Consider the following 69,775-nt stretch of genomic DNA (forward strand, 5'->3'; position numbering starts at 1 on the left):
CTGGAGCCTTGAGCCTGGAGCTTGGAGCCTGGAGCCATGAGCCTAGAAGAAGACCCCAACCCCAAAGCCAGGAGCCCGGAGCCAGGAAAAGACCTAGTGCCAGGAGCCTTGAGTCTTGAGCCTGGAGCCTGGAACGTGTAGGAACGAATTTGGAAAATGGAGCCATTAGCCTGGAATAAACCCCGAGCCTTAAATGTGGAGCCTAAAACCTTGAGACTGGAACGTCGAACTGATCTATGCCCAGAGCCTGGAGCCCGGAACCTGGATCCTTGAGTGGGGAACCCGGAGCCTGGAACTGACACTTTTCCTGGCGCCTGAAGCAGGGAGCCTGGAACTGACCCCGAGCATGGAACCTTTTGCCTGGATCCTAGAGCTTGAAGCATGGAGCCTGGCGAGCGGAGCCTGGGGCATGGATACTGGAGTCTTCAGCCCTTACCTCGGAGCATGGAGCCTGGAGCTAGGAACTGATCCCGAGCCTGGAGCCAAGAGCTTGAAGAATGGTGCATTGAGCCTGGAGCCCAAAGCCATGAGCCCAATTACTTGAGCCTGGAATTGACCTCGAACCTTGAGCTTGGAGCCTTTACCCTGGAACATGGAACTTACCCTGAGCCTGCAGCCTTGAGCTTGGAGCCTTTAGCCTGCAGCCTTGTGCTTGGAGCCTTGAGCCTGGAAAACATAGCAACGAACCTGGACTGTGGAGCCTATAGCCTTGAACTGAACTCGAGCCTAAAAAAGTGGAGCCTAAAACCTGGAGACCAGATCTTGGAACTGACCCCATGTAAAGACCCTGGAGCCTTGAGGGGGTAGCACGGAGCCTGGAACTGACACTGAGCCCGGAGCCTTTAGCCAAGAGCCAAGAGAATGAAGCACTGAGCCTTGAGTCAAGAGCCTGGTGACTGGAGCCATGAACTTACACTGAGCCTTGAGCCTGAAGTCTTGAGCCCGGAGCATTGAACTGACCCCGAGGCCGGAGCCTGGAGACCAGAGCCTTGAGCCTGGAGCCAGGTGCCTTTAGCCTGGAACGCGTAGTCACGAACTTGGAGCATAGAACCTGTAGCATGGAACAGTGCCAAAAATATGGAGCCAAAAACCTGGAGCCCAGAGCAACAAAAAACTCGGAGCCCACAGCCTGGATCCCGGAGGAAAGAATGCGGAGACTGGAGACTGCAGCCTGGAGCCTGGAGCCTGGAGCCTGGACCCTGGACCCAGGAGCATGGAACCTGGAGCCTGCAAACTGGAGCCGAGAGCCAATAACTGACCCCGAAAAACTCAGCCCTTTACTGACCCCAGGCCCGGAGCATGGATCCTGGAGCCTGGAGCCTGAAGCCCTTAACTGACACCAAGCCTGGAGAATCGAGCATGGAGCCTGTAGGTTTGAACCTGGAGCCCGGAACCTCGAACCTAAAAGCCTGGAACTGACAGTGAGCCTGGAGCCTGGAGCCTGGAGCCCAGAGCCCAGAACCCTGAAATTACCCTGAGCAAGGAACCTGGAGTCTTGACCTGGTGTTAGGGGAAAGGAACCTGGAGCTAGGAGCCCAATGTGCAGTACCTGAAACTGACCCTGAACCTAGAGGCTTAAGCCTGGAGCCTTGATCATGGAACTGACCCAAAGCCCGGAGCCCTGTACCTGGAACAAGGAGCCTGGAGTGCGGAGCCTGGATTCTTTAGCCCGGAGCCTGAAACTTAATCTGAGACTGGAGTCTGGAGCCAGTAGCCTGGAGCACGGAGCCTTCAACTGACAAGACCCTGGAGCCTAGCGCCTTGAGCCTGGAGCCCGTAGAGCGAAGCCTGGAAAGAAGAGCCTGGAGCCTGGAGCATGGAACTGACCCCGAGCCTGGAACCTGGACTCTGGAGCCTGGATCCTTTAGCCTGGAGCCTTGAGCCTGGAGCCAAGAGCCTGAACCATTCAGTCTTGAGCCTGGAACTCACCCCATGCCAAGAGCCTGGAGCTCAGAGCCTGTAGCCCTGAGGGGGAGCACGGAGCCTGGAACTGACACTTAGCCCAGAGCCTAAAGCATCGAGCCAGGAGCCTGGAACTGACCCCTTACCCTAGAGCCTATAGCCTGGAGCCCACAGCATGAAGCATGGAGCCTTAAGCATGGAGTCTAGAGCCTTGTGACTGGAGCCATGAACTGACCCTGAGACTTTACCCTGGAGTCTTGAGCCTGGAGCATGGAACTGACCCCGAGGCTGGAGCCTTGAGACCAGAGCCTTGAGCCTGGAGCCAGGTCCCATTACCCTGGAACGTGTAGTCACGAACCTGGAGCATAGAACCTGTAGCTTGGAACTTGGCCCAAAATATGGAACCTTGAACCAGTAGCCTGGAGCCACGAACATACTCTGAGCCCAAAGCCTGGATCCTGGAGGAAAGAACGCGGAACCTGGAGCCTGGAGCCCTGAGCATGGAACCTGGAGCCTGCAAACTGGAGCCCTGAGCATGGAACCTGGAGCCTGCAAACTGGAGCCCTGAGCATGGAACCTGATGTCTGCAAACTGGAGCCCGGAGAAAAAACTGACTTTTATCCCAGAGCCTTGAGCCCAAAGCCTCTAACTGATTCCGATCCCGGATCCTGGAGCGCGGTGTCTGGAACCTGGAGCCCGGAGCCAGGAGCCAGGAGCCTGGAGCCTGGAGCCTGAACCTGGAGCCTAGAGCCAAGAGCCTTGAGCCTGGAGCCTAGGAACTTACCCAGAGCCTTAAGCCTGGAGCATTAAGCCTTGTACCCGGAGAATGGAACTGCCCAAAAGCCCTAAGCCTTTAACCCGGAGCATTGAGCGCAGAGCAATGAGACTTTAGCAGGGAGCCCGGAATCTGAAGCCTGGAGACTTGAGGCTTGAGCCCTGAGCCAGAAGCCGGGAACTTAACCCTAGCTCGGATTCTTGAAATCGGAGAATGGAGCGTGGAGCATGGAGCCTGGAGCCTGGTGTCTGGAGCCTGGAGCCTGGAGCCTGGAGCCTGGAGCCTGGAGCCTGGAGCCTGGAGCCTTTAGCCTTGAGCCTGGAGCCTGGAGCCCTTAACTGACCCAAGGCCCAGAGCATGGACCATGGAACCTTGAGCTTGGAGCCTGGAGCCCTTAGCTGACCCCAACCACAGAGCATGGAGCATGGAGCCTGGAGCCCGGAATCTGGAGCCCAAAGCCTGGAACTGAAACTGAGCCAAAAGCCTGGAGCCTGAAGCCAAGAGCCCAGAGCCCACAGCCTGGAAATTACCCTGAGCAAGGATCCCTGAGGCTTGACCTGGTATTAGGGGCACGGAGCCTGGAGCCTTGAGCCTGGAGCCCAATGTGGGGTGCCTGAAAACTGACCCCGAGCCTAGAGGCTTTTCCTGTAGCCCGGAACATGGAACTGACCCCAAGCGCAGAGCCCTGTGCCTGGAACAAGGAGCCTGGAGCATGGAGCCGGGATCCTTTAGCCCGGAGCCTGAAACTGATTCCGAGCCTGGAGTCTGGAGCCAGTAGCCTTGAGCATGGAGCCATCAACTGACCAAGACCCTGGAGCCTGTTGCCTTGAGCCTGGAGCCTTTAGTCGTGAGCCTGGAGCGCAAAGCCCGTAGCCTGGAGAGTGAAGCCTTGAGAGAAGAGCCTGGAGCCTTGAGACTGGAACTGACCCTGAACCTGGAGCCTGGAGCCTGGAGCCTGGAGCCTGAAGCCACAAGCCTTATCCATGCAGTCTTGAGCATGGAGTCTGGAGCCTAGAGCGTGGAACTGAAACAAAGCCTTGAGCTTGGAGAGTGGAACTGACCCCGAGCATGGAACCTTGAGCCAGGAACCTGCAGCCCCGAGAATGGAACTGACCTCGAGCTTGAGCTCGAGCTGAAGCTTGGGGCCTTGAGCCTGGAGCCTGGAGCCATGAGCTTGGAGCCTGGAGCCTGCAGCCTGGAGCCTGGATTCTGGAGCCTGGAGTCTGGAGCCTGGAGCCTGGAGCCTGGAGCCTGGAGCCTGGAGCCTGGAGCCTGGAGCCTGGAGTCTTGAGCTTGAAGCCCGAAGCCTGGAACTGAGTCCGTGTCCGGATCCTGGATTCTTGAGCCCGGAGCGTGGAAATGACCCTGTTCCCAGATCCTGGAGCCCAGGGCATGGAACTCCGAGCATTGAAAAAAGGCCGAGCCCAAACCCTGGAGCCTAAAGCCTTGAGACCAGAACTTGGACCTGACCCAATGCCCGGAGCCTGGAGTCTGGAGCTCACAGGCCAGAACATGGGAAAAACCCTGAACCCGAAACCTGGGTCCTGGTGCCCGGAGCCCTGAGCTGATCCAGAGCCAAGACCTTGGAGCTTTGAGCCCTGAGCCTTGAGCCTGGAGCTTGGAGCCTGGAGCCATGAGCATGGAGCATAGAGCCTAGAAGAAGACCCCAAGCCCAAAGCCAGGAGCCCGGAGCCTGGAAAAGACCTCGTGCCAGGAGCCTTGAGTCTAGAGCCTGGAGCCTGGAATGTGTAGCAACGACTTTGGAAAATGGAGCCATTAGCCTGGAATAAACCCCGAGCCCGAAATGTGGAGCCTAAAACCTTGAGACCGGAACGTCGAACTGACCCTATGCCCAGAGCCTGGAGCCCGGAACATGGATCTTTGTGCGTGGAACCCGGAGCCTGGAACTGACCCCGAGCATGGAACCTTTTGCCTTCATCCCAGAGCTTTAACCATGGAGCCTGGAGAGCGGAGCCTGGGGCATGGATACTGGAGTCTTGAGCCCTTACCCCGGAGCATGGAGCCTGGAGCCAGGAACTTACCCTGAGTCTGTAGCCTTGAGCTTGGAGCCTTTAGCCTGGAGCCTTGTGCTTGGAGCCTTGAGCCTGGAAAACATAGCAACGAACCTGGACTGTGGAGCCTATAGCCTTGAACTGAACTCGAGCCTAAATAAAAGTAGAGCCTAAAACCTTGAGACCAGATCTTGGAACTGACTCCGACCCCGGAGACCCCGGAGCCTTGAGGGGGTAGCACGGAGCCTGGAACTGACACTGAGCCCGGAGCCTTTAGCCAAGAGCCTGAAGTATGGAGCCCAGAGCCTTGAACTTACCCCGACCCTGGAACCTATAGCCTGGAGCCCAGAGAATGATGCACTGAGCCTTGAGCCTTGAGTCAAGAGCCTGGTGACTGGAGCCATGAACTTACACTGAGCCTTGAGCCTGAAGTCTTGAGCCCGGAGCATTGAACTGACACCACGGCCAGAGCCTGGAGACCAGAGCCTTGAGCCTGGAGCCAGGTGCCATTAGCCTGGAATGCGTAGTCACGAACTTGGAGCATAGAACCTGTAGCATGGAACTGTGCCAAAAATATGGAGCCTAAAACCTGGAGCCAAGAGCCACAAAAAAACTCCGAGCCCAAAGCCTGGATCCCGGAGGAAAGAACGCGGAGCCTGGAGCCTGGAGACTGCAGCCTGGAGCCTGGAGCCTGGAGCCTGGACCCTGGAGCCTGGAGCATGGAACCTGGAGCCTGCAAACTGGGGCCGAGAGCCAGTAAATTGACCATGATCCCAGAGCCTTGAGCCCAGAGCCTAAAACTGACCCCGGAAAACTGAGCCCTTTACTGACCCCAGGCCCGGAGCATGGATCCTGGAGCCTGGACCCTGAAGCCCTTAACTGACCCCAAGCCTGGAGCATGGAGCATGGAGCCTGGAGGTTGGAGCCTGGAGCCCGTAACCTCGAACCTAAAAGCCTGGAACTGACAGTGAGCCTGGAGCCTGAATCCTGGAGCCTGGAGCCCAGAGCCCAGAGCCAAGAACCTGGAAATTACCCTGAGCAAGGAACCTGGAGTCTTGACCTGGTGTTAGGGGAACGGAACCTGGAGCATGGAGCCCAATGTGCAGTACTTGAAACTGACCCCGAACCAAGAGTATTTAGCCTGGAGCCTGGAGCCTGGAGCCTGGAGCATGGAAATGACCAAAAGCCCGGAACCCTGTGCCTGGAACAAGGAGCCTGGAGCGCGGAGCCTGGATTCTTTAGCCCAGAGCCTGAAACTGAATCCGAGCCTGGAGTCTGGAGACAGTAGCCTGGAGCACGGAGCCTTCAACTGACCAAGACCCTGGAGCCTAGCGCCTTGAGCCTGGAGCCCGTAGAGCGAAGCCTGGAAAGAAGAGCCTGGAGCCTTGAGCATGGACCTGACCCCGAGCCTGGAACCTGGACTCTGGAGCCTGGATCCTTGAGCCTGGAGCCAAGAGCCTGAACCATTCAGTCTTGAGCCTGGAACTCACCCCATGCCAAGAGCCTGGAGCTCAGAGCCTGTAGCCTTGAGGGGGGAGCACGGAGCCTGGAACTGACACTTATCCCGGAACCTTGAGCCCAGAGCCTGAAGCATGGAGCCAGGAGCCTGGAACTGACCCATACCCTAGAGCCTATAGCCTGGAGCCCACAGCATGAAGCATGGAGCCTTAAGCATGGAGTCTAGAGCCTTGTGACTGGAGCCATGAACTGACCGTGAGACTTTACCCTGGAGTCTTGAGCCTGGAGCATGGAACTGACCCCGAGATTGGAGCCTTGAGATTATAGCCTTGAGCCCGGAGCCAGGTCCCATTACCCTGGAAAGCGTAGTCACGAACCTGGAGCATAGAACCTGTAGCCTGGAACTTGGCCCAAAATATGGAACCTTAAACCAGTAGCCTGGAGCCACGAAAATACTCTGAGCCAAAAGCCTGGATCCGGGAGGAAGGAACGCGGAACCTGGAGCCTGGAGCCTGGAGCTTGGAGCCTGGAGCCCTGAGCATGGAACCTGGAGCCTTCAAACTGGAGCCCTGAGCATGGAACCTGATGTCTGCAACTGGAGCCCGGAGAAAAAAACTGACTTTTATCCAAGAGCCTTGAGCCCAAAGCCTCGAACTGACCCCGATCCCGGATCCTGGAGCGCGGTGTCTGGAACCTGGAGCCCGAAGCCTGGAGCCTGAACCTGGAGCCTAGAGCCAAGAACCTTGAGCCTGGAGCCTGGAACTTACCAAGAGCCTTAAGCCTGGAGCATTAAGCCTTGTACCCGGAGAATGGAACTGCCCCAAAGCCCTAAGCCTAGAGCCCGGAGCCTTGAGTGCAGAGCAATGAGACTTCAGCAGGGAGCCCGGAATCTGAAGCCTGGAGACTTTAGGATTGAGCCCTGAGCCAGAAGCAGGGAACTTAACCCGAGCTCGGATTCTTGAAATCGGAGAATGGAGCGTTTAGCGTGGAGCCTGGAGCCTGGAGTCTGGAGCCTTGAGCCTTTAGCCTTGGGCCTGGAGCCCTTAACTGACCCAAGGCCCGGAGCATGGAGCATGGAGCCTTGAGCTTGGAGCCTGGAGCCCTTAACTGACCCCAACAACGGAGCATGGAGCATGGAGCATGGAGCCTGGAGCCGGGAATCTGGAGCCCAAAGCCTGGAACTGAAACGGAGCCAAAAGCCTAGAGCCTGGAGCCAAGAGCCCAGAGCCCACAGCCTGGAAATTACCCTGAACAAGGAACCCTGACCCTTGACCTGGTTTAGGGGCACGGAGCCTGGAGCCTGGAGCCCAATGTGAGGTGCCTGAAAGTGACCCCGAGCCTAGAGGCTTTAGCCTGTAGCCCGGAACATGGAACTGACCCCAAGCCCAGAGCCCTGTGCCTGGAACAAGGAGCCTGGAGCACGGAGCCGGGATCCTTTAGCCCGGAGCCTGAAACTGATTCCGAGCCTGGAGTCGGGAGCCAGTAGCCTTGAGCATGGAGCATTCAACTGACCAAGACCCTGGAGCTTGGCGCCTTGAGCCTTGAGCCTGGAGCCTGGAGCCTTTAGTCGTGAGCCTGGAGCCCAAAGCCCGTAGCCTGGAGAGTGAAGCCTTGAGAGAAGAGCCTGGGGCCTTGAGCCTGGAACTGACCCTGAACCTGGAGCCTGGAGCTTGAGCCTGGAGCCTTGAGCCTGGAGCCTGAAGCCAAGAGCCTTAACCATGCAGCCTTTAGCATTTACCCTGGAGCCAAGAGCATGGAACTGACCCAAAGCCTTGAGCTTGTAGGCTTGTGCCCGGAGCAAGGAACTTACCCCGAGCCTGGAGCCTTGAGCTTTGAGCCTTCAGCCTCGAGCCCGGGTGCCGGGAGCCTGGAGCCTTCAATGCGTAGCAACAAGCCTGGAAAATGGAGCCATTAGCCTTGAACTGACCCCGAGCTTTAAATGTGGAGCCTCAAACCCGGAGACCGGAAATTGGAACTGACCCCATGCCCAGAGCCTTGAGCCAGTAGCCTTGAGCCTTGAGTGGGGAGCTCGGAGCTTGGAACTGACACTGAGCCCTGAGCCTTTAGCCCGGAGCCTGAAGAATGGAGCCTCGAGCCTGGAACTGACCCCGAGCATGGAGTCTTTAGCCAGGATCCCAAAGCTTGAAGCATGGAGCCTGGAGTCTGGAGCCTGGAGCATGGAGCATGGAGCTTGGAGCCTGGAGCCCTTTACAGACCCCAAGCCTGGAGCATGGAGCCTGGAGCTTCTAGCCTGGAGCCTGGAGCCCTTAACTGACCCCAAGCCCAGAGCATGGAGCCTGCAGCTTGGAGCATGGTGCCTTGGAGCCCGGAACCTGGAGCCCAAAGCCTGGAACTGACACTGAGCCTTTAGCCTAGAGCTTTGAGCCTTGGGCCCAGAACCCACAGCCAGGAAATTACTCTTTGCAAGGAACCTGGAGCCTTGACCTGGTTTTTGGGGCATGGAGCCTGGAGCCTGGAGCCCGATATGCGTTCCTGAAACAGACCCCGAGCCTAGAGTCTTGAGCCTTGATCCTGGAGCACGGAACTGACCCCATGCCCGGAGCCCTGTGCCTTGAACCAGGAGCCTGTAGCGCGGAGCCTGGATCCCAAAGCCCGGAGCCTGAAACTGATCCCGAGCCTGTAATCGTGAGTCGGTTGCCTGGAGAAAGGAGTCTGCAACTGACCAAGACCCTGGAGCCTTACGCCTTGAGCTTGGAGCATGTAGCCGTGAGCCTGGAGCCTTTAGCCTAGTGTGTAGAATCTAGAGCCCAGTCCTTAAAGACTTGAGCCCGGAACCCACATACTCGAAGTTACCCCGAGCCCGGAGAAAAGAACCCGGAGCCTTGAACTGACCATGAAGATTGAGCCTTGATCCCTGAGCCTTGAACCCGAACACTGGAACTTACCCCAAGCCTGGATCCAGTAGCATGGAGCCGTGAGCTTGGAGCCTGGAGCATAGAGCCTGGAACTGACCTTTAGTCTGGACCTTGGAGCCTGGAGCATAAAAATGACCCCAAGCCCAGAGCCCTGAACATGAAGCGTTGAGCGCCGGAGCCTGGAATTGACCCCGAGCACAGAACCTTGAGCTCTGAACCTGGGGCCCGGAGCATGTAGCCGTGAGCATTGAGCCGTGAGCCAGGAGCCGGGAGCCCAAAGCCTTGTACAGACCGCAAGTCAAGAACCTGGATCCTGGAGTCTTGAGCCCGGAGCCTGGAAATGACCCTGTGCCTGGAGCCTTGAGCCCAGAGCCTAGAACTGACCCCGAGGTAAAAACCTTGAGCCAGGACCCTGTAGCCCGGAGACTGGAACTGACCTCGAACCTGGAGCCTGGAGCCTGGAGCCTTGAGCTCTGAGCATTGAGCTGTGAGCATGGAGCCATGAGCCTGGATCCTGCAAACTGGAGCCCGGAGCAAAAAACTGACCCTGATCCCAGAGCCTTGAGCCCAGAGCCCTGGAACCCTGGAACTTTCCCCAAGCCTGGAGCCTGGAGCTCGGAGCATTGAGCCGTGAGCATGGAGCCGTGAGCCTGGAGCCTGGAGTCCGGAGCCTAGAATTGACCCAGAGTGCGGAGCTTTAAACCTGGATTCTGGAGCCCGGAGTGTGGAAATCACCCCGTTCTCAGAGCCTGGAGCCAGGGGCGTGGATCCCCGAGCATGGAACTTACCCCGAGCCCGAAGCCTGGATCCTGGAGCCCGAAGACCAGAGCATGGAATACACACCGATCCCGAAACCTGGGTCCTGGAGACCAGAGACTGGAACTGATCTTTAGCCTGGAGCTTTGAGCCTGGAGCCAGGAGCCTTGAACTTGGAGCCTTGAGCCTAGAGCCTGGAAGAAGACCCCGAGCCCAAAGCCTGGAGCTCGGAGCCTGGAAAAAACCCCGTGCCATGAGCCTGGAGCCCTGGGTGTGCAACCCCAAGCATGCAATTTACCCCGATCAAGAAGCCTGGTGCCTGATAGCCGGGAGACCGGAACTTGGAACCGACTCCATGCCCGAGCCTGGAGCCTTGAGCTTGGAGACTTGAGCCTGGAGTCTGGAACTTGGAGCCTTGAGCCTGGAGCTTTGAACTGAACCGGAGACTGGAGCCTGGAGACTGGAGCATGGAACTGACCCCGAATCCGGAGCCCGGATACTGGATCGATGAGCCTGGAGGCTGGAACCTGGAACCTGGAACCTGTAGCCCGGAGCCTTGAACTGACGCCGGACCCTAGAGCCCGAGAGCCTGGAGCCTCGAACTGATCATGAGCCTGGAGCCTGGAGTGAAGAGCCTGGAGGAAGACAACAAGCCCAAAGCTTGGATCACGGAGACTGGAGCCAGGAGACTGGAACTGACCCCGAACCCAAATCCTGGAGCCTGGAGGCCAGAGACTGGAACTGATCACAAGCCCATAGCCTGGAACGCGGAGCCTGGAAAAAACCCGTGCCATGAGCCTGGAGCCCTGGGTTGGCAACCCCAAGCATGCAACTTACCCCGAGCAAGAAGCCTGGTGCCTGAAAGCCGGGAGACCGGAACTTAGAACCAACTCCATACCCGGAGCCTGGAGCCTTGAGCTTGGAGACTTGAACCTGGAGTCTGGAACTTGGAGCCTGGAGCCTGGAGCTTTGAACTGAACTGGAGACTGGAGCCTGGAGCCTGGAGACTGGAGCATGGCACTGACCCTGAATTCGGAGCCCGGATACTGGATTGATGAGCCTGGAGCCTGGAACCTGGAACCTGGAACCTGGAACCTGGAACCTGGAGCGCGGAGCCTGGAACTGACGCCGGACCCTAGAGCCCGGGAGCCTGGAGCCTCGAACTGATCACGAGCCTGGAGCCTGGAGTGAAGAGCCTGGAAGAAAACAATAAGCCCAAAGCCTGGATCACGGAGACTGGAGCCAGGAGACTGGAACTGACCCCGAACCCAAATCCTGGAGCCTGGAGGCCAGAGACTGGAACTGATCACGAGCCCATAGCCTGGAACGCGGAGCCTGGAGCTTTGAGCCTGGAACCTGGAGCCTGGAGTCTGGATCCTGGAAGATGACTCTGAGCCCAAAGACTGGAACCCGGAGCCCGGAGCCCGGAGCCTTGAGCAAGGAACCTTGAGACTGGAACTGAACCCGTGAATGGAGCCTGGAGCCCAGAGCCTGGATCTTTGATTGAAGAGCCTTGAGCCAGGAGTTTCATGCTTGGAAATGACCCCGACCCCAGAACCTGGGGCCTGGAACCCGGAGCCTGGAACTGATCCCGAACCCGGAGCCATGAGCTTTGAGTCGGGAGCATGGAGCCTGGAAGAAGACCCAAAGCCCAAAGTCTGGAGCCCGGAGACTGGAAAAAACCCTGTGCCCAGAGTCTTGAGCCCAGGGTGTGGAACCCGAAGCCTGGAGCCTGGAGCCTGAAGCCTGGATCCCAGAACTTTGAACTTACCCAATGCCTCGGAGCCTTGAGTGCGGAGCCTGGAGCCAAGAGCCTTGAGCCTGGAGCCTGAAGCCTTGAGCCTGGAACCTGCAGCCTGGAGCTTTGAGCCGGGAGAATGGAGCCTGGAAGAAGACCCAAAGCCCAAAGTCTGGAGCCCGGAGACTGGAAAAAACCCTGTGCCCAGAGTCTTGAGCCCAGGGTGTGGAACCCGAAGCCTGGAGCCTGGAGCCTGAAGCCTGGATCCCAGAACTTTGAACTTACCCAATGCCTCGGAGCCTTGAGTGCGGAGCCTGGAGCCAAGAGCCTTGAGCCTTGAGTCTGGAGCCTGAAGCCTTGAGCCTGGAACCTGCAGCCTGGAGCATGTAGCCTTGCGCCTGTAACTTGAAGCTTGGAGCCTGGAGCGCTGAGCCTGGAGCCCAGAGCCTATAACTTACATTGAGCCCGGAGACTGGAAAAAAACCCCGTGCCCACAGTCTTGAGCCCAGGGTGTGGGAACCCGAAGCCTGGAGCCTGGAGCCTGAAGCCTGGATCCCAGAACTTTGAACTTACCCAATGCCTCGGAGCCCTGAGTGCGGAGCCTGGAGCAAAGAGCCTTGAGCCTGGAGCCTGAAGCCTGAAGCCTTGAGCCTGGAACCTGCAGCCTGGAGCATGTAGCCTTGCGCCTGTAACTTGAAGCTTGGAGCCTGGAGCACTGAGCCTGGAGCCCAGAGCCTATAACTTACATTGAGCCCGGAGCCCTGAACCATAAGCCTGGAGCCTGGTGCATGTAGCCTTGAGCCTGGAACTTGAACCTTGGAGCCTGGAGCCCTGAGCCTGGAGCCCGACGCCTGGAACTGACACTGAGCCCGGAACCCTGAGCCCTGAGCCCTAAGCCCGGAACCAGGAGCCTGGAGCCCGGAGCCTAGAACTCACCACACGTCAGGACCTAAGAGACCTGAGCCTAGAAATGACCCTGTACCTTGAGCCTGGAGCCCGGAGCTTTGAGTGCGGAGCCAAGACGTAGGACGCTGGAACCCAGAGCCTGGAACTGACCCTGAGACTGAAACCTGGAACCCGGAGCCTGGAACAAACCCTGAACCTGGAGCCTGAAGCCTTGAGCCCGGAGCTAGGAACCCGGAGCTTGGAGCTTGGAGCATGGAGCCAGGAGCCTGGAGCTTTGTGCATGGAGCCTGGAGCCCGGCGCCCTGAGCGTGGAGCATGGTGTCTTGAATCTGGAGCCTGAAGCCCGGTGCCCAGAGCTTGGAACTGACCCCGAACCCAGAGCTTTGAGCCTGGAGCCTTGAGCCCGGAGCCTTGAACTGACCCCAATCCTTGAGTCTGGAGCCTTTTGCCTGGAGATTGTAGCCTGGAAAAGACCAAAAGCTAGGAGCCCGGAGCCCGGAGACCGGAGCCTTGAGCCCGAAGCTTGGAACTGACCTCGAGCCTGGAGCAAGGAACGCAGAGCCTGGACCATGGAGCCTGGAGCCCGGAACTCGGAGCCCAGACCTCAGAGCCTAGAGCCAGGAGCCTAGAGCCTTTAGTCTGGAGCCTGTAACTGAGCCCGAGCTTGGAGCCCAAACCCTGACACTGGCCTGAACCCTGGAACTTTAGCCCGAGCCCGGAGCCCCAACCCTGTCCCTGGCCTCAGCCCTAACCCTAAACCCTGGAACTAAGCCCGAGCCTTGTGCCCTAACCTGGCCTCAGCCCTAACCCTAACCAGGAATGAGGATGTGATTTTCAGTCCCAGGGTGAAGCTTTAAGGTGGCTGAATAAGAAAGGGGAGGGGGGAGGGAGAGAGAGTCAGACAGTAAGTAGGCAAAATAGTCAATACATTTTATTGATAGAGCACTTTTCAAGACACAGTCAAAGACACAGCAAGTGCAATCAGTTTGTAGAAGCCCGAGTCACACCGAAGAAAGGCAAGGAGGGCCAGGGTTCAGCCCCAACTGTGTGGCTGCAATGTGGGGTGGAATTCCGTCTCCACGGGAGGGTTTTAAAAAATGCCAGAACTCACTGTGCAGCTTTAAGGTGGCTGGACGAAAGAGTGGTTGAGAGACAGAATAAAAAAGAGTAAGACCAGGACAGGGAGGAGCAGAGTTCTGAAAAATGGCATCAGACGTTTGAGTTTTACCGTTATCAAGCTCCACCTGAGAAAAGCACCAGAGGTCAAAAAGGGGTTAGGCTTACAGGGGTTCTGTCTGGGACAAAAAAAAAAAAAAAACCAAAGTCCCACAATACGGTTCGAGTTTTACCGTTATCAGGTTCCAGATGAGAAAAACTCCGGAGGTTAAAATGGGGATCAGCTATCCGGCGTTCTGTCTTTTAAAGAACATAACAGATTCCCACACAGGCCTGTAAAAAAAAGAAAAGTCCCACACAGGCCTGGAAAAAGACAGAGTCCACACGGTCCACCGGCCGTCCCGACCAAATCCTGACACGGGTAAGCGCGACATTTCCCGGCGTTCCTCCTCCTCAGCGCATGCCAATGTGCAGCTTCAAGGTGGATGGAAGAAAAAGAGGGAGGGAAGGGGAAATGAAGAACCAGGACCCGGGCGAGAGTTCTTCCGCGAGTGTGAAACTCTGATGTTGGGAAGCATTCCGTTCCCACTGGGGGGGGTTTAAAAAAGTTCCAAAACTCAGTGAGAAGCTTTAAGGGGGCTGGAGAGAAAAGAGGGGGCGAGAGGGGAAAAGATTCAGACCTGGAAAAAGGTTCGGTTTCGGGCTGAAGTTGAGGAGAAGCCCTGGAGGTTAAAAAAAAAAAAAAGGTTTAAGGCTTATAGTGGTTGTCTCTGGAAAAGAAATAACAAAGTTCAACATACGGTTCATGTTTTATCGTTATCCAGCTCCAGATGAGAAAAGAACCGGAGCTCAAAAAAGGGGTTAGGCTAACCGGTGTTCTGTCTCTGGAAAAATAACAATGTACAACACGGGCTGGAAAACAGACAGAGTCCACACCGTCCACCAGCCGTCCCTGTCTAACCCTGACAAGGGTCAGTGAGAAATTTCCCAGTGCTCTTCCTCGTTCATGCACGCAAGTGTGCAGCTTTAAGGGGTTGGAGGAAAGAGGGAGAGAGAGAGCAAGAGAGAAAAAAAGACAAAGAATCAGGACCATGGACAGAGTTCTTCCTCTAGAGTGAGGTTGCAATGTAAGGCAGCATTCCATCTCCACGGGCGGTTTGAGAAATGCCAGAACTAAGTGTGAAGCTTTTACGTTCTACTCGACACAAAACATCCTTGTCTTAAAAGTGACCAAATCAGCTGCTCCTTGCGTGACACGCTTTAAAATGACATTTTTAACAATATAGTCAGAAAAGCATGAAAACACTAAAAAACAAGTCAAAAATAAATGTTTGATGGCTATTTTGTCATAGTCTCTCAGGTCCTGATGTTCTGCTTGTGATAAAACATCCTTGTCTCAAAGTGACAAAAAGTGATTCTTATCGGGTGAAACGCTAAAAAATGACATTTTTTCCTCTTCTACTGAGAAAAGCATGAAAACACTAAAAACAAGTCAGAAAAAAGTGTTTTATGGCTGTTTCTTAAAAGTCTTCTACAATCATGAAGTTCTGCTTGAAAAACAACATCGTTGTCTTAAAGTGACCAAAACAGCTTCTTATCGTCTGAAACGCTCAGATGAAAATTTTGAATCTTCTACTCAGAAATACATGAAAACACTAAAAACAAGTCAGAAATAAGTGTTTTATAACTGTTTCTTAAAAGCCTTATCAGTTCATGAAGTTCTGCTTGAAAAAAATACATCTTTTTCTCAAAGTGACCAAAACAGCTTCTTATCGTCTTAAACGCTCAAAAATGACATTTTTACCTCTTCTAAGACAACCGAAAAAAACAGTAAAAAAGAGTGAAAGCGAAACAACAATAAAAAAGTGTCAGAAATAGGTGTTTTATGGCTGTTTCTTAAATGTCTTCTCAAATCATGAAGTTCTTCTTGAAAAAAAACATCTTTGTCTCAAAGTGACCAAAACAGCTTCTTATCGTCTGAAACGCTCAAAAATAACATTTTTTTCCTCTTCTACTCAGTAAATCATCAAAACACTAAAAACAAGTCAGAAATAAGTGCTTTATAGCAAAACATCCTTGTGTCAAAGTGACCAAAATAGCTTCTTATCGCGTGAAACGCAAAAAAAATGACATTTTTACCTATATTGTCAGAAAAGAATGAAAACACAAAAAACAAGTCAGATAGAAGTGTTTTATGGGTGTTTTGTCAAAGTCTTCTCAGATCATGAAGTTCTGCTTTGTAAAAACATCCTTTTCTAAAAGTGACCAAAACAGCTTCTTATAGTCTGAAACCCTCAAAAATAACATGTTTTCCACTTCTAGTCAGAAAAGTAGAAAAACGCAAAAAAAAAAAAAAAAGAAAAAAACAAGTCAGAAATATGTGGTTTATTGCCTTTTTTTCGAGTTTTATCAGTTCTTAAAATTTTCCTTGAGACCAAGACTTTCTTGTCTTAAAGGACAAAAACAGCTTCTCATCATCTGAAACGCTCAAAAATGAAATTTTTGCCTCTTCTACTCAGAAAACAAGGAAAACGGAGAGGTCTGGGCATTTTCGTGAGCCTGAAGCCTCTATCCCAGCGAAAGAAGCCCGGAGCCTCTAACCTGGAACTGAACACGAGACCGGAGCCTTGAGCCCGTAAGCCTGGAAATGACCCCAAACATGCTGCCCGAAGCCGGAGCTCGGAACCCGGAGCCTGGAGTCCGGACCCCGGAGCTCGGAGCCAGGAGGCCGAAGACCGCAGTACGGAACACCGAGCACCAAGCCCCGAGTCTTTTACTGAACCCGAGCCCGGAGTCTGGAGACGTTAACCTGGAGAACGGAGCCTGCAACTTAAAAATAACCTGGAGCTCGGAGCCCAGATCCTCAAACTGACCCCGTGCAGGGAGCCATGAGCCCGGAGCTTGGACCTGACCACGAGCAAAGAGACTGGAACTTACCCCGAGCCTGGAGCCCGGAGCATGGAGCCGTGAGCCGTAAGCATGGAGATTTAAGCCTGGAGTCCGGAGCCTGGAAATGACCCGGTTCCTGAAGCCTGGAGCCTGGAGCCTGGAGCGCGGAACTTGGAGCGTGCAGCCTTGAGCCCGTACCTGGACGCTGGAGCCTGGAACTTACCGCGGGAATGGAACCTTGAGCCCGGACCCTGAAGCCTGAAGACTTGAAATTACCCCGTACCTGGAACATGGAGCTTGGAGCCTAGAGCCCATTGACTTGAGCCTTGAACTACCCATAGTCTTGACCTTGGAGCCTTGAGCCCAGAGCATGGAACTTACCCCGAGCCAGAAGCCTAGCGCCTTAAGCCGGGAGACTGGACCTTGGAACTGACTCCATGCCCGGAGCCTGGAGCCTGGAGCATAGAGCCTTTAGTCTTGAGCCTGGAGCCCGCAGCCAGAAGCCCGCAGCCCGGAGCATTGCCTGTAGCCTTGAGCCCGGAGCCTTGAGCCTAGAGCCTGAAGCCTGGAGCTGTGAGCCTGGAGCCTGGAGTCTTGAGTCTGGAATCCTGACCCCGGAGCATGGAGCCCGGAGCCTGGAACTGACCCCGAGCCTGGAGCCTGGAGCAAAGAGCTTGAAGCATTGCACCTTGAGCCTAGAGCTCGGAGCCTAGAGCCTTGTGACTTGAGCATGGAACTTACCCCAAGCCTGGAGCCTTGAGCTTGGAGCCTTAATCCTGGAGCCTTGTGCTTGGAGCCTTAAGCCTGGAACGCATAGACACGAACCTGGACTATGGAGCTTGTAGCCTGGAACTGACCCCAAGCCCGAAAAGTTGAGCCAAAAACCTGGAGACCAGATCTTGGAACTGACCCCATGCCAAGAGCCTTTAGCCCAGAGCCTAGAGCCTTGAGGGGGGAGCCCGGAGCTTGGAACTGACCCCAACCCTAGAACCTAAAGCCTGGAGCCCAGAGCATGAAGAAAAGAGCCTTGAGCCTGGAGTATAGAGCCATGAACTGACCCTGAGCCTTGAGCCTGAAGTCTTTAGCCCAGAGCATTTAACTGACCCCGAGGCTGGAGCCTGGAGACCAGAGCCTTGCGCCTGGAGCCAGGTGCCATTAGCCTGTAACGCCTAGTCATGAACTAAGAGCATAGAACCTTTAACCTGGAACTGTGCACAAAATTTGGAGCCTAAAAAAATGGAGCCCAGAGCAACGAACAAACTCCCAGCCCAAAGCCTGGATCCCAAAGGAAGGAATGCGGAGCCTGGAGCTTGGAGCATGGAAACTAGAGCCTGGAAACTGGAGCCCGGAGAAAACAACTGACCCTGATCCTAGGGCCTATAGCCTGGAGCCCTTTACTGACCCAAGGCCCGGATCCTGGAGCCCAGATCAAAAAGACCCGGAACCCAGATCCTCGCACTGACCCCATGCCTTGAGCCATGTGCCCGGAGCCTGGAACTGACCCCAAGCATGGAACCTTGAGCCCGGAGCCTGGAACTGACCCCGAAACTGGAGCCCTGAGCCAAGAGCCTTTAGCCAGTAGAAAGGAACCTGGAGCCTGGAACTTAACTCGAGACTGTAGCTTGGAGCCCGGAGCCTGGAATAGACCCCAAACCCGAAACCTGAAGCCTGGAGCCCTTAGTCTGGATCTTGGGCCCTAGAGCCTTGAGCCTGAAGCCTGGAAGAATATCCAGAGCTTAAAGCCCTCAGCCCGGAGCCTCGAACTTACCCTGTGAAAAGAGCCTAGAGCCGGAGCCTTGAACTGACCCCGAGCCCAGAGCCCGAAGCCTGGAGCCCGGAGCCTGAGGACCTGACCATGGAACTGAAACTGAACCGGGATCTTGGATCCTGGAGCATGAAGCCACAAGCCCGAAGCATGGAGCAGACCCCGAGCATGTTGCCTGGAACCTGAAGCTTGGAGCCTGGAACCTTGAACTTACCCCGAACCTGGATTCTGGAGCTATGAACCTTGAGCCTGGAGTGTGGAGCCCAGAGCCCAGAACCTGAAACCTTGAGCCCTGAGCCCTGAACTGACCCCGAGCCCAAACCCTGGAGAACGAAATCTGGAACTATGACCCGGAACCTAAAGCTCGGAGATAAGAGCCCAAAGCCTGGAGCCTGGAGCCTGGAGCCTGGAGCCTGGAGTCCATAGCCCGGAGCTTGGAACTGACCCTGAGACTGAATTCTTCCTCCCAGAGCCTGGAAAAACCCCGAGCATGGAGCCTGAAACCTGGAGCCCAGACCTTGGAGCATGGATCCTGGAATCTGTAGCCAGCAACCCGGTGCCCAGAGCTTGGAACTGACACAAAGCCCAGAGCCTGGAGACTAGAGCGTGGAGCCCAGAGCCTAGAAATGACCCTGAACCTCTAGCCTGTAACCTTCAGCGCTGAATCTGGAGCCCGGAGCCCAGAGCCCGGAGCCCGGAGCCTGGAGCCCGGAACTGCATAGAGCCCGAAGCCTGGAGCTTGGAGTCTGGAGCCTGGAGCCTGGAGCCTGGAGCCTGGAGCCCGGAGCCCGGAACCATGATCCAAAAGCCTGGAACTGACAGAAAGTCTGGAGCCTGGAGCTTGATTTGCAGTACCTGAAACTGACCACGAGCCTACAGCCTTTAGCATTGAGACTGGAGCATGGAACTGACCCCTAGCCTGGAGCCCAGTGCCTGGAAAAAAGAGCCTGGGGCGCGGACCCTCCATCCTTTAGCCCGGAGCCGGAAACTGATTCCGAGCCTGGAGTCTTGAGCCAGTAGCCTGGAGAACGGAGCCTTCAACTTAATAAAAACCTTGGAGCCTGGCACCTTGAGCTTAGAGCCGTGAGCCTGGAGCCCTCAGCCCGGAGCCTGTAGAGCAAAGCCTGGAGAGGAGAGCCTTGAGCATGGAACTGACCCCGAGCCTTGAGCCTGGATTCTGGAGCCTTGAGCCTGGAGCCTGGAAACTGGAGACTGGAGCCTGGAGCCTTGGGCCTGGAGCCAAGAGCCTTAACCAAGCAGTCTTGAGCATGGAGTATGGAGCCTAGAGCGTGGAACTGACCCCAAGCCTTAAGCTTGGAGACTGGAACTGACCCCGAGCATGGAACCTTGAGCCAGGAACCTGCAGCCCCGAGAATGGAACTGACCTAGAGCCTGGAGCCTGGAGCCTGGAGCCTGGAGCCTGGAGCCTGGAGCCTGGAGCCTGGAGCTTGGAGCCGTGAGCCTGAAGCCTTGAGCCTGGAGCCTGGATTCTGGAGCCTGGAGCCTGGAGCCTGGAGCCTGAGGCCAAGAGCCTTAACCATGCAGTCTTGAGCATGGAGTCTGGAGCCAAGAGCATGGAACTGAACCCAAGCCTTGAGCTTGGAGACTGGAACTGACCCCGAACATGGAACCTTGAGCCAGGAACCTGCAGCCCCGAGAATGGAACTGACCTCGAGCTTGAGCTTGAGCATGAGCTTGGAGCCTGGAGCCTGGAGCCTGGAGCCTGGAGCCTGGAGCTTGGAGCCGTTAGCCTGCAGCCTGGAGCCTGGATTCTGGAGCCTTGAGCCTGGAGTCTGGAGCCTGAAGCCAGGAGCCTGGAGCCTGGAGCCTGGAGCCTGGAGTCAAGAGCCTGGAGTCTTGAGCCTGAAGCCCGAAGCCCGAAGCCCGAAGCCTGGAACTGAGTCCGTGTCCGCAGCCTGGATTCTTGAGCCCGGAGCATGGAAATGACCCTGTTCCCAGAGCCTGGAGCCCATGGCGTGGAACTCTGAGCATGGAAAAAAGGCCGAGCCCAAAGCCTGGAGCCTAAAGCCTGGAGACCAGAACTTAGACCTGACCCAATGCCCGGAGCCTGGAGTCTGGAGCTCACAGGCCAGAACATGGAAAAAACCCTGAACCCGAAACCTTGGTCCTGGTGCCCGGAGCCCTGAGCTGATCCCGAGCCAAGAGCCTGGAGCTTTTAAACTGGAGCCTTGAGCCTGGAGCTTGGAGCCTGGAGCCATGAGCCTAGAAGAAGACCCCAACCCCAAAGCCAGGAGCCCGGAGCCAGGAAAAAACCTAGTGCCGGGAGCCTTGAGTCTTGAGCCTGGAGCCTGGAGCCTGGAACGTGTAGGAACGAATTTGGAAAATGGAGCCATTAGCCTGGAATAAACCCCGAGCCTTAAATGTGGAGCCTAAAATCTTTAGACTGGAACGTCGAACTGATCCTATGCCAAGAGCCTGGAGCCCGGAACCTGGATCCTTGAGTGGGGAACCCGGAGCCTGGAACTGACACTTTTCCTGGCGCCTGAAGCAGGGAGCCTGGAACTGACCCGAGCATGGAACCTTTTGCCTGGATCCTAGAGCTTGAAGCATGGAGCCTGGAGAGCGGAGCCTGGGGCATGGATACTGGAGTCTTCAGCCCTTACCTCGGAGCATGGAGCCTGGAGCCAGGAACTGATCCCGAGCCTGGAGCCAAGAGCTTGAAGAATGGTGCCTTGAGCCTGGAGCCCGAAGCCATGAGCCCAATTACTTGAGCCTGGAATTGACCTCGAACCTTGAGCTTGGAGCCTTTACCCTGGAACATGGAACTTACCCTGAGCCTGCAGCCTTGAGCTTGGAGCCTTTAGCCTGCAGCCTTGTGCTTGGAGCCTTGAGCCTGGAAAACATAGCAACAAACCTGGACTGTGGAGCCTATAGCCTTGCACTGAACTCGAGCCTAAAAAAGTGGAGCCTAAAACCTGGAGACCAGATCTTGGAACTGACCCCATGCCAAGACCCTGGAGCCTTGAGGGGGTAGCACGGAGCCTGGAACTGACACTGAGCCTGGAGCCTTTAGCCAAGAGCCTGAAGAATGGAGCCCGGAGCCTGGAACTTACCCCGACCCTGGAACCTATAGCCTAGAGCCAAGAGAATGAAGCACTGAGCCTTGAGCCTTGAGTCAAGAGCCTGGTGACTGGAGCCATGAACTTACACTGAGCCTTGAGCCTGAAGTCTTGAGCCCGGAGCATTGAACTGACCCCGAGGCCGGAGCCTGGAGACCAGAGCCTTGAGCCTGGAGCCAAGTGCCTTTAGCCTGGAACGCGTAGTCACGAACTTGGAGCATAGAACCTGTAGCATGGAACAGTGCCAAAAATATGGAGCCTAAAACCTGGAGCCCAGAGCACAAAAAAACTCGGAGCCCAAAGCCTGGATCCCGGAGGAAAGAATGCGGAGCCTGGAGACTGGAGACTGCAGCCTGGAGCCTGGACCCTGGACCCAGGAGCATGGAACCTGGAGCCTGCAAACTGGAGCCGAGAGCCAATAACTGACCCCGGAAAACTGAGCCCTTTACTGACCCCAGGCCCGGAGCATGGATCCTGGAGCCTGGAGCCTGAAGCCCTTACCTGACACCAAGCCTGGAGCATGGAGCATGGAGCCTGGAGGTTGGACCCTGGAGCCTGGAACCTCGAACCTAAAAGCCTGGAACTGACAGTGAGCCTGGAGCCAAGAGCCTGGAGCCCGGAGCCCAGAGCCCAGAACCCTGAAATTACCCTGAGCAAGGAACCTGGAGTCTTGACCTGGTGTTAGGGGAAAGGAACCTGGAGCAAGAAGCCCAATGTGCAGTACCTGAAACTGACCCTGAACCTAGAGGCTTTAGCCTGGAGCCTTGATCATGGAACTGACCCAAAGCCCGGAGCCCTGTACCTGGAACAAGGAGCCTGGAGTGCAGAGCCTGGATTCTTTAGCCCGGAGCCTGAAACTTAATCTGAGACTGGAGTCTGGAGCTAGTAGCCTGGAGCACGGAGCCTTCAACTGACAAGACCCTGGAGCCTAGCGCCTTGAGCCTGGAGCCCGTAGAGCGAAGCCTGGAAAGAAGAGCCTGGAGCCTGGAGCATGGAACTGACCCCGAGCCTGAACCTGGACTCTGGAGCCTGGATCCTTGAGCCTGGAGCCTGGAGCCAAGAGCCTGAACCATTCAGTCTTGAGCCTGGAACTCACCCCATGCCAAGAGCCTGGAGCTCAGAGCCTGTAGCCCTGAGGGGGGAGCACGGAGCCTGGAACTGACACTTAGCCCAGAACCTTGAGCCCAAAGCCTGAAGTATCGAGCCAGGAGCCTGGAACTGACCCCTTACCCTAGAGCCTATAGCCTGGAGCCCACAGCATGAAGCATGGAGCCTTAAGCATGGAGTCTAGAGCCTTGTGACTGGAGCCATGAACTGACCCTGAGACTTTACCCTGGAGTCTTGAGCCTGGAGCATGGAACTGACCCCGAGGCTGGAGCCTTGAGACCAGAGCCTTGAGCCTGGAGCCAGGTCCCATTACCCTGGAACGTGTAGTCACGAACCTGGAGAATAGAACCTGTAGCCTGGAACTTGGCCCAAAATATGGAACCTTAAACCAGGAGCCTGGAGCCACGAACATACTCTGAGCCCAAAGCCTGGATCCTGGAGGAAGGAACGCGGAACCTGGAGCCTGGAGCCTGGAGCCTGAGCCCTGAGCCAGTAGCCCTGAGCCTGGAGCCTGGAGCCCTGAGCATGGAACCTGGAGCCTGCAAACTGGAGCCCTGAGCATGGAACCTGATGTCTGCAAACTGGAGCCCGGAGAAAAAAAACTGACTTTTATCCCAGAGCCTTGAGCCCAAAGCCACTAACTGATTCCGATCCCGGATCCTGGAGCGCGGTGTCTTGAACCTGGAGCCCGGAGCCTGGAGCCTGAACCTGGAGCCTAGAGCCAAGAACCTTGAGCCTGGAGCCTGGAGCCTGGAACTTACCCAGAGCCTTAAGCCTGGAGCATTAAGCCTTGTACCCGGAGAATGGAACTACCCCAAAGCCCAAAGCCTAGAGCCCGGAGCCTTGAGCGCAGAGCAATGAGACTTTCGCAGGGAGCCCGGAATCTGAAGCCTGGAGACTTGAGGCTTGAGCCCTGAGCCAGAAGCCGGGAACTTAACCCTAGCTCGGATTCTTGAAATCGGAGAATGGAGCCTGGAGCGTGGAGCCTGGAGCCTGGAGCCTGGAGCCTGGACTCTGGAGCCTGGAGCCTTTAGCCTTGAGCCTGGAGCCTGGAGCCCTTAACTGACCCAAGGCCCGGAGCATGGACCATGGAACCTAGAGCTTGGAGCCTTGAGCCCTTAACTGACCCCAACCACAGAGCATGGAGCATGGAGCCTGGAGCCCGGAATCTGGAGCCCAAAGCCTGGAACTGAAACTGAGCCAAAAGCCTGGAGCCTGGAGCAAAGAGCCCAGAGCCCAGAGCCTGGAAATTACCCTGAGCAAGGAACCCTGAGGCTTGACCTGGTATTAGGGGCACGGAGCCTGTAGCCTGGAGCCCAATGTGGGGTGCCTGAAACTGACCCCGAGCCTAGAGGCTTTTGCCTGTAGCCCGGAACATGGAACTGACCCCAAGCGCAGAGCCCTGTGCCTGGAACAAGGAGCCTGGAGCACGGAGCCGGGATCCTTTAGCCCGGAGCCTGAAACTGATTCCGAGCCTGGAGTCTGGAGCCAGTAGCCTTGAGCATGGAGCCATCAACTGACCAAGACCCTGGAGCCTGTCGCCTTGAGCCTGGAGCCTGGAGCCTTTAGTCGTGAGCCTGGAGCGTAAAGCCCGTAGCCTGGAGAGTGAAGCCTTGAGAGAAGAGCCTGGAGCCTTGAGACTGGAACTGACCCTGAGCCTGGAGCCTGGAGCCTGGAGCCTGGAGCCTTGAGCCTGGAGCCTGAAGCCAAGAGCCTTAACCATGCAGTCTTGAGCATGGAGTCTGGAGCCTAGAGCGTGGAACTGAACCCAAGCCTTGAGCTTGGAGAGTGGAACTGACCTCGAGCATGGAACCTTGAGCCAGGAACCTGCAGCCCCGAGAATGGAACTGACCTCGAGCTTGAGCTCGAGCTGAAGCTTGGAGCCTTGAGCCTGGAGCCTGGAGCTTGGAGCCTGGAGCCTGCAGCCTGGAGCCTGGATTCTGGAACCTGGAGTCTGGAGTCTTGAGCCTGGTGCCTGGAGCCTGGAGCCTGGAGTCTTGAGCCCAGAGCGTGGAAATGACCCTTTTCCCAGATCCTGGAGCCCAGGGCATGGAACTCCGAGCATGGAAAAAAGGCCGAGCCCAAAGCCTGGAGCCTAAAGCCTGGAGACCGGAACTTGGACCTGACCCAATGCCCGGAGCCTGGAGTCTGGAGTTCACAGGCCAGAACATGGGAATAACCCGAAACCCGAAACCTGGAACTGAGTCCGTGTCCGGAGCCTGGATTCTTGAGCCCGGAGCGTGGAAATGACCCTTTTCCCAGATCCTGGAGCCAAGGGCATGGAACTCCGTGCATGGAAAAAAGGCCGAGCCCAAAGCCTGGAGCCTAAATCCTGGAGACCGGAACTTGGACCTGACCCAATGCCCGGAGCTCGGAGTCTGGAGCTCACAGGCCAGAACATGGGAAAAACCCTGAACCCGAAACCTGGGTCCTGGTGCCCGGAGCCCTGAGCTGATCCCGACCCAAGAGCCTGGAGCTTTGAGCCCTGAGCCTTGAGCCTGGAGCTTGGAGCCTGGAGCCATGAGCATGGAGCATAGAGCCTAGAAGAAGACCCCAAGCCCAAAGCCAGGAGCCCAGAGCCTGGAAAAGACCTCGTGCCAGGAGCCTTGAGTCTAGAGCCTGGAGCCTGGAGCCTGGAATGTGTAGCAATGACTTTGGAAAATGGAGCCATTAGCCTGGAATAAACCCCGAGCCCGAAATGTGGAGCCTAAAACCTTGAGACCGGAACGTCGAACTGACCCTATGCCCAGAGCCTGGAGCCCGGAACATGGATCTTTGTGCGTGGAACCTGGAGCCTGGAACTGACCCCGAGCATGGAGCCTTTTGCCTTCATCCCAGAGCTTTAAGCATGGAGCCTGGAGAGCGGAGCCTGGGGCATGGATACTGGAGTCTTGAGCCCTTACCCCGGAGCATGGAGCCTGGAGCCAGGAACTTACCCTGAGTCTGTAGCCTTGAGCTTGGAGCCTTTAGCCTGGAGCCTTGTGCTTGGAGCCTTGAGCCTGGAAAACATAGCAACGAACCTGGACTGTGGAGCCTATAGCCTTGAACTGAACTCGAGCCTAAAAAAAGTAGAGCCTAAAACCTTGAGACCAGATCTTGGAACTGACTCCGACCCCGGAGACCCCGGAGCCTTGAGGGGTAGCACGGAGCCTGGAACTGACACTGAGCCCGGAGCCTTTAGCCAAGAGCCTGAAGAATGGAGCCCAGAGCCTTGAACTTACCCCGACCCTGAAACCTATAGCCTGGAGCCCAGAGAATGAAGCACTGAGCCTTGAGCCTTGAGTCAAGAGCCTGGTGACTGGAGCCATGAACTTACACTGAGCCTTGAGCCTGAAGTCTTGAGCCCGGAGCATTGAACTGACACCGCGGCCGGAGCCTGGAGACCAGAGCCTTGAGCCTGGAGCCAGGTGCCATTAGCCTGGAATGCGTAGTCACGAACTTGGAGCATAGAACCTGTAGCATGGAACTGTGCCAAAAATATGGAGCCTAAAACCTGGAGCCCAGAGCCACAAAAAACTCCGAGCCCAAAGCCTGGATCCCGGAGGAAAGAATGCGGAGCCTGGAGCCTGGAGACTGCAGCCTGGAGCCTGGACCCTGGAGCCTGGAGCATGGAACCTGGAGCCTGCAAACTGGAGCCGAGAGCCACAAACTGACCATGATCCAAGAGCCTTGAGCCCAGAGCCTAAAACTGACCCCGGAAAACTGAGCCCTTTACTGACCCCAGGCCCGGAGCATGGATCCTGGAGCCTGGACCCTGAAGCCCTTAACTGACCCCAAGCCTGGAGCATGGAGCATGGAGCATGGAGCCTGGAGGTTGGAGCCTGGAGCCCGTAACCTCGAACCTAAAAGCCTGGAACTGACAGTGAGCCTGGGGCCTGGAGCCTGGAGCCAGAGCCCAGAGCCAAGAACCTGGAAATTACCCTGAGCAAGGAACCTGGAGTCTTGACCTGGTGTTAGGGGAACGGAACCTGGAGCATGGAGCCCAATGTGCAGTACCTGAAGCTGACCCCGAACCTAGAGGCTTTAGCCTGGAGCCTGGAGCCTGGAGCATGGAACTGACCCAAAGCCCAGAACCCTGTGCCTGGAACAAGGAGCCTGGAGCGCGGAGCCTGGATTCTTTAGCCCAGAACCTGAAACTGAATCCGAGCCTGGAGTCTGGAGACAGTAGCCTGAAGCACGGAGCCTTCAACTGACCAAGACCCTGGAGCCTAGCGCCTTGAGCCTGGAGCCCGTAGAGCGAAGCCTGGAAAGCAGAGCCTGGAGCCTTGAGCATGGAACTGACCCCGAGCCTGGAACCTGGACTCTGGAGCCTGGATCCTTGAGCCTGGAGCCAAGAGCCTGAACCATTCAGTCTTGAGCCTGGAACTCACCACATGCCAAGAGCCTGGAGCTCAGAGCCTGTAGCCTTGAGGGGGGAGCACCGAGCCTGGAACTGACACTTAGCCCGGAACCTTGAGCCCAGAGCCTGAAGCATGGAGCCAGGAGCCTGGAACTGACCCATACCCTAGAGCCTATAGCCTGGAGCCCACAGCATGAAGCATGGAGCCTTAAGCATGGAGTCTAGAGCCTGGTGACTGGAGCCATGAACTGACCCTGAGACTTTAGCCTGGAGTCTTGAGCCTGGAGCATGGAACTGACCCCGAGGCTGGAGCCTTGAGATTATAGCCTTGAGCCCGGAGCCAGGTCCCATTACCCTGGAAAGCGTAGTCACGAACCTGGAGCATAGAACCTGTAGCCTGGAACTTGGCCCAAAATATGGAACCTTAAACCAGTAGCCTGGAGCCACGAAAATACTCTGAGCCAAAAGCCTGGATCCGGGAGGAAGGAACGCAGAACCTGGAGCCTGGAGCCTGGAGCTTGGAGCCTGGAGCCCTGAGCATGGAACCTGGAGCCTGCAAACTGGAGCCCTGAGCATGGAACCTGATGTCTGCAAACTGGAGCCCGGAGAAAAAAACTGACTTTTATCCCAGAGCCTTGAGCCCAAAGCCTCGAACTGACCCCGATCCTGGATCCTGGAGCGCGGTGTCTGGAACCTGGAGCCCGAAGCCTGGAGCCTGAACCTGGAGCCTAGAGCCAAGAACCTTGAGCCTGGAACTTACCAAGAGCCTTAAGCCTGGAGCATTAAGCCTTGTACCCGGAGAATGGAACTGCCCCAAAGCCCTAAGCCTAGAGCCCGGAGCCTTGAGCGCAGAGCAATGAGACTTTAGCAGGGAGCCCGGAATCTGAAGCCTGGAGACTTTAGGCTTGAGCCCTGAGCCAGAAGCAGGGAACTTAACCCGAGCTCGGATTCTTGAAATCGGAGAGTGGAGCCTGGAGCCTGGAGCCTGGAGTCTGGAGCCTGGAGCCTTTAGCCTTGGGCCTGGAGCCTGGAGCCCTTAACTGACCCAAGACCCGGAGCATGGAGCATGGAGCATGGAGCCTTGAGCTTGGAGCCTTGAGCCCTTAACTGACCCCAACAACGGAGCATGTAGCATGGAGCCTGGAGCCCGGAATCTGGAGCCCAAAGCCTGGAACTGAAACGGAGCCAAAAGCCTAGAGCCTGGAGCCAAGAGTCCAGAGCCCACAGCCTGGAAATTACCCTGAGCAAGGAACCCTGAGCCTTGACCTGGTGTTAGGGGCACGGAGCCTGGAGCCAAATGTGAGGTGCCTGAAAGTGACCCCGAGCCTAGAGGCTTTAGCCTGTAGCCCGGAACATGGAACTGACCCCAAGCCCAGAGCCCTGTGCCTGGAACAAGGAGCCTTGAGCACGGAGCCGGGATCCTTTAGCCCGGAGCCTGAAACTGATTCCGAGCCTTGAGTCGGGAGCCAGTAGCCTTGAGCATGGAGCATTCAACTGACCAAGACCCTGGAGCTTGGCGCCTTGAGCCTTGAGCCTGGAGCCTTTAGTCGTGAGCCTGGAGCCCAAAGCCCGTAGCCTGGAGAGTGAAGCCTTGAGAGAAGAGCCTGGGGCCTTGAGCCTGGAACTGACCCTGAACCTGGAGCCTGGAGCTTGAGCCTGGAGCCTTGAGCCTGGAGCCTGAAGCCAAGAGCCTTAACCATGCAGCCTTTAGCATTTAGCCTGGAGCCAAGAGTATGGAACTGACCCAAAGCCTTGAGCTTGGAGGCTTGTGCCCGGAGCAAGGAACTTACCCCGAGCCTGGAGCCTTGAGCTTTGAGCCTTCAGCCTCGAGCCCGGTGCCGGGAGCCTGGAGCCTTCAATGCGTAGCAACAAGCCTGGAAAATGGAGCCATTAGCCTTGAACTGACCCCGAGCTTTAAATGTGGAGCCTTAAACCCGGAGACCAAAAATTGGAACTGACCCCATGCCCAGAGCCTTGAGCCCGTAGCCTTGAGCCTTGAGTGGGGGGCTCGGAGCCTGGAACTGACACTGAGCCCTGAGCCTTGAGCCCGGAGCCTGAAGAATGGAGCCTCGAGCCTGGAACTGACCCCGAGCATGGAGTCTTTAGCCAGGATCCCAAAGCTTGAAGCATGGAGCCTGGAGTCTGGAGCCTGGAGCATGGAGCTTGGAGCCTGGAGCCCTTTACAGACCCCAAGCCCGGAGCCTGGAGCCTGGAGCTTGGAGCATGGTGCCTTGGAGCCCGGAACCTGGAGCCCAAAGCCTGGAACTGACACTGAGCCTTTAGCCTTGAGCTTCGAGCCTTGGGCCCAGAGCCCACAGCCTGGAAATTACTCTTTGCAAGGAACCTGGAGCCTTGACCTGGTGCATGGAGCCTGGAGCCTGGAGCCCGATATGCGTGCCTGAAACTGACCCGAGCCTAGAGTCTTGAGCCTTGATCCCGGAGCACGGAACTGACCCCATGCCCGGAGCCCTGTGCCTTGAACCAGGAGCCTGTAGCGCGGAGCCTGGATCCCAAAGCCCGGAGCCTGAAACTGATCCCGAGCCTGTAATCTTGAGCCGGTTGCCTGGAGAACGGAGTCTGCAACTGACCAAGACCCTGGAGCCTTACGCCTTGAGCTTGGAGCATGTAGCCGTGAGCCTGGAGCCTTTAGCCTAGTGCGTAGAATCTAGAGCCCAGTCCTTAAAGACTTGAGCCCGGAACCCACATACTCGAAGTTACCCCGAGCCCGGAGAAAAGAACCCGGAGCCTTGAACTGACCATGAAGATTGAGCCTTGATCCCTGAGCCTTGAACCCGAACCCTGGAACTTACCCCAAGCCTGGATCCTGTAGCATGGAGCCGTGAGCTTGGAGCCTGGAGCATAGAGCCTGGAACTGACCTTAAGTCTGGACCTTGGAGCCTGGAGCATAAAAATGACCCCAAGCCCAGAGCCCTGAACATGAAGCGTTGAGCGCCGGAGCCTGGAATTGACCCCGAGCACAGAACCTTGAGCTCGGATCCTGGGGCCCGGAGCATGTAGCCGTGAGCATAGAGCCGGGAGCCAGGAGCCGGGAGCCCAAAGCCTTGTACAGACTGCAAGTCAAGAACCTGGATCCTGGAGTCTTGAGCCTGGAGCCTGCAAACTATAGCCCGGAGAAAAAACTGACCCTGATCCCAGAGCCTTGAGCCCAGAGCCCTGGAACCCTGGAACTTTCCCCAAGCCTGGAGCCTGGAGCTCGGAGCATTGAGCCGTGAGCATGGAGCCGTGAGCTTGGAGCCTGGAGTCTGGAGCCTAGAACTGACCCTGAGTGCGGAGCTTTAAACCTGGATTCTGGAGCCCAGAGTGTGGAAATCACCCCGTTCTCAGAGCCTGGATCCTGGAGCCTGAGGACCAGAGCATGGAATACACACCGATCCCGAAACCTGGGTCCTGGAGACCGGAGACTGGAACTGATCTTTAGCCTGGAGCTTTGAGCCTGGAGCCAGGAGCCTTGAACTTTGAGCCTTGAGCCTACAGCCTGGAAGAAGACCCCGAGCCCAAGACCAGAAGCCTGGTGCCTGACAGCCGGGAGACCGGAACTTAGAACCGACTCCATACCCGGAGCCTGGAGCCTTGAGCTTGGAGACTTGAACCTGGAGTCTGGAACTTGGAGCCTGGAGCCTGGAGCTTTGAACTGAACTGGAGACTGGAGCCTGGAGACTGGAGCATGGCACTGACCCTGAATTCGGAGCCCGGATACTGGATCGATGAGCCTGGAGCCTGGAACCTGGAACCTGGAGCACGGAGCCTGGAACTGACGCCGGACCCTAGAGCCCGGGAGCCTGGAGCCTCGAACTGATCACGAGCCTGGAGCCTGGAGTGAAGAGCCTGGAAGAAAACAATAAGCCCAAAGCCTGGATCACGGAGACGGGAGCCAGGAGACTGGAACTGACCCCGAACCCAAATCCTGGAGCCTGGAGGCCAGAGACTGGAACTGATCACGAGCCCATAGCCTGGAACGCGGAGCCTGGAGCTTTGAGCCTGGAACCTGGAGCCTGGAGTCTGGATCCTGGAAGATGACTCTGAGCCCAAAGACTGGAACCTGGAGCCCGGAGCCTTGAGCAAGGAACCTTGAGACTGGAACTGAACCCGTGAATGGAGCCTGGAGCCCAGAGCCTGGATCTTTGATTGCAGAGCCTTGAGCCAGGAGTTTCATGCATGGAAATGACCCCGACCCCGGAACCTGGGGCCTGGAACCCGGAGCCTGGAACTGATCCCGAACCCAGAGCCATGAGCTTTGAGCCGGGAGCATGGAGCCTGGAAGAAGACCCAAAGCCCAAAGTCTTGAGCCCGGAGACTGGAAAAAACCCCGTGCCCAGAGTCTTGAGCCCAGGGTGTGGAACCCGAAGCCTGGAGCCTTGAGCATGGAGCCTGGAGTCTGGAGCCTGGAGCCTGGAGCCTGGAGCCTGAAGCCTGGATCCCAGAACTTTGAACTTACCCAATGCCTCGGAGCCTTGAGTGTGGAGCCTGGAGCCAAGAGCCTTGAGCCTGGAGCCTGAAGCCTTGAGCCTGGAACCTGCAGCCTGGAGCATGTAGCCTTGCGCCTGTAACTTGAAGCTTGGAGCCTGGAGCACTGAGCCTGGAGCCCAGAGCCTATAATTTACATTGAGCCCGGAGCTCTGAGCCCTTAACCATAAGCCTGGAGCCTGGAGCATGTAGCCTTGAGCCTGGAACTTGAAGCTTGGAGCCTGGAGCCCTGAGCCTGGAGCGCGACGCCTGGAACTGACACTGAGCCCGGAGCCCGGAGCCCTGAGCCCTGAACCATAAGCCTGGAGCCTGGAGCATGTAGCCTTGAGCCTGGAACTTGAAGCTTGGAGCCTGGAGCCCTGAGCCTGGAGCGCGACGCCTGGAACTGACACTGAGCCCGGAGCCCTGAGCCCTGAGCCCTGAGCCCTAAGCCCGGAACCAGGAGCCTGGAGCCCGGAGCCTAGAACTTACCACACGTCAGGACCTAAGAGACTGGAGCCTAGAAATGACCCCGTACCTTGAGCCTGGAGCCCGGTGCTTTGAGTGCGGAGCCAAGACGTAGGACGCTGGAACCCAGAGCCTGGAACTGACCCTGAGACTGAAACCTGGAACCCGGAGCCTGGAACAAAACCCTGAGCCTGGAGCCTGAAGCCTTGAGCCCGGAGCCAGGAGCCCGGAGCTTGGAGCTTGGAGCTTGGAGCATGGAGCCAGGAGCCCGGAGCTTGGTGCATGGAGCCTGGAGCCCGGCGCCCTGAGCGTGGAGCATGGTGTCTTGAATCTGAAGCCTGAAGCCTGGTGCCAAGAGCTTGGAACTGACCCCGAACCCAGAGCTTTGAGCCTGGAGCCTTGAGCGCGGAGCCTTGAACTGACCCCAATCCTTGAGTCTGGAGCCTTTTCCCTGAAGATTGTAGCCTGGAAAAGACCAAAAGCTAGGAGCCCGGAGACCGGAGCCTTGAGCCCGAAGCTTGGAACTGACCTCGAGCCTGGAGCAAGGAACGCAGAGCCTGGACCATGGAGCCTGGAGCCCGGAGCTCGGAGCCCGGACCTCAGAGCCTAGAGCCAGGAGCCTAGAGCCTTTAGTCTGGAGCCTGTAACTGAGCCCGAGCTTGGAGCCCAAACCCTGTCACTGGCCTGAACCCTGGAACTTTAGCCCGAGCCCGGAGCCCAAACCCTGTCCCTGGCCTCAGCCCTAACCCTAAACCCTGGAACTAAGCCCGAGCCTGGTGCCCTAACCTGGCCTCAGCCCTAACCCTAAACCAGGCAAGAGGATGTGATTTTCAGTCCCAGTGTGAAGCTTTAAGGTGGCTGAATAAGAAAGGGGGGGGGGGGGGGAGAGAGTCAGACAGTAAGTAGGCAAAATAGTCAATACATTTTATTGATAGAGCACTTTTCAAAGACACAGTCAAAGACACAGCAAGTGCAATCAGTTTGTAGAAGCCCGAGTCACACCGAAGACAGGCAAGGAGGGCCAGAGTTCAGCCCCCACTGTGTGGCTGCAATGTGGGGTGGCATTCCGTCTCCACGGGAGGGTTTTAAAAATGCCAGAACTCACTGTGCAGCTTTAAGGTGGCGGGACGAAAGAGTGGTTGAGAGACAGAATAAAAAAGAGTAAGACCAGGACAGGGAGGAGCAGAGTTCTGAAAAATGGCATCAGACGTTTTGAGTTTTACCGTTATCAAGCTCCACCTGAGAAAAGCACCAGAGGTCAAAAAGGGGTTAGGCTTACAGGGGTTCTGTCTGGGAAAAAAAAAAAAAACAAAGTCCCACAATACGGTTCGAGTTTTACCGTTATCAGGTTCCAGATGAGAAAAACTCCGGAGGTTAAAAAGGGGATCAGCTATCCGGCGTTCTGTCTTTTAAAGAACATAACAGATTCCCACACAGGCCTGTAAAAAAAAGAAAAGTCCCACACAGACCTGGAAAAAAGACAGAGTCCACACGGTCCACCGGCCGTCCCGACCAAATCCTGACACGGGTAAGCGCGACATTTCCCGGCGTTCCTCCTCCTCAGCGCATGCCAATGTGCAGCTTCAAGGTGGATGGAAGAAAAAGAGGGAGGGAAGGGGAAATGAAGAACCAGGACCCGGGCGAGAGTTTTTCCCCGAGTGTGAAACTCTGATGTTGGGAAGCATTCCGTTCCCACTGGGGGGGTTTGAAAAAGTTCCACAACTCAGTGAGAAGCTTTAAGGGGGCTGGAGAGAAAAGAGGGGGCGAGAGGGGAAAAGATTCAGACCTGGAACAAGGTTCGGTTTCGGGCTGAAGTTGAGGAGAAGCCCCGGAGGTTTAAAAAAAAAAAAAAAAAAAAAAGGTGTAAGGCTTATAGTGGTTGTCTCTGGAAAAGAAATAACAAAGTTCAACATACGGTTCATGTTTTATCGTTATCCAGCTCCAGATGAGAAAAGAACCGGAGCTTAAAAAAGGGGTTAGGCTAACCGGTGTTCTGTCTCTGGAAAAATAACAATGTCCCACACGGGCTGGAAAACAGACAGAGTCCACACCGTCCACCAGCCGTCCCTGTCTAACCCTGACAAGGGTCAGTGAGAAATTTCCCAGTGCTCTTCCTCGTTCATGCACGCCAGTGTGCAGCTTTAAGGGGGTTGGAGGAAAGAGGGAGGAGAGAGCAAGAGAGAAAGAAAGACAAAGAATCAGGACCATGGACAGAGTTCTTCCTCTAGAGTGAGGTTGCAATGTAAGGCAGCATTCCATCTCCACGGGGCGGTTTGAGAAATGCCAGAACTAAGTGTGAAGCTTTTACGTTCTACTCGACACAAAACATCCTTGTCTCAAAAGTGACCAAATCAGCTTCTCCTTGCGTGACACGCTTTAAAATGACATTTTAACAATATAGTCAGAAAAGCATGAAAACACTAAAAAAAAAAAGTCAAAAATAAATGTTTGATGGCTATTTTGTCATAGTCTTCTCAGGTCCTGATGTTCTGCTTGTGATAAAACATCCTTGCCTCAAAGTGACAAAAAGTGATTCTTATCGGGTGAAACGCTCAAAAATGACATTTTTTTCCACTTCTACTGAGAAAAGCATGAAAACACTAAAAACAAGTCAGAAAAAAGTGTTTTATGGCTGTTTCTTAAAAGTCTTCTACAATCATGAAGTTCTGCTTGAAAAACAACATCGTTGTCTTAAAGTGACCAAAACAGCTTCTTATCGTCTGTAACGCTCAGATGAAAATTTTGAATCTTCTACTCAGAAATAAATGAAAACACTAAAAACAAGTCAGAAATAAGTGTTTTATAACTGTTTCTTAAAAGCCTTATCAGTTCATGAAGTTCTGCTTGAAAAAAATACATCTTTTTCTCAAAGTGACCAAAACAGCTTCTTATCGTCTTAAACGCTCAAAAATGACATTTTTACCTCTTCTAAGACAACCGAAAAAAACAGTAAAAAAGAGTGAAAGCGAAACAACAATAAAAAAGTGTCAGAAATAGGTGTTTTATGGCTGTTTCTTAAATGTCTTCTCAAATCATGAAGTTCTTCTTGAAAAAAACATCTTTGTCTCAAAGTGACCAAAACAGCTTCTTATCGTCTGAAACGCTCAAAATAACATTTTTTCCTCTTCTACTCAGTAAATCATCAAAACACTAAAAACAAGTCAGAAATAAGTGCTTTATAGCAAAACATCCTTGTGTCAAAGTGACCAAAATAGCTTCTTATCGCGTGAAACGCAAAAAATGACATTTTTACCTATATTGTCAGAAAAGAATGAAAACACAAAAAACAAGTCAGATAGAAGTGTTTTATGGGTGTTTTGTCAAAGTCTTCTCAGATCATGAAGTTCTGCTTTGTAAAAACATCCTTTTCTAAAAGTGACCAAAACAGCTTCTTATAGTCTGAAACCCTCAAAAATAACATGTTTTCCACTTCTAGTCAGAAAAGAAGAAAAACGCAAAAAAAAAAAAAAAAAAGAAAAAAACAAGTCAGAAATATGTGGTTTATTGCCTTTTTTTCGAGTTTTATCAGTTCTTAAAATTTTCCTTGAGACCAAGACTTTCTTGTCTTAAAGGACAAAAACAGCTTCTCATCATCTGAAACGCTCAAAAATGAAATTTTTGCCTCTTCTACTCAGAAAACAAGGAAAACGGAGAGGTCTGGGCATTTTCGTGAGCCTGAAGCCTCTATCCCAGCGAAAGAAGCCCGGAGCCTCTAACCTGGAACTGAACACGAGACCGGAGCCTTGAGCCCGTAAGCCTGGAAATGACCCCAAACATGCTGCCCGGAAGCCGGAGCTCGGAACCCGGAGCCTGGAGTCCGGACCCCGGAGCTCGGAGCCAGGAGGCCGAAGACCGCAGTACGGAACACCGAGCACCAAGCCCCGAGTCTTTTACTGAACCCGAGCCCGGAGTCTGGAGACGTTAACCTGGAGAACGGAGCCTGCAACTTAAAAATAACCTGGAGCTCGGAGCCCAGATCCTCAAACTGACCCCGTGCAGGGAGCCATGAGCCCGGAGCTTGGACCTGACCACGAGCAAAGAGACTGGAACTTACCCCGAGCCTGGAGCCCGGAGCATGGAGCCGTGAGCCGTAAGCATGGAGATTTAAGCCTGGAGTCCGGAGCCTGGAAATGACCCGGTTCCTGAAGCCTGGAGCCTGGAGCCTGGAGCGCGGAACTTGGAGCGTGCAGCCTTGAGCCCGTACCTGGACGCTGGAGCCTGGAACTTACCGCGGGAATGGAACCTTGAGCCCGGACCCTGAAGCCTGAAGACTTGAAATTACCCCGTACCTGGAACATGGAGCTTGGAGCCTAGAGCCCATTGACTTGAGCCTTGAACTACCCATAGTCTTGACCTTGGAGCCTTGAGCCCAGAGCATGGAACTTACCCCGAGCCAGAAGCCTAGCGCCTTAAGCCGGGAGACTGGACCTTGGAACTGACTCCATGCCCGGAGCCTGGAGCCTGGAGCATAGAGCCTTTAGTCTTGAGCCTGGAGCCCGCAGCCAGAAGCCCGCAGCCCGGAGCATTGCCTGTAGCCTTGAGCCCGGAGCCTTGAGCCTAGAGCCTGAAGCCTGGAGCTGTGAGCCTGGAGCCTGGAGTCTTGAGTCTGGAATCCTGACCCCGGAGCATGGAGCCCGGAGCCTGGAACTGACCCCGAGCCTGGAGCCTGGAGCAAAGAGCTTGAAGCATTGCACCTTGAGCCTAGAGCTCGGAGCCTAGAGCCTTGTGACTTGAGCATGGAACTTACCCCAAGCCTGGAGCCTTGAGCTTGGAGCCTTAATCCTGGAGCCTTGTGCTTGGAGCCTTAAGCCTGGAACGCATAGACACGAACCTGGACTATGGAGCTTGTAGCCTGGAACTGACCCCAAGCCCGAAAAGTTGAGCCAAAAACCTGGAGACCAGATCTTGGAACTGACCCCATGCCAAGAGCCTTTAGCCCAGAGCCTAGAGCCTTGAGGGGGGAGCCCGGAGCTTGGAACTGACCCCAACCCTAGAACCTAAAGCCTGGAGCCCAGAGCATGAAGAAAAGAGCCTTGAGCCTGGAGTATAGAGCCATGAACTGACCCTGAGCCTTGAGCCTGAAGTCTTTAGCCCAGAGCATTTAACTGACCCCGAGGCTGGAGCCTGGAGACCAGAGCCTTGCGCCTGGAGCCAGGTGCCATTAGCCTGTAACGCCTAGTCATGAACTAAGAGCATAGAACCTTTAACCTGGAACTGTGCACAAAATTTGGAGCCTAAAAAATGGAGCCCAGAGCAACGAACAAACTCCCAGCCCAAAGCCTGGATCCCAAAGGAAGGAATGCGGAGCCTGGAGCCTGGAGCATGGAAACTAGAGCCTGGAAACTGGAGCCCGGAGAAAACAACTGACCCTGATCCTAGGGCCTATAGCCTGGAGCCCTTTACTGACCCAAGGCCCGGATCCTGGAGCCCAGATCAAAAAGACCCGGAACCCAGATCCTCGCACTGACCCCATGCCTTGAGCCATGTGCCCGGAGCCTGGAACTGACCCCAAGCATGGAACCTTGAGCCCGGAGCCTGGAACTGACCCCGAAACTGGAGCCCTGAGCCAAGAGCCTTTAGCCAGTAGAAAGGAACCTGGAGCCTGGAACTTAACTCGAGACTGTAGCTTGGAGCCCGGAGCCTGGAATAGACCCCAAACCCGAAACCTGAAGCCTGGAGCCCTTAGTCTGGATCTTGGGCCCTAGAGCCTTGAGCCTGAAGCCTGGAAGAATATCCAGAGCTTAAAGCCCTCAGCCCGGAGCCTCGAACTTACCCTGTGAAAAGAGCCTAGAGCCGGAGCCTTGAACTGACCCCGAGCCCAGAGCCCGAAGCCTGGAGCCCGGAGCCTGAGGACCTGACCATGGAACTGAAACTGAACCGGGATCTTGGATCCTGGAGCATGAAGCCACAAGCCCGAAGCATGGAGCTGACCCCGAGCATGTTGCCTGGAACCTGAAGCTTGGAGCCTGGAACCTTGAACTTACCCCGAACCTGGATTCTGGAGCTATGAACCTTGAGCCTGGAGTGTGGAGCCCAGAGCCCAGAACCTGAAACCTTGAGCCCTGAGCCCTGAACTGACCCCGAGCCCAACCCTGGAGAACGAAATCTGAACTATGACCCGGAACCTAAAGCTCGGAGATAAGAGCCCAAAGCCTGGAGCCTGGAGCCTGGAGCCTGGAGCCTGGAGTCCATAGCCCGGAGCTTGGAACTGACCCTGAGACTGAATTCTTCCTCCCAGAGCCTGGAAAAAACCCCGAGCATGGAGCCTGAAACCTGGAGCCCAGACCTTGGAGCATGGATCCTGGAATCTGTAGCCAGCAACCCGGTGCCCAGAGCTTGGAACTGACACAAAGCCCAGAGCCTGGAGACTAGAGCGTGGAGCCCAGAGCCTAGAAATGACCCTGAACCTCTAGCCTGTAACCTTCAGCGCTGAATCTGGAGCCCGGAGCCCAGAGCCCGGAGCCCGGAGCCTGGAGCCCGGAACTGCATAGAGCCCGAAGCCTGGAGCTTGGAGTCTGGAGCCTGGAGCCTGGAGCCTGGAGCCTGGAGCCCGGAGCCCGGAACCATGATCCAAAAGCCTGGAACTGACAGAAAGTCTGGAGCCTGGAGCTTGATTTGCAGTACCTGAAACTGACCACGAGCCTACAGCCTTTAGCATTGAGACTGGAGCATGGAACTGACCCCTAGCCTGGAGCCCAGTGCCTGGAAAAAAGAGCCTGGGGCGCGGACCCTCCATCCTTTAGCCCGGAGCCGGAAACTGATTCCGAGCCTGGAGTCTTGAGCCAGTAGCCTGGAGAACGGAGCCTTCAACTTAATAAAAACCTTGGAGCCTGGCACCTTGAGCTTAGAGCCGTGAGCCTGGAGCCCTCAGCCCGGAGCCTGTAGAGCAAAGCCTGGAGAGGAGAGCCTTGAGCATGGAACTGACCCCGAGCCTTGAGCCTGGATTCTGGAGCCTTGAGCCTGGAGCCTGGAAACTGGAGACTGGAGCCTGGAGCCTTGGGCCTGGAGCCAAGAGCCTTAACCAAGCAGTCTTGAGCATGGAGTATGGAGCCTAGAGCGTGGAACTGACCCCAAGCCTTAAGCTTGGAGACTGGAACTGACCCCGAGCATGGAACCTTGAGCCAGGAACCTGCAGCCCCGAGAATGGAACTGACCTAGAGCCTGGAGCCTGGAGCCTGGAGCCTGGAGCCTGGAGCCTGGAGCTTGGAGCCGTGAGCCTGAAGCCTTGAGCCTGGAGCCTGGATTCTGGAGCCTGGAGCCTGGAGCCTGGAGCCTGAGGCCAAGAGCCTTAACCATGCAGTCTTGAGCATGGAGTCTGGAGCCAAGAGCATGGAACTGAACCCAAGCCTTGAGCTTGGAGACTGGAACTGACCCCGAACATGGAACCTTGAGCCAGGAACCTGCAGCCCCGAGAATGGAACTGACCTCGAGCTTGAGCTTGAGCATGAGCTTGGAGCCTGGAGCCTGGAGCCTGGAGCCTGGAGCCTGGAGCCTGGAGCCTGGAGCTTGGAGCCGTTAGCCTGCAGCCTGGAGCCTGGATTCTGGAGCCTTGAGCCTGGAGTCTGGAGCCTGAAGCCAGGAGCCTGGAGCCTGGAGCCTGGAGTCAAGAGCCTGGAGTCTTGAGCCTGAAGCCCGAAGCCCGAAGCCCGAAGCCCGAAGCCTGGAACTGAGTCCGTGTCCGCAGCCTGGATTCTTGAGCCCGGAGCATGGAAATGACCCTGTTCCCAGAGCCTGGAGCCCATGGCGTGGAACTCTGAGCATGGAAAAAAGGCCGAGCCCAAAGCCTGGAGCCTAAAGCCTGGAGACCAGAACTTAGACCTGACCCAATGCCCGGAGCCTGGAGTCTGGAGCTCACAGGCCAGAACATGGAAAAAAACCCTGAACCCGAAACCTTGGTCCTGGTGCCCGGAGCCCTGAGCTGATCCCGAGCCAAGAGCCTGGAGCTTTAAACTGGAGCCTTGAGCCTGGAGCTTGGAGCCTGGAGCCATGAGCCTAGAAGAAGACCCCAACCCCAAAGCCAGGAGCCCGGAGCCAGGAAAAAACCTAGTGCCGGGAGCCTTGAGTCTTGAGCCTGGAGCCTGGAGCCTGGAACGTGTAGGAACGAATTTGGAAAATGGAGCCATTAGCCTGGAATAAACCCCGAGCCTTAAATGTGGAGCCTAAAATCTTGAGACTGGAACGTCGAACTGATCCTATGCCAAGAGCCTGGAGCCCGGAACCTGGATCCTTGAGTGGGGAACCCGGAGCCTGGAACTGACACTTTTCCTGGCGCCTGAAGCAGGGAGCCTGGAACTGACCCCGAGCATGGAACCTTTTGCCTGGATCCTAGAGCTTGAAGCATGGAGCCTGGAGAGCGGAGCCTGGGGCATGGATACTGGAGTCTTCAGCCCTTACCTCGGAGCATGGAGCCTGGAGCCAGGAACTGATCCCGAGCCTGGAGCCAAGAGCTTGAAGAATGGTGCCTTGAGCCTGGAGCCCGAAGCCATGAGCCCAATTACTTGAGCCTGGAATTGACCTCGAACCTTGAGCTTGGAGCCTTTACCCTGGAACATGGAACTTACCCTGAGCCTGCAGCCTTGAGCTTGGAGCCTTTAGCCTGCAGCCTTGTGCTTGGAGCCTTGAGCCTGGAAAACATAGCAACAAACCTGGACTGTGGAGCCTATAGCCTTGCACTGAACTCGAGCCTAAAAAAGTGGAGCCTAAAACCTGGAGACCAGATCTTGGAACTGACCCCATGCCAAGACCCTGGAGCCTTGAGGGGGTAGCACGGAGCCTGGAACTGACACTGAGCCTGGAGCCTTTAGCCAAGAGCCTGAAGAATGGAGCCCGGAGCCTGGAACTTACCCCGACCCTGGAACCTCTAGCCTAGAGCCAAGAGAATGAAGCACTGAGCCTTGAGCCTTGAGTCAAGAGCCTGGTGACTGGAGCCATGAACTTACACTGAGCCTTGAGCCTGAAGTCTTGAGCCCGGAGCCTTGAACTGACCCCGAGGCCGGAGCCTGGAGACCAGAGCCTTGAGCCTGGAGCCAAGTGCCTTTAGCCTGGAACGCGTAGTCACGAACTTGGAGCATAGAACCTGTAGCATGGAACAGTGCCAAAAATATGGAGCCTAAAACCTGGAGCCCAGAGCAACAAAAAAACTCGGAGCCCAAAGCCTGGATCCCGGAGGAAAGAATGCGGAGCCTGGAGACTGGAGACTGCAGCCTGGAGCCTGGACCCTGGACCCAGGAGCATGGAACCTGGAGCCTGCAAACTGGAGCCGAGAGCCAATAACTGACCCCGGAAAACTGAGCCCTTTACTGACCCCAGGCCCGGAGCATGGATCCTGGAGCCTGGAGCCTGAAGCCCTTACCTGACACCAAGCCTGGAGCATGGAGCATGGAGCCTGGAGGTTGGACCCTGGAGCCTGGAACCTCGAACCTAAAAGCCTGGAACTGACAGTGAGCCTGGAGCCAAGAGCCTGGAGCCCGGAGCCCAGAGCCCAGAACCCTGAAATTACCCTGAGCAAGGAACCTGGAGTCTTGACCTGGTGTTAGGGGAAAGGAACCTGGAGCAAGAAGCCCAATGTGCAGTACCTGAAACTGACCCTGAACCTAGAGGCTTTAGCCTGGAGCCTTGATCATGGAACTGACCCAAAGCCCGGAGCCCTGTACCTGGAACAAGGAGCCTGGAGTGCAGAGCCTGGATTCTTTAGCCCGGAGCCTGAAACTTAATCTGAGACTGGAGTCTGGAGCTAGTAGCCTGGAGCACGGAGCCTTCAACTGACAAAGACCCTGGAGCCTAGCGCCTTGAGCCTGGAGCCCGTAGAGCGAAGCCTGGAAAGAAGAGCCTGGAGCCTGGAGCATGGAACTGACCCCGAGCCTGGAACCTGGACTCTGGAGCCTGGATCCTTGAGCCTGGAGCCTGGAGCCAAGAGCCTGAACCATTCAGTCTTGAGCCTGGAACTCACCCCATGCCAAGAGCCTGGAGCTCAGAGCCTGTAGCCCTGAGGGGGGAGCACGGAGCCTGGAACTGACACTTAGCCCAGAACCTTGAGCCCAAAGCCTGAAGTATCGAGCCAGGAGCCTGGAACTGACCCCTTACCCTAGAGCCTATAGCCTGGAGCCCACAGCATGAAGCATGGAGCCTTAAGCATGGAGTCTAGAGCCTTGTGACTGGAGCCATGAACTGACCCTGAGACTTTACCCTGGAGTCTTGAGCCTGGAGCATGGAACTGACCCCGAGGCTGGAGCCTTGAGACCAGAGCCTTGAGCCTGGAGCCAGGTCCCATTACCCTGGAACGTGTAGTCACGAACCTGGAGAATAGAACCTGTAGCCTGGAACTTGGCCCAAAATATGGAACCTTAAACCAGGAGCCTGGAGCCACGAACATACTCTGAGCCCAAAGCCTGGATCCTGGAGGAAGGAACGCGGAACCTGGAGCCTGGAGCCTGGAGCCTGAGCCCTGAGCCAGTAGCCCTGAGCCTGGAGCCTGGAGCCCTGAGCATGGAACCTGGAGCCTGCAAACTGGAGCCCTGAGCATGGAACCTGATGTCTGCAAACTGGAGCCCGGAGAAAAAAAACTGACTTTTATCCAGAGCCTTGAGCCCAAAGCCACTAACTGATTCCGATCCCGGATCCTGGAGCGCGGTGTCTTGAACCTGGAGCCCGGAGCCTGGAGCCTGAACCTGGAGCCTAGAGCCAAGAACCTTGAGCCTGGAGCCTGGAGCCTGGAACTTACCCAGAGCCTTAAGCCTGGAGCATTAAGCCTTGTACCCGGAGAATGGAACTACCCCAAAGCCCAAAGCCTAGAGCCCGGAGCCTTGAGCGCAGAGCAATGAGACTTTCGCAGGGAGCCCGGAATCTGAAGCCTGGAGACTTGAGGCTTGAGCCCTGAGCCAGAAGCCGGGAACTTAACCCTAGCTCGGATTCTTGAAATCGGAGAATGGAGCCTGGAGCGTGGAGCCTGGAGCCTGGAGCCTGGAGCCTGGACTCTGGAGCCTGGAGCCTTTAGCCTTGAGCCTGGAGCCTGGAGCCCTTAACTGACCCAAGGCCCGGAGCATGGACCATGGAACCTAGAGCTTGGAGCCTTGAGCCCTTAACTGACCCCAACCACAGAGCATGGAGCATGGAGCCTGGAGCCCGGAATCTGGAGCCCAAAGCCTGGAACTGAAACTGAGCCAAAGCCTGGAGCCTGGAGCAAAGAGCCCAGAGCCCAGAGCCTGGAAATTACCCTGAGCAAGGAACCCTGAGGCTTGACCTGGTATTAGGGGCACGGAGCCTGTAGCCTGGAGCCCAATGTGGGGTGCCTGAAACTGACCCCGAGCCTAGAGGCTTTTGCCTGTAGCCCGGAACATGGAACTGACCCCAAGCGCAGAGCCCTGTGCCTGGAACAAGGAGCCTGGAGCACGGAGCCGGGATCCTTTAGCCCGGAGCCTGAAACTGATTCCGAGCCTGGAGTCTGGAGCCAGTAGCCTTGAGCATGGAGCCATCAACTGACCAAGACCCTGGAGCCTGTCGCCTTGAGCCTGGAGCCTGGAGCCTTTAGTCGTGAGCCTGGAGCGTAAAGCCCGTAGCCTGGAGAGTGAAGCCTTGAGAGAAGAGCCTGGAGCCTTGAGACTGGAACTGACCCTGAGCCTGGAGCCTGGAGCCTGGAGCCTGGAGCCTGGAGCCTGGAGCCTTGAGCCTGGAGCCTGAAGCCAAGAGCCTTAACCATGCAGTCTTGAGCATGGAGTCTGGAGCCTAGAGCGTGGAACTGAACCCAAGCCTTGAGCTTGGAGAGTGGAACTGACCTCGAGCATGGAACCTTGAGCCAGGAACCTGCAGCCCCGAGAATGGAACTGACCTCGAGCTTGAGCTCGAGCTGAAGCTTGGAGCCTTGAGCCTGGAGCCTGGAGCTTGGAGCCTGGAGCCTGCAGCCTGGAGCCTGGATTCTGGAACCTGGAGTCTGGAGTCTTGAGCCTGGTGCCTGGAGCCTGGAGCCTGGAGTCTTGAGCCCAGAGCGTGGAAATGACCCTTTTCCCAGATCCTGGAGCCCAGGGCATGGAACTCCGAGCATGGAAAAAAGGCCGAGCCCAAAGCCTGGAGCCTAAAGCCTGGAGACCGGAACTTGGACCTGACCCAATGCCCGGAGCCTGGAGTCTGGAGTTCACAGGCCAGAACATGGGAATAACCCGAAACCCGAAACCTGGAACTGAGTCCGTGTCCGGAGCCTGGATTCTTGAGCCCGGAGCGTGGAAATGACCCTTTTCCCAGATCCTGGAGCCCAGGGCATGGAACTCCGTGCATGGAAAAAAGGCCGAGCCCAAAGCCTGGAGCCTAAATCCTGGAGACCGGAACTTGGACCTGACCCAATGCCCGGAGCTCGGAGTCTGGAGCTCACAGGCCAGAACATGGGAAAAACCCTGAACCCGAAACCTGGGTCCTGGTGCCCGGAGCCCTGAGCTGATCCCGACCCAAGAGCCTGGAGCTTTGAGCCCTGAGCCTTGAGCCTGGAGCTTGGAGCCTGGAGCCATGAGCATGGAGCATAGAGCCTAGAAGAAGACCCCAAGCCCAAAGCCAGGAGCCCAGAGCCTGGAAAAGACCTCGTGCCAGGAGCCTTGAGTCTAGAGCCTGGAGCCTGGAGCCTGGAATGTGTAGCAATGACTTTGGAAAATGGAGCCATTAGCCTGGAATAAACCCCGAGCCCGAAATGTGGAGCCTAAAACCTTGAGACCGGAACGTCGAACTGACCCTATGCCCAGAGCCTGGAGCCCGGAACATGGATCTTTGTGCGTGGAACCTGGAGCCTGGAACTGACCCGAGCATGGAGCCTTTTGCCTTCATCCCAGAGCTTTAAGCATGGAGCCTGGAGAGCGGAGCCTGGGGCATGGATACTGGAGTCTTGAGCCCTTACCCCGGAGCATGGAGCCTGGAGCCAGGAACTTACCCTGAGTCTGTAGCCTTGAGCTTGGAGCCTTTAGCCTGGAGCCTTGTGCTTGGAGCCTTGAGCCTGGAAAACATAGCAACGAACCTGGACTGTGGAGCCTATAGCCTTGAACTGAACTCGAGCCTAAAAAAAGTAGAGCCTAAAACCTTGAGACCAGATCTTGGAACTGACTCCGACCCCGGAGACCCCGGAGCCTTGAGGGGGTAGCACGGAGCCTGGAACTGACACTGAGCCCGGAGCCTTTAGCCAAGAGCCTGAAGAATGGAGCCCAGAGCCTTGAACTTACCCCGACCCTGAAACCTATAGCCTGGAGCCCAGAGAATGAAGCACTGAGCCTTGAGCCTTGAGTCAAGAGCCTGGTGACTGGAGCCATGAACTTACACTGAGCCTTGAGCCTGAAGTCTTGAGCCCGGAGCATTGAACTGACACCGCGGCCGGAGCCTGGAGACCAGAGCCTTGAGCCTGGAGCCAGGTGCCATTAGCCTGGAATGCGTAGTCACGAACTTGGAGCATAGAACCTGTAGCATGGAACTGTGCCAAAAATATGGAGCCTAAAACCTGGAGCCCAGAGCCACAAAAAAACTCCGAGCCCAAAGCCTGGATCCCGGAGGAAAGAATGCGGAGCCTGGAGCCTGGAGACTGCAGCCTGGAGCCTGGACCCTGGAGCCTGGAGCATGGAACCTGGAGCCTGCAAACTGGAGCCGAGAGCCACAAACTGACCATGATCCAAGAGCCTTGAGCCCAGAGCCTAAAACTGACCCCGGAAAACTGAGCCCTTTACTGACCCCAGGCCCGGAGCATGGATCCTGGAGCCTGGACCCTGAAGCCCTTAACTGACCCCAAGCCTGGAGCATGGAGCATGGAGCATGGAGCCTGGAGGTTGGAGCCTGGAGCCCGTAACCTCGAACCTAAAAGCCTGGAACTGACAGTGAGCCTGGGGCCTGGAGCCTGGAGCCCAGAGCCCAGAGCCAAGAACCTGGAAATTACCCTGAGCAAGGAACCTGGAGTCTTGACCTGGTGTTAGGGGAACGGAACCTGGAGCATGGAGCCCAATGTGCAGTACCTGAAGCTGACCCCGAACCTAGAGGCTTTAGCCTGGAGCCTGGAGCCTGGAGCATGGAACTGACCCAAAGCCCGGAACCCTGTGCCTGGAACAAGGAGCCTGGAGCGCGGAGCCTGGATTCTTTAGCCCAGAACCTGAAACTGAATCCGAGCCTGGAGTCTGGAGACAGTAGCCTGAAGCACGGAGCCTTCAACTGACCAAGACCCTGGAGCCTAGCGCCTTGAGCCTGGAGCCCGTAGAGCGAAGCCTGGAAAGCAGAGCCTGGAGCCTTGAGCATGGAACTGACCCCGAGCCTGGAACCTGGACTCTGGAGCCTGGATCCTTGAGCCTGGAGCCAAGAGCCTGAACCATTCAGTCTTGAGCCTGGAACTCACCCCATGCCAAGAGCCTGGAGCTCAGAGCCTGTAGCCTTGAGGGGGGAGCACCGAGCCTGGAACTGACACTTAGCCCGGAACCTTGAGCCCAGAGCCTGAAGCATGGAGCCAGGAGCCTGGAACTGACCCATACCCTAGAGCCTATAGCCTGGAGCCCACAGCATGAAGCATGGAGCCTTAAGCATGGAGTCTAGAGCCTGGTGACTGGAGCCATGAACTGACCCTGAGACTTTAGCCTGGAGTCTTGAGCCTGGAGCATGGAACTGACCCCGAGGCTGGAGCCTTGAGATTATAGCCTTGAGCCCGGAGCCAGGTCCCATTACCCTGGAAAGCGTAGTCACGAACCTGGAGCATAGAACCTGTAGCCTGGAACTTGGCCCAAAATATGGAACCTTAAACCAGTAGCCTGGAGCCACGAAAATACTCTGAGCCAAAAGCCTGGATCCGGGAGGAAGGAACGCAGAACCTGGAGCCTGGAGCCTGGAGCTTGGAGCCTGGAGCCCTGAGCATGGAACCTGGAGCCTGCAAACTGGAGCCCTGAGCATGGAACCTGATGTCTGCAAACTGGAGCCCGGAGAAAAAAACTGACTTTTATCCCAGAGCCTTGAGCCCAAAGCCTCGAACTGACCCCGATCCTGGATCCTGGAGCGCGGTGTCTGGAACCTGGAGCCCGAAGCCTGGAGCCTGAACCTGGAGCCTAGAGCCAAGAACCTTGAGCCTGGAACTTACCAAGAGCCTTAAGCCTGGAGCATTAAGCCTTGTACCCGGAGAATGGAACTGCCCCAAAGCCCTAAGCCTAGAGCCCGGAGCCTTGAGCGCAGAGCAATGAGACTTTAGCAGGGAGCCCGGAATCTGAAGCCTGGAGACTTTAGGCTTGAGCCCTGAGCCAGAAGCAGGGAACTTAACCCGAGCTCGGATTCTTGAAATCGGAGAGTGGAGCCTGGAGCCTGGAGCATGGAGTCTGGAGCCTGGAGCCTTTAGCCTTGGGCCTGGAGCCTGGAGCCCTTAACTGACCCAAGACCCGGAGCATGGAGCATGGAGCCTGGAGCCTTGAGCTTGGAGCCTTGAGCCCTTAACTGACCCCAACAACGGAGCATGTAGCATGGAGCCTGGAGCCCGGAATCTGGAGCCCAAAGCCTGGAACTGAAACGGAGCCAAAAGCCTAGAGCCTGGAGCCAAGAGTCCAGAGCCCACAGCCTGGAAATTACCCTGAGCAAGGAACCCTGAGCCTTGACCTGGTGTTAGGGGCACGGAGCCTGGAGCCAAATGTGAGGTGCCTGAAAGTGACCCCGAGCCTAGAGGCTTTAGCCTGTAGCCCGGAACATGGAACTGACCCCAAGCCCAGAGCCCTGTGCCTGGAACAAGGAGCCTTGAGCACGGAGCCGGGATCCTTTAGCCCGGAGCCTGAAACTGATTCCGAGCCTTGAGTCGGGAGCCAGTAGCCTTGAGCATGGAGCATTCAACTGACCAAGACCCTGGAGCTTGGCGCCTTGAGCCTTGAGCCTGGAGCCTTTAGTCGTGAGCCTGGAGCCCAAAGCCCGTAGCCTGGAGAGTGAAGCCTTGAGAGAAGAGCCTGGGGCCTTGAGCCTGGAACTGACCCTGAACCTGGAGCCTGGAGCTTGAGCCTGGAGCCTTGAGCCTGGAGCCTGAAGCCAAGAGCCTTAACCATGCAGCCTTTAGCATTTAGCCTGGAGCCAAGAGTATGGAACTGACCCAAAGCCTTGAGCTTGGAGGCTTGTGCCCGGAGCAAGGAACTTACCCCGAGCCTGGAGCCTTGAGCTTTGAGCCTTCAGCCTCGAGCCCGGTGCCGGGAGCCTGGAGCCTTCAATGCGTAGCAACAAGCCTGGAAAATGGAGCCATTAGCCTTGAACTGACCCCGAGCTTTAAATGTGGAGCCTTAAACCCGGAGACCAAAAATTGGAACTGACCCCATGCCCAGAGCCTTGAGCCCGTAGCCTTGAGCCTTGAGTGGGGGGCTCGGAGCCTGGAACTGACACTGAGCCCTGAGCCTTGAGCCCGGAGCCTGAAGAATGGAGCCTCGAGCCTGGAACTGACCCCGAGCATGGAGTCTTTAGCCAGGATCCCAAAGCTTGAAGCATGGAGCCTGGAGTCTGGAGCCTGGAGCATGGAGCTTGGAGCCTGGAGCCCTTTACAGACCCCAAGCCCGGAGCCTGGAGCCTGGAGCTTGGAGCATGGTGCCTTGGAGCCCGGAACCTGGAGCCCAAAGCCTGGAACTGACACTGAGCCTTTAGCCTTGAGCTTCGAGCCTTGGGCCCAGAGCCCACAGCCTGGAAATTACTCTTTGCAAGGAACCTGGAGCCTTGACCTGGTGCATGGAGCCTGGAGCCTGGAGCCCGATATGCGTGCCTGAAACTGACCCCGAGCCTAGAGTCTTGAGCCTTGATCCCGGAGCACGGAACTGACCCCATGCCCGGAGCCCTGTGCCTTGAACCAGGAGCCTGTAGCGCGGAGCCTGGATCCCAAAGCCCGGAGCCTGAAAACTGATCCCGAGCCTGTAATCTTGAGCCGGTTGCCTGGAGAACGGAGTCTGCAACTGACCAAGACCCTGGAGCCTTACGCCTTGAGCTTGGAGCATGTAGCCGTGAGCCTGGAGCCTTTAGCCTAGTGCGTAGAATCTAGAGCCCAGTCCTTAAAGACTTGAGCCCGGAACCCACATACTCGAAGTTACCCCGAGCCCGGAGAAAAGAACCCGGAGCCTTGAACTGACCATGAAGATTGAGCCTTGATCCCTGAGCCTTGAACCCGAACCCTGGAACTTACCCCAAGCCTGGATCCTGTAGCATGGAGCCGTGAGCTTGGAGCCTGGAGCATAGAGCCTGGAACTGACCTTAAGTCTGGACCTTGGAGCCTGGAGCATAAAATGACCCCAAGCCCAGAGCCCTGAACATGAAGCGTTGAGCGCCGGAGCCTGGAATTGACCCCGAGCACAGAACCTTGAGCTCGGATCCTGGGGCCCGGAGCATGTAGCCGTGAGCATAGAGCCGGGAGCCAGGAGCCGGGAGCCCAAAGCCTTGTACAGACTGCAAGTCAAGAACCTGGATCCTGGAGTCTTGAGCCTGGAGCCTGCAAACTATAGCCCGGAGAAAAAACTGACCCTGATCCCAGAGCCTTGAGCCCAGAGCCCTGGAACCCTGGAACTTTCCCCAAGCCTGGAGCCTGGAGCTCGGAGCATTGAGCCGTGAGCATGGAGCCGTGAGCTTGGAGCCTGGAGTCTGGAGCCTAGAACTGACCCTGAGTGCGGAGCTTTAAACCTGGATTCTGGAGCCCAGAGTGTGGAAATCACCCCGTTCTCAGAGCCTGGATCCTGGAGCCTGAGGACCAGAGCATGGAATACACACCGATCCCGAACCTGGGTCCTGGAGACCGGAGACTGGAACTGATCTTTAGCCTGGAGCTTTGAGCCTGGAGCCAGGAGCCTTGAACTTTGAGCCTTGAGCCTACAGCCTGGAAGAAGACCCCGAGCCCAAGACCAGAAGCCTGGTGCCTGACAGCCGGGAGACCGGAACTTAGAACCGACTCCATACCCGGAGCCTGGAGCCTTGAGCTTGGAGACTTGAACCTGGAGTCTGGAACTTGGAGCCTGGAGCCTGGAGCTTTGAACTGAACTGGAGACTGGAGCCTGGAGACTGGAGCATGGCACTGACCCTGAATTCGGAGCCCGGATACTGGATCGATGAGCCTGGAGCCTGGAACCTTGAACCTGGAACCTGGAGCGCGGAGCCTGGAACTGACGCCGGACCCTAGAGCCCGGGAGCCTGGAGCCTCGAACTGATCACGAGCCTGGAGCCTGGAGTGAAGAGCCTGGAAGAAAACAATAAGCCCAAAGCCTGGATCACGGAGACGGGAGCCAGGAGACTGGAACTGACCCCGAACCCAAATCCTGGAGCCTGGAGGCCAGAGACTGGAACTGATCACGAGCCCATAGCCTGGAACGCGGAGCCTGGAGCTTTGAGCCTGGAACCTGGAGCCTGGAGTCTGGATCCTGGAAGATGACTCTGAGCCCAAAGACTGGAACCTGGAGCCCGGAGCCTTGAGCAAGGAACCTTGAGACTGGAACTGAACCCGTGAATGGAGCCTGGAGCCCAGAGCCTGGATCTTTGATTGCAGAGCCTTGAGCCAGGAGTTTCATGCATGGAAATGACCCCGACCCCGGAACCTGGGGCCTGGAACCCGGAGCCTGGAACTGATCCCGAACCCAGAGCCATGAGCTTTGAGCCGGGAGCATGGAGCCTGGAAGAAGACCCAAAGCCCAAAGTCTTGAGCCCGGAGACTGGAAAAAACCCCGTGCCCAGAGTCTTGAGCCCAGGGTGTGGAACCCGAAGCCTGGAGCCTTGAGCATGGAGCCTGGAGTCTGGAGCCTGGAGCCTGGAGCCTGGAGCCTGAAGCCTGGATCCCAGAACTTTGAACTTACCCAATGCCTCGGAGCCTTGAGTGTGGAGCCTGGAGCCAAGAGCCTTGAGCCTGGAGCCTGAAGCCTTGAGCCTGGAACCTGCAGCCTGGAGCATGTAGCCTTGCGCCTGTAACTTGAAGCTTGGAGCCTGGAGCACTGAGCCTGGAGCCCAGAGCCTATAATTTACATTGAGCCCGGAGCTCTGAGCCCTTAACCATAAGCCTGGAGCCTGGAGCATGTAGCCTTGAGCCTGGAACTTGAAGCTTGGAGCCTGGAGCCCTGAGCCTGGAGCGCGACGCCTGGAACTGACACTGAGCCCGGAGCCCGGAGCCCTGAGCCCTGAACCATAAGCCTGGAGCCTGGAGCATGTAGCCTTGAGCCTGGAACTTGAAGCTTGGAGCCTGGAGCCCTGAGCCTGGAGCGCGACGCCTGGAACTGACACTGAGCCCGGAGCCCTGAGCCCTGAGCCCTGAGCCCTGAGCCCTGAGCCCTTAGCCCTGAGCCCTAAGCCCGGAACCAGGAGCCTGGAGCCCGGAGCCTAGAACTTACCACACGTCAGGACCTAAGAGACTGGAGCCTAGAAATGACCCCGTACCTTGAGCCTGGAGCCCGGTGCTTTGAGTGCGGAGCCAAGACGTAGGACGCTGGAACCCAGAGCCTGGAACTGACCCTGAGACTGAAACCTGGAACCCGGAGCCTGGAACAAACCCTGAGCCTGGAGCCTGAAGCCTTGAGCCCGGAGCCAGGAGCCCGGAGCTTGGAGCTTGGAGCTTGGAGCATGGAGCCAGGAGCCCGGAGCTTGGTGCATGGAGCCTGGAGCCCGGCGCCCTGAGCGTGGAGCATGGTGTCTTGAATCTGAAGCCTGAAGCCTGGTGCCAAGAGCTTGGAACTGACCCCGAACCCAGAGCTTTGAGCCTGGAGCCTTGAGCGCGGAGCCTTGAACTGACCCCAATCCTTGAGTCTGGAGCCTTTTCCCTGAAGATTGTAGCCTGGAAAAGACCAAAAGCTAGGAGCCCGGAGACCGGAGCCTTGAGCCCGAAGCTTGGAACTGACCTCGAGCCTGGAGCAAGGAACGCAGAGCCTGGACCATGGAGCCTGGAGCCCGGAGCTCGGAGCCCGGACCTCAGAGCCTAGAGCCAGGAGCCTAGAGCCTTTAGTCTGGAGCCTGTAACTGAGCCCGAGCTTGGAGCCCAAACCCTGTCACTGGCCTGAACCCTGGAACTTTAGCCCGAGCCCGGAGCCCAAACCCTGTCCCTGGCCTCAGCCCTAACCCTAAACCCTGGAACTAAGCCCGAGCCTGGTGCCCTAACCTGGCCTCAGCCCTAACCCTAAACCAGGCAAGAGGATGTGATTTTCAGTCCCAGTGTGAAGCTTTAAGGTGGCTGAATAAGAAAGGGGGGGGGGGGGAGAGAGTCAGACAGTAAGTAGGCAAAATAGTCAATACATTTTATTGATAGAGCACTTTTCAAAGACACAGTCAAAGACACAGCAAGTGCAATCAGTTTGTAGAAGCCCGAGTCACACCGAAGACAGGCAAGGAGGGCCAGAGTTCAGCCCCCACTGTGTGGCTGCAATGTGGGGTGGCATTCCGTCTCCACGGGAGGGTTTTAAAAATGCCAGAACTCACTGTGCAGCTTTAAGGTGGCTGGACGAAAGAGTGGTTGAGAGACAGAATAAAAAAGAGTAAGACCAGGACAGGGAGGAGCAGAGTTCTGAAAAATGGCATCAGACGTTTTGAGTTTTACCGTTATCAAGCCCCACCTGAGAAAAGCACCAGAGGTCAAAAAGGGGTTAGGCTTACAGGGGTTCTGTCTGGGAAAAAAAAAAAAAACAAAGTCCCACAATACGGTTCGAGTTTTACCGTTATCAGGTTCCAGATGAGAAAAACTCCGGAGGTTAAAAAGGGGATCAGCTATCCGGCGTTCTGTCTTTTAAAGAACATAACAGATTCCCACACAGGCCTGTAAAAAAAAGAAAAGTCCCACACAGACCTGGAAAAAAGACAGAGTCCACACGGTCCACCGGCCGTCCCGACCAAATCCTGACACGGGTAAGCGCGACATTTCCCGGCGTTCCTCCTCCTCAGCGCATGCCAATGTGCAGCTTCAAGGTGGATGGAAGAAAAAGAGGGAGGGAAGGGGAAATGAAGAACCAGGACCCGGGCGAGAGTTTTTCCCCGAGTGTGAAACTCTGATGTTGGGAAGCATTCCGTTCCCACTGGGGGGGGTTTGAAAAAGTTCCACAACTCAGTGAGAAGCTTTAAGGGGGCTGGAGAGAAAAGAGGGGGCGAGAGGGGAAAAGATTCAGACCTGGAACAAGGTTCGGTTTCGGGCTGAAGTTGAGGAGAAGCCCCGGAGGTTTAAAAAAAAAAAAAAAAAAAAAGGTGTAAGGCTTATAGTGGTTGTCTCTGGAAAAGAAATAACAAAGTTCAACATACGGTTCATGTTTTATCGTTATCCAGCTCCAGATGAGAAAAGAACCGGAGCTTAAAAAAGGGGTTAGGCTAACCGGTGTTCTGTCTCTGGAAAAATAACAATGTCCCACACGGGCTGGAAAACAGACAGAGTCCACACCGTCCACCAGCCGTCCCTGTCTAACCCTGACAAGGGTCAGTGAGAAATTTCCCAGTGCTCTTCCTCGTTCATGCACGCCAGTGTGCAGCTTTAAGGGGGTTGGAGGAAAGAGGGAGGAGAGAGCAAGAGAGAAAGAAAGACAAAGAATCAGGACCATGGACAGAGTTCTTCCTCTAGAGTGAGGTTGCAATGTAAGGCAGCATTCCATCTCCACGGGGCGGTTTGAGAAATGCCAGAACTAAGTGTGAAGCTTTTACGTTCTACTCGACACAAAACATCCTTGTCTCAAAAGTGACCAAATCAGCTTCTCCTTGCGTGACACGCTTTAAAATGACATTTTTAACAATATAGTCAGAAAAGCATGAAAACACTAAAAAAAAAAAGTCAAAAATAAATGTTTGATGGCTATTTTGTCATAGTCTTCTCAGGTCCTGATGTTCTGCTTGTGATAAAACATCCTTGCCTCAAAGTGACAAAAAGTGATTCTTATCGGGTGAAACGCTCAAAAATGACATTTTTTCCACTTCTACTGAGAAAAGCATGAAAACACTAAAAACAAGTCAGAAAAAAGTGTTTTATGGCTGTTTCTTAAAAGTCTTCTACAATCATGAAGTTCTGCTTGAAAAACAACATCGTTGTCTTAAAGTGACCAAAACAGCTTCTTATCGTCTGTAACGCTCAGATGAAAATTTTGAATCTTCTACTCAGAAATACATGAAAACACTAAAAACAAGTCAGAAATAAGTGTTTTATAACTGTTTCTTAAAAGCCTTATCAGTTCATGAAGTTCTGCTTGAAAAAAATACATCTTTTTCTCAAAGTGACCAAAACAGCTTCTTATCGTCTTAAACGCTCAAAAATGACATTTTTACCTCTTCTAAGACAACCGAAAAAAACAGTAAAAAAGAGTGAAAGCGAAACAACAATAAAAAAGTGTCAGAAATAGGTGTTTTATGGCTGTTTCTTAAATGTCTTCTCAAATCATGAAGTTCTTCTTGAAAAAAAACATCTTTGTCTCAAAGTGACCAAAACAGCTTCTTATCGTCTGAAACGCTCAAAAATAACATTTTTTCCTCTTCTACTCAGTAAATCATCAAAACACTAAAAACAAGTCAGAAATAAGTGCTTTATAGCAAAACATCCTTGTGTCAAAGTGACCAAAATAGCTTCTTATCGCGTGAAACGCAAAAAAATGACATTTTTACCTATATTGTCAGAAAAGAATGAAAACACAAAAAACAAGTCAGATAGAAGTGTTTTATGGGTGTTTTGTCAAAGTCTTCTCAGATCATGAAGTTCTGCTTTGTAAAAACATCCTTTTCTAAAAGTGACCAAAACAGCTTCTTATAGTCTGAAACCCTCAAAAATAACATGTTTTCCACTTCTAGTCAGAAAAGTAGAAAAACGCAAAAAAAAAAAAAAAGAAAAAAACAAGTCAGAAATATGTGGTTTATTGCCTTTTTTTCGAGTTTTATCAGTTCTTAAAATTTTCCTTGAGACCAAGACTTTCTTGTCTTAAAGGACAAAAACAGCTTCTCATCATCTGAAACGCTCAAAAATGAAATTTTTGCCTCTTCTACTCAGAAAACAAGGAAAACGGAGAGGTCTGGGCATTTTCGTGAGCCTGAAGCCTCTATCCCAGCGAAAGAAGCCAAGAGCCTCTAACCTGGAACTGAACACGAGTCCGGAGCCTTGAGCCCGTAAGCCTGGAAATGACCCCAAACATGCTGCCCGGAGGCCGGAGCTCGGAACCCGGAGCCCGGAGTCCGGACCCCGGAGCTCGTAGCCAGGAGGCCGAAGACCGCAGTACGGAACACGGAGCACCAAGCCCCGAGTCTTTTACTGAACCCGAGCCCGGAGTCTGGAGACGTTAACCTGGAGAACGGAGCCTGCAACTTAAAAATAACCTGGAGCTCGGAGCCCAGATCCTCAAACTGACCCCGTGCAGGGAGCCATGAGCCCGGAGCTTGGACCTGACCACAAGCACAGAGCCTGGAACTTAACCCGAGCCTGGAGCCCGGAGCATGGAGCCGTGAGCCGTAAGCATGGAGATTTAAGCCTGGAGTCCGGAGCCTGGAAATGACCCCGTGCCTGAAGCCTGGAGCCTGGAGCGCGGAACTTAGAGCATGGAAGTTACCCCGAGCCAGAAGCCTAGCGCCTTAAGCCGGGAGACTGGACCTTGGAACTGACTCCATGCCCGGAGCCTGGAAACTGGAGCCTGGAGCATAGAGCCTTTAGTCTTGAGCCTGGAGCCCGCAGCCAGAAGCCCACAGCCCGGAGCATTGCCTGTAGCCTTGAGCCCGGAGCCTTGAGCCTAGAGCCTGAAGCCTGGAGCTGTGAGCCTGGAGCCTGGAGTCTTGAGTCTGGAATCCTGACCCCGGAGTATGGAGCCTGGAGCAAAGAGCTTGAAGCATTGCACCTTGAGCCTAGAGCTCGGAGCCTAGAGCCTTGTGACTTGAGCATGGAACTTACCCCGAGCCTGGAGCCTTGAGCTTGGAGCCTTAATCCTGGAGCCTTGTGCTTGGAGCCTTAAGCCTGGAACGCATAGACACGAACCTGGACTATGGAGCTTGTAGCCTGGAACTGACCCCAAGCCCGAAAAGTGGAGCCAAAAACATGGAGACCAGATCTTGGAACTGACCCCATGCCAAGAGCCTTCAGCCCAGAGCCTAGAGCCTTGAGGGGGGAGCCCGGCGCTTGGAACTGACCCCAACCCTAGAACCTAAAGCCTAGAGCCCAGAGCATGAAGAAAAGAGCCTTGAGCCTGGAGTATAGAGCCATGAACTGACCCTGAGCCTTGAGCCTGAAGTCTTTAGCCCGGAGTTTTTAACTGACCCCGAGGCTGGAGCCTGGAGACCAGAGCCTTGCGCCTGGAGCCAGGTGCCATTAGCCTGTAACGCCTAGTCATGAACTAAGAGCATAGAACCTTTAACCTGGAACTGTGCACAAAATTTGGAGCCTAAAAAATGGAGCCCAGAGCAACGAACAAACTCCCAGCCCAAAGCCTGGATCCCAAAGGAAGGAACGCGGAGCCTGGAGCATGGAACCTAGAGCCTGGAAACTGGAGCCCGGAGAAAAAAACTGACCCTGATCCTAGGGCCTATAGCCTGGAGCCCTTTACTGACCCAAGGCCCAGAGTATAGAGCACGGAGCCCGGAGCCCGGAGCCTTGAACAGACCCCTAGCCAAGAGTCTGGAACCTATAGCCTGGAACACGGAGCTTGGAAATGACCAAGAGCCTGGAGCGAGGAACCTGGAGGTTAGAGCCTGAAGCCTGGAGACTTGAGCCTGGAGCGCGGAGCCTTGAGCCCAGATCAAAAAGACCCGGAATTCAGATCCTTGCACTGACCCCATGCCTTGAGCCATGTGCCCGGAGCCTGGAACTGACCCCGAAACTGGAGCCCTGAGCCAAGAGCCTTGAGCCAGTAGAAAGGAACCTGGAGCCTGGAACTTAACTCGAGACTGTAGCTTGGAGCCCGGAGCCTGGAATAGACCCCAAACCCGAAACCTGAAGCTTGGAGCCCTTAGTCTGGATCTTGGGCCCTAGAGCCTTGAGCCTTGAGCCTGAAGCCTGGAAGAATATCCAGAGCTTAAAGCCCTCAGTCCGGAGCCTCGAACTTACCCTGTGAAAAGAGCCTAGAGCCGGAGCCTTGAACTGACCCAAAGCCCAGAGCCTGAAGCCTGGAGCCTGGAGCCTGAAGACCTGACCATGGAACTGAAACTGAACCGGGAGCTTGGATCCTGGAGCATGAAGCCACGAGCCCGAAGTGTGGAACTGACCCCGAGCATGTTGCCTGGAACCTGGAGCTTGGAGCCTTTAGCCCAGCACCAAGAGCCTGGAGCCTGGAGCCTTGAGCCTGGAGCCTGGAGCCTGAAGCCTGGAGCCTGGAACCTTGAACTTACCCCGAACCTGGATTCTGGAGCTATGAACCTTGAGCCTGGAGTGTGGAGCCTAGAACCTGAAACCTGGAGCCCTGAGCCCTGAACTGACCCCGAGCCCAAACCCTGGAGAACGGAGTCTGGAACTATGACCCGGAACCTAAAGCTCGGAGCAAAGAGCCTGAAGCCTGGAGCCTGGAATCCATAGCCCGGAGCTTGGAACTGACCCTGAGACTGAATTCTTCAGCCCAGAGCCTTGAAAAACCCGAGCATGGAGCCTGAAGCCTGGAGCCCAGACCTTGGAGCATGGAACCTGGAATCTGTAGCCAGCAACCCGGTGCCCAGAGCTTGGAACTGACCCCAAGCCCAGAGCCTGAAGCCTAGAGCGTGGAGCCCAGAGCCTAGAAATGACCCTGAACCTCTATCCTGTAACCTTCAGCACTGAATCTGGAGCCCGGAGCCCGGAGCCCGGAGCCCGGAGCCCGGAGCCCGGAGCCCGGAGCCCGGAGCCCGGACCCCGACGCCCCGATCCCGGATCCCGGAACTGCCCAGAGCCCGAAGCCTGGAGCTTGGAGTCTGGAGCCTGGAGCCTGGAGCCCGGAGCCCGGAGCCCGGAACCATGATCCAAAAGCCTGGAACTGACAGATAGTCTGGAGCCTGGAGCTCGATTTGCAGTACCTGAAACTGACCACGAGCCTACAGCCTTTAGCATTGAGACTGGAGCATGGAACTGACCCCTAGCCTGGAGCCCAATGCCTGGAAAAAGGATCCTGGGGCGCGTACCCTCCATCCTTTAGCCCGGAGCCGCATACTGATTCCGAGCCTGGAGTCTAGAGCCAGTAGCCTGGAGAACGGAGCCTTCAACTTAATAAAAACCTTGGAGCCTGGCACCTTGAGCCTAGAGCCGTGAGCCTGGAGCCCACAGCCCGGAAGCCTGTAGAGCAAAGCCTGGAGAGGAGAGCCTTGGGCATGGAACTGACCCCGAGCCTTGAGCCTGGATTCTGGAGCCTTGAGCCTGGAGCCTGGAGACTGGAGCCTGGAGCCAAGAGCCTTAACCATGCAGTCTTGAGCATGGAGTCTGGAGCCTAGAGCGTGGAACTGACCCAAAGCCTTAAGCTTGGAGACTGGAACTGACCCCGAGCATGGAACCTTGAGCCAGGAACCTGCAGCCCCGAGAATGGAACTGACCTAGAGCCTGGAGCCTGGAGCTTGGAGCCGTGAGCCTGAAGCCTTGAGCCTGGAGCCTGGAGCCTGGAGCCTGAGGCCAAGAGCCTAAACCATGCAGTCTTGAGCATGGAGTCTGGAGCCTAGAGCGTGGAACTGAACCCAAGCCTTGAGCTTGGAGACTGGAACTGACCCCGAACATGGAACCTTGAGCCAGGAACCTGCAGCCCCGAGAATGGAACTGACCTCGAGCTTGAGCTCGAGCATGAGCTTGGAGCCTGGAGCCTGGAGCCTGGAGCCTGGAGCCTGGAGCTTGGAGCCTTGAGCCTGCAGCCTGGAGCCTGGATTCTGGAGCCTTGAGCCTGGAGTCTGGAGCCTGAAGCCAGGAGCCTGGAGCCTGGAGCCTGGAGCCTGGAGCCTGGAGCTTGGAGCCGTGAGCCTGCAGCCTGGAGCCGTGATTCTGGAGCCTTGAGCCTGGAGTCTGGAGCCTTAAGCCAGGAGCCTGGAGCCTTGAGCCTGGAGCCTGGAGTCTTGAGCCTGAAGCCCGACGCCCGAAGCCAGAAGCCTGGAACTGAGTCCGTGTCCGCAGCCTGGATTCTTGAGCCCGGAGCATGGAAATGACCCTGTTCCCAGAGCCTGGAGCCCATGGTGTGGAACTCCGAGCATGGAAAAAAGGCCGAGCCCAAAGCCTGGAGCCTAAAGCCTGGAGACCGGAACTTGGACCTGACCCAATGCCCGGAGCCTGGAGTCTGGAGCTCACAGGCCAGAACATGGAAAAAACCCTGAACCCGAAACCCTTGGTCCTGGTGCCCGGAGCCCTGAGCTGATCCCGAGCCAAGAGCCTGGAGCTTTGAAACTGGAGCCTTGAGCCTGGAGCTTGGAGCCTGGAGCCATGAGCCTAGAAGAAGACCCCAACCCCAAAGCCAGGAGCCCGGAGCCAGGAAAAAACCTAGTGCCAGGAGCCTTGAGTCTTGAGCCTGGAGCCTGGAACGTGTAGGAACGAATTTGGAAAATGGAGCCATTAGCCTGGAATAAACCCCGAGCCTTAAATGTGGAGCCTAAAACCTTGAGACTGGAACGTCGAACTGATCCTATGCCCAGAGCCTGGAGCCCGGAACCTGGATCCTTGAGTGGGGAACCCGGAGCCTGGAACTGACACTTTTCCTGGCGCCTGAAGCAGGGAGCCTGGAACTGACCCCGAGCATGGAACCTTTTGCCTGGATCCTAGAGCTTGAAGCATGGAGCCTGGAGAGCGGAGCCTGGGGCATGGATACTGGAGTCTTCAGCCCTTACCTCGGAGCATGGCGCCTGGAGCTAGGAACTGATCCCGAGCCTGGAGCCAAGAGCTTGAAGAATGGTGCATTGAGCCTGGAGCCCAAAGCCATGAGCCCAATTACTTGAGCCTGGAATTGACCTCGAACCTTGAGCTTGGAGCCTTTACCCTGGAACATGGAACTTACCCTGAGCCTGCAGCCTTGAGCTTGGAGCCTTTAGCCTGCAGCCTTGTGCTTGGAGCCTTGAGCCTGGAAAACATAGCAACGAACCTGGACTGTGGAGCCTATAGCCTTGAACTGAACTCGAGCCTAAAAAAGTGGAGCCTAAAACCTGGAGACCAGATCTTGGAACTGACCCCATGTCAAGACAATGGAGCCTTGAGGGGGTAGCACGGAGCCTGGAACTGACACTGAGCCCGGAGCCTTTAGCCAAGAGCCAAGAGAATGAAGCACTGAGCCTTGAGCCTTGAGTCAAGAGCCTGGTGACTGTAGCCATGAACTTACACTGAGCCTTGAGCCTGAAGTCTTGAGCCCGGAGCATTGAACTGACCCCGAGGCCGGAGCCTGGAGACCAGAGCCTTGAGCCTGGAGCCAGGTGCCTTTAGCCTGGAACGCGTAGTCACGAACTTGGAGCATAGAACCTGTAGCATGGAACAGTGCCAAAAATATGGAGCCAAAAACCTGGAGCCCAGAGCAACAAAAAACTCGGAGCCCACAGCCTGGATCCCGGAGGAAAGAATGCGGAGCCTGGAGACTGGAGACTGCAGCCTGGAGCCTGGAGCCTGGAGCCTGGACCCTGGACCCAGGAGCATGGAACCTGGAGCCTGCAAACTGGAGCCGAGAGCCAATAACTGACCCCGAAAAACTGAGCCCTTTACTGACCCCAGGCCCGGAGCATGGATCCTGGAGCCTGGAGCCTGAAGCCCTTAACTGACACCAAGCCTGGAGAATGGAGCATGGAGCCTGGAGGTTGGAACCTGGAGCCCGGAACCTCGAACCTAAAAGCCTGGAACTGACAGTGAGCCTGGAGCCTGGAGCCTGGAGCCCAGAGCCCAGAACCCTGAAATTACCCTGAGCAAGGAACCTGGAGTCTTGACCTGGTGTTAGGGGAAAGGAACCTGGAGCTAGGAGCCCAATGTTCAGTACCTGAAACTGACCCTGAACCTAGAGGCTTAAGCCTGGAGCCTTGATCATGGAACTGACCCAAAGCCCGGAGCCCTGTACCTGGAACAAGGAGCCTGGAGTGCGGAGCCTGGATTCTTTAGCCCGGAGCCTGAAACTTAATCTGAGACTGGAGTCTGGAGCCAGTAGCCTGGAGCACGGAGCCTTCAACTGACAAAGACCCTGGAGCCTAGCGCCTTGAGCCTGGAGCCCGTAGAGCGAAGCCTGGAAAGCAGAGCCTGGAGCCTGGAGCATGGAACTGACCCCGAGCCTGGAACCTGGACTCTGGAGCCTGGATCCTTTAGCCTGGAGCCTTGAGCCTGGAGCCAAGAGCCTGAACCATTCAGTCTTGAGCCTGGAACTCACCCCATGCCAAGAGCCTGGAGCTCAGAGCCTGTAGCCCTGAGGGGGGAGCACGGAGCCTGGAACTGACACTTAGCCCAGAGCCTAAAGCATCGAGCCAGGAGCCTGGAACTGACCCCTTACCCTAGAGCCTATAGCCTGGAGCCCACAGCATGAAGCATGGAGCCTTAAGCATGGAGTCTAGAGCCTTGTGACTGGAGCCATGAACTGACCCTGAGACTTTACCCTGGAGTCTTGAGCCTGGAGCATGGAACTGACCCCGAGGCTGGAGCCTTGAGAGCAGAGCCTTGAGCCTGGAGCCAGGTCCCATTACCCTGGAACGTGTAGTCACGAACCTGGAGCATAGAACCTGTAGCTTGGAACTTGGCCCAAAATATGGAACCTTGAACCAGTAGCCTGGAGCCACGAACATACTCTGAGCCCAAAGCCTGGATCCTGGAGGAAGGAACGCGGAACCTGGAGCCTGGAGCCCTGAGCCAGGAGCCCTGAGCCTGGAGCCCTGAGCATGGAACCTGGAGCCTGCAAACTGGAGCCCTGAGCATGGAACCTGATGTCTGCAAACTGGAGCCCGGAGAAAAAAACTGACTTTTATCCCAGAGCCTTGAGCCCAAAGCCTCTAACTGATTCCGATCCCGGATCCTGGAGCGCGGTGTCTGGAACCTGGAGCCCGGAGCCAGGAGCCAGGAGCCAGGAGCCTGGAGCCTGGAGCCTGAACCTGGAGCCTAGAGCCAAGAGCCTTGAGCCTGGAGCCTAGGAACTTACCCAGAGCCTTAAGCCTGGAGCATTAAGCCTTGTACCCGGAGAATGGAACTGCCCAAAAGCCCTAAGCCTTGAACCCGGAGCATTGAGCGCAGAGCAATGAGACTTTAGCAGGGAGCCCGGAATCTGAAGCCTGGAGACTTGAGGCTTGAGCCCTGAGCCAGAAGCCGGGAACTTAACCCTAGCTCGGATTCTTGAAATCGGAGAATGGAGCGTGGAGCATGGAGCCTGGAGCCTGGTGTCTGGAGCCTGGAGCCTGGAGCCTGGAGCCTGGAGCCTGGAGCCTTTAGCCTTGAGCCTGGAGCCTGGAGCCCTTAACTGACCCAAGGCCCAGAGCATGGACCATGGAACCTTGAGCTTTGAGCCTGGAGCCCTTAGCTGACCCCAACCACAGAGCATGGAGCATGGAGCCTGGAGCCCGGAATCTGGAGCCCAAAGCCTGGAACTGAAACTGAGCCAAAGCCTGGAGCCTGAAGCCAAGAGCCCAGAGCCCACAGCCTGGAAATTACCCTGAGCAAGGATCCCTGAGGCTTGACCTGGTATTAGGGGCACGGAGCCTGGAGCCTTGAGCCTGGAGCCCAATGTGGGGTGCCTGAAACTGACCCCGAGCCTAGAGGCTTTTTCCTGTAGCCCGGAACATGGAACTGACCCCAAGCGCAGAGCCCTGTGCCTGGAACAAGGAGCCTGGAGCACGGAGCCGGGATCCTTTAGCCCGGAGCCTGAAACTGATTCCGAGCCTGGAGTCTGGAGCCAGTAGCCTTGAGCATGGAGCCATCAACTGACCAAGACCCTGGAGCCTGTCGCCTTGAGCCTGGAGCCTTTAGTCGTGAGCCTGGAGCGCAAAGCCCGTAGCCTGGAGAGTGAAGCCTTGAGAGAAGAGCCTGGAGCCTTGAGACTGGAACTGACCCTGAACCTGGAGCCTGGAGCCTGGAGCCTGGAGCCTGAAGCCACAAGCCTTATCCATGCAGTCTTGAGCATGGAGTCTGGAGCCTAGAGCGTGGAACTGAAACAAAGCCTTGAGCTTGGAGAGTGGAACTGACCCCGAGCATGGAACCTTGAGCCAGGAACCTGCAGCCCCGAGAATGGAACTGACCTCGAGCTTGAGCTCGAGCTGAAGCTTGGGGCCTTGAGCCTGGAGCCTGGAGCCATGAGCTTGGAGCCTGGAGCCTGCAGCCTGGAGCCTGGATTCTGGAGCCTGGAGTCTGGAGCCTGGAGCCTGGAGCCTGGAGCCTGGAGCCTGGAGCCTGGAGCCTGGAGCCTGGAGTCTTGAGCTTGAAGCCCGAAGCCTGGAACTGAGTCCGTGTCCGGATCCTGGATTCTTGAGCCCGGAGCGTGGAAATGACCCTGTTCCCAGATCCTGGAGCCCAGGGCATGGAACTCCGAGCATTGAAAAAAGGCCGAGCCCAAACCCTGGAGCCTAAAGCCTTGAGACCGGAACTTGGACCTGACCCAATGCCCGGAGCCTGGAGTCTGGAGCTCACAGGCCAGAACATGGGAAAAACCCTGAACCCGAAACCTGGGTCCTGGTGCCCGGAGCCCTGAGCTGATCCAGAGCCAAGACCTTGGAGCTTTGAGCCCTGAGCCTTGAGCCTGGAGCTTGGAGCCTGGAGCCATGAGCATGGAGCATAGAGCCTAGAAGAAGACCCCAAGCCCAAAGCCAGGAGCCCGGAGCCTGGAAAAGACCTCGTGCCAGGAGCCTTGAGTCTAGAGCCTGGAGCCTGGAATGTGTAGCAACGACTTTGGAAAATGGAGCCATTAGCCTGGAATAAACCCCGAGCCCGAAATGTGGAGCCTAAAACCTTGAGACCGGAACGTCGAACTGACCCTATGCCCAGAGCCTGGAGCCCGGAACATGGATCTTTGTGCGTGGAACCCGGAGCCTGGAACTGACCCCGAGCATGGAACCTTTGCCTTCATCCCAGAGCTTTAACCATGGAGCCTGGAGAGCGGAGCCTGGGGCATGGATACTGGAGTCTTGAGCCCTTACCCCGGAGCATGGAGCCTGGAGCCAGGAACTTACCCTGAGTCTGTAGCCTTGAGCTTGGAGCCTTTAGCCTGGAGCCTTGTGCTTGGAGCCTTGAGCCTGGAAAACATAGCAACGAACCTGGACTGTGGAGCCTATAGCCTTGAACTGAACTCGAGCCTAAATAAAAGTAGAGCCTAAAACCTTGAGACCAGATCTTGGAACTGACTCCGACCCCGGAGACCCCGGAGCCTTGAGGGGGTAGCACGGAGCCTGGAACTGACACTGAGCCCGGAGCCTTTAGCCAAGAGCCTGAAGTATGGAGCCCAGAGCCTTGAACTTACCCCGACCCTGGAACCTATAGCCTGGAGCCCAGAGAATGATGCACTGAGCCTTGAGCCTTGAGTCAAGAGCCTGGTGACTGGAGCCATGAACTTACACTGAGCCTTGAGCCTGAAGTCTTGAGCCCGGAGCATTGAACTGACACCACGGCCAGAGCCTGGAGACCAGAGCCTTGAGCCTGGAGCCAGGTGCCATTAGCCTGGAATGCGTAGTCACGAACTTGGAGCATAGAACCTGTAGCATGGAACTGTGCCAAAAATATGGAGCCTAAAACCTGGAGCCAAGAGCCACAAAAAAACTCCGAGCCCAAAGCCTGGATCCCGGAGGAAAGAACGCGGAGCCTGGAGCCTGGAGACTGCAGCCTGGAGCCTGGAGCCTGGAGCCTGGACCCTGGAGCCTGGAGCATGGAACCTGGAGCCTGCAAACTGGGGCCGAGAGCCAGTAAATTGACCATGATCCCAGAGCCTTGAGCCCAGAGCCTAAAACTGACCCCGGAAAACTGAGCCCTTTACTGACCCCAGGCCCGGAGCATGGATCCTGGAGCCTGGACCCTGAAGCCCTTAACTGACCCCAAGCCTGGAGCATGGAGCATGGAGCCTGGAGGTTGGAGCCTGGAGCCCGTAACCTCGAACCTAAAAGCCTGGAACTGACAGTGAGCCTGGAGCCTGAATCCTGGAGCCTGGAGCCCAGAGCCCAGAGCCAAGAACCTGGAAATTACCCTGAGCAAGGAACCTGGAGTCTTGACCTGGTGTTAGGGGAACGGAACCTGGAGCATGGAGCCCAATGTGCAGTACTTGAAACTGACCCCGAACCAAGAGTATTTAGCCTGGAGCCTGGAGCCTGGAGCATGGAAATGACCAAAAGCCCGGAACCCTGTGCCTGGAACAAGGAGCCTGGAGCGCGGAGCCTGGATTCTTTAGCCCAGAGCCTGAAACTGAATCCGAGCCTGGAGTCTGGAGACAGTAGCCTGGAGCACGGAGCCTTCAACTGACCAAGACCCTGGAGCCTAGCGCCTTGAGCCTGGAGCCCGTAGAGCGAAGCCTGGAAAGAAGAGCCTGGAGCCTTGAGCATGGAACTGACCCCGAGCCTGGAACCTGGACTCTGGAGCCTGGATCCTTGAGCCTGGAGCCAAGAGCCTGAACCATTCAGTCTTGAGCCTGGAACTCACCCCATGCCAAGAGCCTGGAGCTCAGAGCCTGTAGCCTTGAGGGGGGAGCACGGAGCCTGGAACTGACACTTATCCCGGAACCTTGAGCCCAGAGCCTGAAGCATGGAGCCAGGAGCCTGGAACTGACCCATACCCTAGAGCCTATAGCCTGGAGCCCACAGCATGAAGCATGGAGCCTTAAGCATGGAGTCTAGAGCCTTGTGACTGGAGCCATGAACTGACCGTGAGACTTTACCCTGGAGTCTTGAGCCTGGAGCATGGAACTGACCCCGAGATTGGAGCCTTGAGATTATAGCCTTGAGCCCGGAGCCAGGTCCCATTACCCTGGAAAGCGTAGTCACGAACCTGGAGCATAGAACCTGTAGCCTGGAACTTGGCCCAAAATATGGAACCTTAAACCAGTAGCCTGGAGCCACGAAAATACTCTGAGCCAAAAGCCTGGATCCGGGAGGAAGGAACGCGGAACCTGGAGCCTGGAGCCTGGAGCTTGGAGCCTGGAGCCCTGAGCATGGAACCTGGAGCCTTCAAACTGGAGCCCTGAGCATGGAACCTGATGTCTGCAAACTGGAGCCCGGAGAAAAAAACTGACTTTTATCCAAGAGCCTTGAGCCCAAAGCCTCGAACTGACCCCGATCCCGGATCCTGGAGCACGGTGTCTGGAACCTGGAGCCCGAAGCCTGGAGCCTGAACCTGGAGCCTAGAGCCAAGAACCTTGAGCCTGGAGCCTGGAACTTACCAAGAGCCTTAAGCCTGGAGCATTAAGCCTTGTACCCGGAGAATGGAACTGCCCCAAAGCCCTAAGCCTAGAGCCCGGAGCCTTGAGTGCAGAGCAATGAGACTTCAGCAGGGAGCCCGGAATCTGAAGCCTGGAGACTTTAGGATTGAGCCCTGAGCCAGAAGCAGGGAACTTAACCCGAGCTCGGATTCTTGAAATCGGAGAATGGAGCGTTTAGCGTGGAGCCTGGAGCCTGGAGTCTGGAGCCTTGAGCCTTTAGCCTTGGGCCTGGAGCCTGGAGCCCTTAACTGACCCAAGGCCCGGAGCATGGAGCATGGAGCCTTGAGCTTGGAGCCTGGAGCCCTTAACTGACCCCAACAACGGAGCATGGAGCATGGAGCATGGAGCCTGGAGCCGGGAATCTGGAGCCCAAAGCCTGGAACTGAAACGGAGCCAAAAGCCTAGAGCCTGGAGCCAAGAGCCCAGAGCCCACAGCCTGGAAATTACCCTGAACAAGGAACCCTGACCCTTGACCTGGTGTTAGGGGCACGGAGCCTGGAGCCTGGAGCCCAATGTGAGGTGCCTGAAAGTGACCCCGAGCCTAGAGGCTTTAGCCTGTAGCCCGGAACATGGAACTGACCCCAAGCCCAGAGCCCTGTGCCTGGAACAAGGAGCCTGGAGCACGGAGCCGGGATCCTTTAGCCCGGAGCCTGAAACTGATTCCGAGCCTGGAGTCGGGAGCCAGTAGCCTTGAGCATGGAGCATTCAACTGACCAAGACCCTGGAGCTTGGCGCCTTGAGCCTTGAGCCTGGAGCCTGGAGCCTTTAGTCGTGAGCCTGGAGCCCAAAGCCCGTAGCCTGGAGCGTGAAGCCTTGAGAGAAGAGCCTGGGGCCTTGAGCCTGGAACTGACCCTGAACCTGGAGCCTGGAGCTTGAGCCTGGAGCCTTGAGCCTGGAGCCTGAAGCCAAGAGCCTTAACCATGCAGCCTTTAGCATTTACCCTGGAGCCAAGAGCATGGAACTGACCCAAAGCCTTGAGCTTGTAGGCTTGTGCCCGGAGCAAGGAACTTACCCCGAGCCTGGAGCCTTGAGCTTTGAGCCTTCAGCCTCGAGCCCGGTGCCGGGAGCCTGGAGCCTTCAATGCGTAGCAACAAGCCTGGAAAATGGAGCCATTAGCCTTGAACTGACCCCGAGCTTTAAATGTGGAGCCTCAAACCCGGAGACCGGAAATTGGAACTGACCCCATGCCCAGAGCCTTGAGCCAGTAGCCTTGAGCCTTGAGTGGGGAGCTCGGAGCTTGGAACTGACACTGAGCCCTGAGCCTTTAGCCCGGAGCCTGAAGAATGGAGCCTCGAGCCTGGAACTGACCCCGAGCATGGAGTCTTTAGCCAGGATCCCAAAGCTTGAAGCATGGAGCCTGGAGTCTGGAGCCTGGAGCATGGAGCATGGAGCTTGGAGCCTGGAGCCCTTTACAGACCCCAAGCCTGGAGCATGGAGCCTGGAGCTTCTAGCCTGGAGCCTGGAGCCCTTAACTGACCCCAAGCCCAGAGCATGGAGCCTGCAGCTTGGAGCATGGTGCCTTGGAGCCCGGAACCTGGAGCCCAAAGCCTGGAACTGACACTGAGCCTTTAGCCTAGAGCTTTGAGCCTTGGGCCCAGAGCCCACAGCCAGGAAATTACTCTTTGCAAGGAACCTGGAGCCTTGACCTGGTTTTTGGGGCATGGAGCCTGGAGCCTGGAGCCCGATATGCGTTCCTGAAACAGACCCCGAGCCTAGAGTCTTGAGCCTTGATCCTGGAGCACGGAACTGACCCCATGCCCGGAGCCCTGTGCCTTGAACCAGGAGCCTGTAGCGCGGAGCCTGGATCCCAAAGCCCGGAGCCTGAAACTGATCCCGAGCCTGTAATCGTGAGCCGGTTGCCTGGAGAAAGGAGTCTGCAACTGACCAAGACCCTGGAGCCTTACGCCTTGAGCTTGGAGCATGTAGCCGTGAGCCTGGAGCCTTTAGCCTAGTGCGTAGAATCTAGAGCCCAGTCCTTAAAGACTTGAGCCCGGAACCCACATACTCGAAGTTACCCCGAGCCCGGAGAAAAGAACCCGGAGCCTTGAACTGACCATGAAGATTGAGCCTTGATCCCTGAGCCTTGAACCCGAACACTGGAACTTACCCCAAGCCTGGATCCAGTAGCATGGAGCCGTGAGCTTGGAGCCTGGAGCATAGAGCCTGGAACTGACCTTAAGTCTGGACCTTGGAGCCTGGAGCATAAAAATGACCCCAAGCCCAGAGCCCTGAACATGAAGCGTTGAGCGCCGGAGCCTGGAATTGACCCCGAGCACAGAACCTTGAGCTCTGAACCTGGGGCCCGGAGCATGTAGCCGTGAGCATTGAGCCGTGAGCCAGGAGCCGGGAGCCCAAAGCCTTGTACAGACCGCAAGTCAAGAACCTGGATCCTGGAGTCTTGAGCCCGGAGCCTGGAAATGACCCTGTGCCTGGAGCCTTGAGCCCAGAGCCTAGAACTGACCCCGAGGTAAAAACCTTGAGCCAGGACCCTGTAGCCCGGAGACTGGAACTGACCTCGAACCTGGAGCCTGGAGCCTGGAGCCTTGAGCTCTGAGCATTGAGCTGTGAGCATGGAGCCATGAGCCTGGAGCCTGCAAACTGGAGCCCGGAGCAAAAAACTGACCCTGATCCCAGAGCCTTGAGCCCAGAGCCCTGGAACCCTGGAACTTTCCCCAAGCCTGGAGCCTGGAGCTCGGAGCATTGAGCCGTGAGCATGGAGCCGTGAGCCTGGAGCCTGGAGTCCGGAGCCTAGAATTGACCCAGAGTGCGGAGCTTTAAACCTGGATTCTGGAGCCCGGAGTGTGGAAATCACCCCGTTCTCAGAGCCTGGAGCCAGGGGCGTGGATCCCCGAGCATGGAACTTACCCCGAGCCCGAAGCCTGGATCCTGGAGCCCGAAGACCAGAGCATGGAATACACACCGATCCCGAAACCTGGGTCCTGGAGACCAGAGACTGGAACTGATCTTTAGCCTGGAGCTTTGAGCCTGGAGCCAGGAGCCTTGAACTTGGAGCCTTGAGCCTAGAGCCTGGAAGAAGACCCCGAGCCCAAAGCCTGGAGCTCGGAGCCTGGAAAAAACCCCGTGCCATGAGCCTGGAGCCCTGGGTGTGCAACCCCAAGCATGCAATTTACCCCGATCAAGAAGCCTGGTGCCTGATAGCCGGGAGACCGGAACTTGGAACCGACTCCATGCCCGGAGCCTGGAGCCTTGAGCTTGGAGACTTGAGCCTGGAGTCTGGAACTTGGAGCCTTGAGCCTGGAGCTTTGAACTGAACCGGAGACTGGAGCCTGGAGACTGGAGCATGGAACTGACCCCGAATCCGGAGCCCGGATACTGGATCGATGAGCCTGGAGGCTGGAACCTGGAACCTGGAACCTGTAGCCCGGAGCCTTGAACTGACGCCGGACCCTAGAGCCCGAGAGCCTGGAGCCTCGAACTGATCATGAGCCTGGAGCCTGGAGTGAAGAGCCTGGAGGAAGACAACAAGCCCAAAGCTTGGATCACGGAGACTGGAGCCAGGAGACTGGAACTGACCCCGAACCCAAATCCTGGAGCCTGGAGGCCAGAGACTGGAACTGATCACAAGCCCATAGCCTGGAACGCGGAGCCTGGAAAAAAACCCGTGCCATGAGCCTGGAGCCCTGGGTTGGCAACCCCAAGCATGCAACTTACCCCGAGCAAGAAGCCTGGTGCCTGAAAGCCGGGAGACCGGAACTTAGAACCAACTCCATACCCGGAGCCTGGAGCCTTGAGCTTGGAGACTTGAACCTGGAGTCTGGAACTTGGAGCCTGGAGCCTGGAGCTTTGAACTGAACTGGAGACTGGAGCCTGGAGCCTGGAGACTGGAGCATGGCACTGACCCTGAATTCGGAGCCCGGATACTGGATTGATGAGCCTGGAGCCTGGAACCTGGAACCTGGAACCTGGAACCTGGAACCTGGAGCGCGGA

Source organism: Sphaeramia orbicularis, chromosome 4 (genome assembly GCF_902148855.1).
Source record: "Sphaeramia orbicularis chromosome 4, fSphaOr1.1, whole genome shotgun sequence".
In the NCBI taxonomy this organism is placed as follows: domain Eukaryota; kingdom Metazoa; phylum Chordata; class Actinopteri; order Kurtiformes; family Apogonidae; genus Sphaeramia; species Sphaeramia orbicularis.